Source organism: Anarhichas minor, unplaced genomic scaffold (assembly GCF_050575085.1).
Source record: "Anarhichas minor isolate MPS153535 unplaced genomic scaffold, ASM5057508v1 ptg000026l, whole genome shotgun sequence".
Taxonomy (NCBI): domain Eukaryota; kingdom Metazoa; phylum Chordata; class Actinopteri; order Perciformes; family Anarhichadidae; genus Anarhichas; species Anarhichas minor.
In genome coordinates this window covers 1695127-1756074 of record NW_027466472.1, presented here as the reverse complement: position 1 = coordinate 1756074, position 60948 = coordinate 1695127, and the positions used below count along the sequence as shown (strand labels likewise).

At 44.8% G+C, this 60948-nt stretch overlaps 6 protein-coding genes across 8 annotated transcripts in view; 2 read left to right on the top strand and 4 right to left on the bottom strand.

Moving 5' to 3' along the window:
* Window positions 1-811: 811 nt before the first annotated feature.
* Window positions 812-5579, bottom strand: itm2ca (integral membrane protein 2Ca). Its single transcript, XM_076100132.1, has 6 exons — window positions 5281-5579; window positions 3551-3694; window positions 3122-3310; window positions 2516-2626; window positions 2040-2190; window positions 812-1868 (listed from the first exon to the last, which is right to left on the bottom strand). Exons 1-6 carry the CDS (start codon window positions 5371-5373, stop codon window positions 1777-1779), a joined length of 780 nt encoding a protein of 259 aa, XP_075956247.1. The 5' UTR covers window positions 5374-5579; the 3' UTR covers window positions 812-1776.
* Window positions 5580-6576: 997 nt separating this feature from the next.
* Window positions 6577-14879, bottom strand: cab39 (calcium binding protein 39). 2 transcript variants are annotated; one of them, XM_076100130.1, is made up of 9 exons: window positions 14700-14879; window positions 12045-12200; window positions 11765-11929; window positions 11120-11238; window positions 10581-10749; window positions 10088-10147; window positions 9514-9579; window positions 8831-8974; window positions 6577-8693 (listed from the first exon to the last, which is right to left on the bottom strand). In XM_076100130.1, exons 2-9 carry the CDS (start codon window positions 12156-12158, stop codon window positions 8505-8507), a joined length of 1026 nt encoding a protein of 341 aa, XP_075956245.1. In that variant the 5' UTR covers window positions 12159-12200; window positions 14700-14879; the 3' UTR covers window positions 6577-8504. The 2 variants fall into 2 exon arrangements, with proteins under 2 accessions (XP_075956245.1, XP_075956246.1); XM_076100131.1 differs by lacking the exon at window positions 14700-14879 and adding an exon at window positions 13682-13818.
* her8.2 (hairy-related 8.2) lies at window positions 14587-19718 on the top strand. 2 transcript variants are annotated; one of them, XM_076100133.1, is made up of 6 exons: window positions 14587-15040; window positions 16460-16569; window positions 17857-18151; window positions 18297-18392; window positions 18500-18578; window positions 19031-19718. In XM_076100133.1, the coding sequence occupies exons 3-6, from the start codon at window positions 18089-18091 to the stop codon at window positions 19360-19362; spliced, it is 570 nt and encodes a 189-aa protein (XP_075956248.1). In that variant the 5' UTR covers window positions 14587-15040; window positions 16460-16569; window positions 17857-18088; the 3' UTR covers window positions 19363-19718. The 2 variants fall into 2 exon arrangements, with proteins under 2 accessions (XP_075956248.1, XP_075956249.1); XM_076100134.1 differs by lacking the exon at window positions 14587-15040 and having other exon boundaries at window positions 16449-16569.
* A 3375-nt stretch (window positions 19719-23093) lies between these two features.
* Window positions 23094-26471, top strand: her13 (hairy-related 13). Its single transcript, XM_076100327.1, has 4 exons — window positions 23094-23581; window positions 23864-23950; window positions 24090-24171; window positions 24850-26471. The coding sequence occupies exons 1-4, from the start codon at window positions 23495-23497 to the stop codon at window positions 25302-25304; spliced, it is 711 nt and encodes a 236-aa protein (XP_075956442.1). The 5' UTR covers window positions 23094-23494; the 3' UTR covers window positions 25305-26471.
* Window positions 26472-28676: 2205 nt separating this feature from the next.
* LOC142959557 (period circadian protein homolog 2-like) lies at window positions 28677-41700 on the bottom strand. Its single transcript, XM_076100879.1, has 22 exons — window positions 41611-41700; window positions 39825-40382; window positions 38827-38919; window positions 38182-38336; window positions 37864-37985; window positions 37572-37773; window positions 36702-36753; window positions 36246-36388; window positions 35980-36058; window positions 35775-35881; window positions 35224-35377; window positions 35000-35108; window positions 34623-34902; window positions 34209-34368; window positions 33964-34106; window positions 33589-33795; window positions 33243-33488; window positions 32007-33133; window positions 31662-31851; window positions 31284-31515; window positions 30936-31086; window positions 28677-30818 (listed from the first exon to the last, which is right to left on the bottom strand). The coding sequence occupies exons 2-22, from the start codon at window positions 40259-40261 to the stop codon at window positions 30663-30665; spliced, it is 4545 nt and encodes a 1514-aa protein (XP_075956994.1). The 5' UTR covers window positions 40262-40382; window positions 41611-41700; the 3' UTR covers window positions 28677-30662.
* A 3861-nt stretch (window positions 41701-45561) lies between these two features.
* The window catches only part of pik3cb (phosphatidylinositol-4,5-bisphosphate 3-kinase, catalytic subunit beta), a 48425-nt gene continuing 33038 nt past the window's right edge, over window positions 45562-60948 (bottom strand). Inside the window, exons 7-24 of the mRNA XM_076100701.1 lie at window positions 60170-60337; window positions 56820-56909; window positions 56413-56667; window positions 56193-56289; window positions 55423-55553; window positions 55053-55103; window positions 53984-54172; window positions 53471-53592; window positions 53061-53204; window positions 52851-52950; window positions 52112-52308; window positions 51900-52009; window positions 51675-51753; window positions 49927-50094; window positions 49659-49782; window positions 49401-49546; window positions 47862-47994; window positions 45562-47373 (exon numbers count right to left, since the gene is read on the bottom strand). Of these exons, the coding sequence (XP_075956816.1) occupies window positions 47236-47373; window positions 47862-47994; window positions 49401-49546; window positions 49659-49782; window positions 49927-50094; window positions 51675-51753; window positions 51900-52009; window positions 52112-52308; window positions 52851-52950; window positions 53061-53204; window positions 53471-53592; window positions 53984-54172; window positions 55053-55103; window positions 55423-55553; window positions 56193-56289; window positions 56413-56667; window positions 56820-56909; window positions 60170-60337 (2442 nt within the window). The 3' untranslated portion in view covers window positions 45562-47235. The remainder of the gene's footprint in view (window positions 47374-47861; window positions 47995-49400; window positions 49547-49658; window positions 49783-49926; window positions 50095-51674; window positions 51754-51899; window positions 52010-52111; window positions 52309-52850; window positions 52951-53060; window positions 53205-53470; window positions 53593-53983; window positions 54173-55052; window positions 55104-55422; window positions 55554-56192; window positions 56290-56412; window positions 56668-56819; window positions 56910-60169; window positions 60338-60948) is intronic.

Genomic DNA, 60948 nt, shown 5'->3' with positions numbered 1-60948 from the left:
CCAAGCGCATAGATATCAAAAATGGTCTGAACCATCTCACTTTGGATGTGTAGCAGATGGTTGTGATGCAAGAGCGAGATAAGGATGATGACATTAGAAAACACAAATTAGCTACTTAATGCAATGCTGTAGGAAAACCATTTCACAGCACAATGACAGTAAAAGCTATAATCAACATCAGAATGAGCAAATAAGTAGAGGGATCAGATGGAGGCGTGCTGTGTTGTCTGAATACAAGAGCAAGCTGTGAAATTCAGCTACATTTCTCAATCTTGGTTAGATCATTTGTTGCAGCGTGCTGAGAATGGGCACGGGGGAAACGTGTGTGTGTCCATCTCAACATCTGGCCAATTAAACCATCTGCACGGTTCGATACTATTAGAAGAAAATAGTTTTAATAATTTGGGTAAAAACACATACGAGTTGTTCAAATTCAGTGACAGACACGTTTACAAAGTTGAGCATGAAAAGTTAATTCTTGACCAAAATAATCTTTTTTTATGGCGCTTTCAACTGCATCTCGTCTTCATCAGCGGACATGTTGACAGGGAAGAGATCAAAGTCATCTGCCAGGAGGTAATATTCATCATATCAAACTCACTCCTCTAAGGTATATATATATAGAACATAAACAATGAAAGAATCTCACATCTGATAACAAACAAATTGCACCAACTTAGATTGTTGCTACAAAACATACAAATAATACAAAGAACTGAAATGATTTTATTGTGGCTGCAGCATGATGATGTTGTTCGGGCATTCTGACAAACGTTTGGGGGTCTGAAAATGAACGAAGCACCAACGGATACCGAGTTAATGTCACTACTTTATTCACAGACAGATATTATGATTTAATCAGCAGACAAAATATACAGATCAAAGTTGATTTTGTTTGCCTAACATACCATATAATATGTTCTCTTTCAGCAGTAATGACTTTAGCCCAGTCTCTGACTCTGGACTAAGGCTTTAATCGTTGGTTTACAAAACATTCTAACAGAGCTGTTTCTCTCTTATAGATAAACACATGCAAGTGAAAACAAAGACGTGATTTAAAGAAAAAAAAGATTCACAAAAGGCATTAAAGGAAGAGTGCGCAAAATAAAACAAAAGAGAAAAGCTGATGACAAGTGACAGCACCCAAAATAAAGATGTTCAAATATGGAATTCTTTACCAAAAAAAAAGTGAATACAGACCTAATGCAACCTTCTAGGAAATGAAAAGCAGAAAGGGGAGCGAGGAGGCAACAGGCAGGCAAGAGACGCAAGCAAGCGACTAGTCATCGGCAGTTCCGTGTTAACATTGCAGAGAACAGGAGGTGTTATTGAAATCTATGGATAATGTTTGCTCAGAGAAGCAAGGCGTCATGCTCTGCACAGATGATTGTTGGAGAGACCTCCAGGGGGAGGGGGGGGGGGGACAAAAACAAAAGAACAGTCTCCATGAAGACACATGGAGACAGTAACCATCATACAGATCCCCAGAGGAAGAGGAGAGGTGTTGAAATCATAAGTCGTTATTGGCTGAAGGAGTTTGCTACATGGAAAACCCTGTGATAGAACCAGCTGTTTAGTATTGCATCACACAGTAAATATAACCGAAGGGAATTAGAAAAAAAAAAGAATAAAAAATTAGAACAGGCAGGTAAAATCTTTTACAACATCAAACCGAAATCACAAGCTCAGAGTAACTCAGATTAACAGGAGGATGCTACAGTGGCTGAGGCGATGACTGGAGATGTGCCTTTCAGTGGGCTGGATGACCGGCGTGTTTCACGCTTCATCGCAGATAACAGTCTCCACCACAAATGTGTTCTCGAAGTGACGGATGTGGTGGCAGTCCTTTGCGTCGCGCTTGTTGATGCCTGAGAGGGTGAGAAGGGGACGGACCAGTGATGTGACTTGATCTGATCACAACGTTTTGTGAAAACAACAAAAGTCACTTCTATCCATTAAAATAAAAACACAGACCCTACCGTCATCCATCATCGCACTTAAAATGTTTCTATTGACCCCTCCAATGACCCCCAACTTACGTCTGCGGGTGACACGGCGGTTCAGGCGGTACGTGTCCTTCCCGTTGCACAGGCGATAAATGAAGGGCCCCAGCTCACGCATGTTGTGCACCTTGTCGGTCACCACCATCTCTTCATGGATGATGTAGGTCTGAGGCAAGTATGTTCCCTTCTGCAAGCGACAGAGGTACAATAAAAACAAGCTCACAGGGATAACAGACACACTAAGGGGCTGGGTAGTCCCAACATTGGTTGTCTGCACACTCAGACGTTTTGATAAAATAACTCGACAGTGCTGACCTTTAAAGGAACGAAGAGCTTAGTTTTTGTTTGTTACATCTATACAACTGTATTTAATAAGTCAAATGTGAACATTTTGACCAATTAGTAGCACTTGGGAATGGCGAAGGCAAAAAGTAAAGCCATTTCTTTCTAGACATTCAAGAGAAAAGGGTGCTCGTGCAGACGTTAAGTTGTCTGAGATTTATTTGCGTTACCTTCACGTTGATAAGGAGCTCCAGAAGGTTGCGTGGAGGCATCACAATGGTGGTGTTGAGCTCGATAACGTAGCACTTGTCCAGAGCAATGTCATGGTAGGCTGTAAGTCCCTGGAAAATAAAACAGTTTATTAAAAGACAACATTTTAAATGCTTAGGTGATTTTTGAATAATTTGACCAATGCTAGCAGTGGGACTCTGGAGATGTTGCCATCTTGGTCCAAACTGAAATACTGATTGCCATTAGAGTTTTGTATGGACATTCATGGTCCCCAGAGGATGAATCTGACTTTGTGTATCCACTGTGTTTTCATCTAGCGCCATCATCAGGTCAAAATATGAATTTGTGAGCATGTTAGCATGCCGATGTTAGCAAAAGCACTGCTGTGCCTTAGTATGGCCTCCAAGAGCCGTTAGCATGGTTGTAGACTGGTCTTTGTTTACATTTGATTTTCTTTTCCTAGTCCTTTTCTTTTTCTGTATTTTTTTTTTTTTTTAAACAGCTTTTAGTTTCTTGTAGTAAATTCTCTATTCAAGTTGTCAAATGTGTGTGTGTGTGTGTGTGTGTGTGTGTGTGTGTGTGTGTGTGTGTGTGTTTGTCCTCACTCTGTGAAAGTCATGGATTATATCAGCGGGGTCGCTGTCTCCAAAGTGAGGCACGGGCACACTGATCTTCTCATAGTTGTCGCCCAAGTAGATGCCGACATTTTCCTCCAGCTCCTGACGCCCACGCAGCGGAGCATACTCGGAGTCATCGTAAAGAATCGTGCAGCGGAACATGTTCTCCTCTGGCATCTGCACCACAAACACAATTTAGCATCTGAATCAACACACCGGCTGGAACGGTCTGTGCAAGAATATCCTTCTTTTACAGCAGTGACTTAAATAAACTACAATTACCGCCTCGCGGCTGTATGCCTGTTTCAGTTTACATCCATGCACATCCAAACATGTCACATTTCTGATTACAGTATTTGGTGCAAGGGCCAATCTGAGACACATACAACACACAGAAGAGTATAATCGGGGTCTCACGTGAGGTATGAAGTAGTAGCGGTAGACATAAATGGAGGCTAGGACCAGACCGGCCATGAACACAACCAGGCCAAACGTCAGGCAGCACAGGCCGTTGAGGGGAGACTTTTTGGGCCTCAGCGGCAGGACCAGCTCATCGTCATCCTGGAAAAGACACACAACACAGATTTTAATACTTCAAATGACTACAGAATAAGCATTTCCAGGGAGCGTCAATCCAACATGCAGCTTACTCATCTGACGAGCAGCTGAAAATGACTCAAATTAACTAAGTGCTAAAATAGAAGCTCACATTAACGGCGCATTTTAAAGCAGGAACTAGTAGCACTGAGCCCGGCCAGAGGAAGGGATGACGGAGCTCACGGTAATAATAACTTGACTGAGAGACGGTGAGTAATCTTCCCAGACGCCTCCAGTCTCGCAGCCCATCTGTTGGCAGTGTGGCACTACACACAGATAGTAGCCACTCACCGTGCGCTTACAAAAACAAAGACTCAACAGAGAAGTGCTGTACTGCAGAATGCTTGCGACAGGTTTAGAAACAACAATGGTGGCTATTCTTGGAGCTGTGACGGGGGCAAAAAAAGAAAATCATTGTGTGCATGGGAAATCGGACTGTTGTTAGAAACTTCAAAGAAAAGTAATGACAATCCTGTGCGAACATGTTCCATCATTTAAAAAAAACAAAAGGAGATGACACATGAAAGATGGAAATCAGTGCCTTTGTTTCACAACGTCTTGCAGAACACGGTGTTCGTGTTACTCGTTTCAGTTCGGCACGCTGTTCTTTGTGGAAGCGTTTGGGAACAGAGGGGTGCATGAGGACAAGGCGACAACTGTGCATGTGCGAACACACACTTCTGTGAGACTCGGTTCTTTGTGTTCTCCCACCCCACCGGGAGAGAAGATAGAGGCTCTTTTCACACCAGCTGAGAGCGTGGCACACCACGAGGACGGTCCGTCTCCTGCTCGATACATTTGAACAGATTTCAAAAGTCACATACAGCCACTCCGGCTCTGTGCTTATGTAAATATTCATGTCATGTGCATGCATGATGTCCCATCTATATCAATCTATATTACAATCACGGCTCATCATCTTCTGGGCTCCTTCATGTGTCTTTGAGAAGGAGTCGAGGTCGATGCTGATGCTGCTGCTACGGCAAAGTTGAGCACTCCACTGCTCTGCCTCATTTGGGAGCTGTGCAAAACAGTCTTGCATGCGCTGCAACCCATCTGCCATTTTGTCAGCCAAAAATCTCATGCATTTCTTGCATTCTTTCTTAGCTGGGGGAGTTATTTATTTAAATCTGCACAGGAGGAAAGAAATCAGAGGCTGTGGCTGCTATAGAAGCAAAACCCCAATACAAATCCTAAATATTGTTAAATTGCGTTTTTTTTCTTGCATTCATCTGTGCAGCCCCTAAACAAACAGCATCATTTGCACATTATAAGAACTTGCTTCAAGGCTGCTTTTAAGTGGCGCAGAAGGAAACCAACGCAGCGATGGCACGTTCTGTTTCCAAACCTAATGGCGATGAATGCTGTCAAGAAACAGGAGGAGGATCCCCTGCTGTTCAGGCTGCGCAGGTGCACGCTGACCCGCAGACCAACACAACCATGCAGGAGAGTCAGCGGGCACCTCGTTACATAAGCACCAAGTCAAAGACGACCATGACAAACAATATTAATAAAGAAAAAAAAATAACAACAGGCGGCGCGTTACTCACCATCGGATGAGGAATGAGAATCTCGGTCTTGTCGCCATCATTCTCCTTCTCCACTTTCTGTCCCGCGACAGACTGGAAGCTGATCTTCACCATGTCTCTCTGTGTGTCACCGTGTGTGTCTCTCTGTCTGTCTCTCTGTCTGTCTGTCTGTCTGCAGGTGTCCTCGCGCTTCGTCTGTTTTATGGATAGCTGGCCACCTTCCTGAAACAAAAGCCCCTCTCCTCGTCGACGGGAACGTCCTCTTCTCACCGTTGCGTCTCTGTCTGTTTCGTCTTGTTCTACCGGAAGTGTGCTGTTTTTTTATATGTGCACTTAAAGGACTAGTGCAGCGCTCTCTGTTGCCATTCACAAAACACACGCACTATCGTATCAGCTCCGTCGCTGTTTTAAATCAAATGTGACAAGGTCACCGTCCCCTCGGCTTCACTGCTTCGGTTCACTCTCACCGCTCTCATGGGTGGTGTCGGGCCAGCAGGCAGCTGTTTTCAGTAAACAATAAATAAACAACACCTGCCCAGCAACAAACAGCAGAACAGCTGCTGCTGGCGTCCATCGGTTATAAACACGGTGGAACATTTAGAGCCAGATATGAGGAGTCGTGTGGAGACCAAACGCAGAGCTAGAAGGAGGGTGAATATTGGGACTTATTCTCCGGGTGGACAGAAAATGATTCCAAATGAACGAGGAGATGCTCCGTAACTGCTGCTACACACAAACAGAAAAGATGTTGCAGTAATTGCGGATCTATTTTTTTATGATAAAAGTCAGAAAGTAGTGGAAGAGGGAGGAGTTGAAAATGAAACACTTAATCGATGAAATAGCTTAATTGATTTGTTGAATTGCCAAATTTGTTGCAAATACGAATTAGTTTGTTTGACCGTTTACAAGAAAACGTAATTTCAATATAAGAGTATGATAAACAGCAGGATTCTTTAGGTCACTGTGATCAATTGTTTGTACTGTAGGTCTATTTATGTTTCAAGCACTTGTAAAAAAATAATCTCAATTCTGTTCCTTAATTATAATGTAGTAGCTCACAATTATGAACCTCTAATACATGTCATAATTATGAGGAAAACTATCTGAATCCGATATTATCTTTGATATGAAAGTTCATTGTGTTGATGATATTTACCTACTTGTGAACATTTTTTATTTTTATGTATAATGGAGCATTTTTAATTTAGCGAGCATGTTTGAATACTTCTTCCACCAATTTGAAAAAAGTCCCACTTCAACATGTCATGCAGATGTACATATCCTAATGTCAACACACAACACATGACCACAGCATCATTTTATTCCAAATGTTTTTTTTCTTTATTTCGATTGTAGGCCCAGGCCTTTGACACTTCTGAAAGCACCCACGCGCTCTATGCTGAACCTGGAGTCAAAGTCAGCACACAGCCAATGGTTCAATTTGGCATTTCAATGTTGTTAAATACTTGGAAACAAAAGAAACAATTCCAGTACAACATCTTTAGTACAGCATCATGCACAGCCAGTGAGGAGCATGCATGTTCGATGCGAATGGAAGAACCGTCGGCTATCCGCACTGAGATGGTTTCTAATTTAAAATGAATTCATGTCTCATTACATGGACCACGTCGGTCACATGCACATTAACAAATCTGTGGTTTCATCAGTTTAGCTCCGCACCACGAGGACAATCCAACATGCCCAGAGTACTCTGCTACCCACAATGCTTTACACTCACAATTGTACTGGAATTATAAACCCTCTGAAGAGAAGGGAGGAGGGAGGAGGGGTAAGAATGGCGGCTGAGTTGCCAATGTCCTGATGAGCTCACCCCTGAATCGCACTCACTGTGGGGCCACACAGCACTCCCAGGCCACCAGCAGAGTGGTGAGGATGAGGAAATAAAACAAGTTAATGAAATTGAGGAGGGGGGGGGGGGGCTATCTCGACTCCAGTTAGTTGATGATGATCGCTCAGCACCTCACAAAGTGCACAAACACAGGCTTTAATGTCTCACTTAATGCTCTCCCAATCCCCTCCTGCAGGTCTCCAGCCGTCTGAGAGACGCTCACAATGTAGATGAGAGTAAGAAGAAGAAGAACAGATCCAGAGCTAACACCGCGACATTCCTCCGCTGTACAAATTGTTAATATCCTAGACGAGGTTAGCTAAATGTGAGCCGGCCCTTTAAGTTATGTACAAAGAAACCCAACAGCAACCATTTTATCAGCAGTAAAATGAAATGCAAAAACACAACGTCACTTAACTTGTTTCTTTTATAGTTTAGAAAGTAATTTGATTACAATTAACCAAAAACGTGATGTTTAAAGTAATATATATATAATATATATTCATATGTTAAGGTTAAACAAAAACAAATCTACAAAGCAAAAAAACAAAAAGGCATATGTACATGTTCACCCTGTCCCAAAACAAACAATAAAAGAGAACCGACTCTCATCCCCTTCATCCCCCCCTCGTTTCCTCGTGTGCTTCAAGTGCCGTGTCGTAAAACGAAGCACACGGGAGGTAAATGGTTCTAAGTGATGGCATCGGAGAGCTCGTCTCCCCCCCCCCCCCACAAAAACCGCTAAAATGAGCCACCGTTGTTTTATTGGATGAAGGCGATGATACGAGAACTGTAGCGGTTGATGCGATGCGCGTGCAAATTTCAGAGTCTGTGGCACTGAACATGGGAGCCGGCACCGGCGCTGGGTACAGCCGCGGAGCCGTCGCATTTCAAGGCATGCAACCAACACACCAATGTTCAACTTACTCGTACCATTTCCACCACACGGTTGCAGCTGATATTGTTGCAGTATGTGTGTATGCATGTTTTTATGTAATACATATATGTGTGTGTGTGTGTAAACTTGTCTACTTTTGTTCCTTGGTGTGTGTTGGTGTGCGTGTCTATCAGGAAGTCGGCCGTACTGTATTTTCCGTCCCGATGTTTGATGGACTGTCATTAGAACATACCTAACATGTCTCAATGTGCAAGAAAGCAGCAGCGTCTATTATTTTCTCGTATTTCTTTTTGAAGGAAAAAAGACTAAAAACAAAAAAAGAAGTAATCAAATGTTCACTGAGGAGCTGGCGACTTCCTGATGAGTTGATATGGGTACGTTGGTTTTTTTCCATTTGTTTGTTCAGAAACCAGAAGAGCAGCTGCTGATGGGTCCCTCAGGCAGACGTTGTCATCCTGGTGGCTGCTCTCCCCCCACCCCCACCTCTGCACACCTTCCTCAGGCCTCCTGGGGGGCGGGCCTCTTGAGGTCCCTGATCTGTTTGACCAGGTAAGTCTTTTCATCGTTGAACTGTTCGTCCTCCGTTCTGTCGTTCTGGAACTTGCTGAGGAACTCGATGAGTTTGGTTTGGTTCTTCAGCAGGATGTCCAGGATGGGCTGCGTCTTGTTGGGGTTGGCCACAAACACCTGGTGGTGTAGGAAGAGGATTTTAATACAGTGCATATATATATATATATATATATATATATATATATATATATATATATATAGTATAAATATAGTGTACATCTTCGATGTGGTCAAAAACTTGTTTTAACTGTTACCTTAAAAACATGGAAAGCCTCAAACTGGATGTTGCGGCTCTTGTCCCGCAGCAGGTTCATCATTAGTTTGAGGTTCTCCGGCTTGCTGATGTATTTCGTCATTATGGTGAAATTGTGCCGGTCGAGAAGCAACTCCCCCAGTAACTAGATCATTTCAGAGCAAGACACAGACATTAATATTCATTTGAATTCATATATTCAGTTGCAAATTTGCCAAATGGAGTCTGAAACTTTCTTTGCCTGCCTAAATGTGTATAACTTTAAAGATTGGCTAGTTTCACTCCCTCATGTTCAAACACTGCTAGTGTTAACAAACTTTAAACCGTATCACAAATCAATAATAAACTTTATAACTTGAGAGATAGCAGGTTTAATTTGTCAGTGGGGGACCAGTTTGTTTACAGATTATGGCTTCAGAACTTCATGATAACATGAATGTTATTCACATTACGGTGACAGTAATGTAGCACTAAATGTAGTCAAAAACACAAAGTGTAGAAAACACCATATACTAAAAGGTGCATCAGAGGACATGTAAAACATGCAAAGTGGTTCCACCACTAGATGGCAGTCAAGACAAGGTGATGGAGGAGCGGTTCAGAGAAACCAAACACTGTGACCAGACCCGGTCTTTAAATAGCTCTCTTACACCACGACATGAGACCTGTTTACTGGCTCCTTACCTTGAGGGACTGCCTCTTAGTCACGTAGTTTTCTGAGTGGAGTAACTTCTCATATTCACTGAAGAACTGCAGAGAAAGGGAAGAGGTAGTGAGAGAGTCATCGAAATGCGTCAAGTAGCGGTTTACACAATCTCATCCTTGTCTTGTACCCAAACACAACGACAGGACGGGAACACATTTGCCCTCACAGACTGACAGATACTTTGTGTTCACAGCCTGCATATTATGTCCCAAATGTCTGGTTTCATGTTTGTTGAGGAAAGAGACTCTGCCAGCATGCCAAACACCCAGACTACCACAGTTTAAATTGACATAAAACTGGTGAAGTTCCTCTAAAACAAGGAGTCGCAGGCCAGACAGTAATAAATGTGCAGGTTTAAAACCAGGTACAACGCAGGACAATCTGTTCTCCTGACCAGCAAACCAAATGTGGAATAGAAACTGTATTTATCAAAATAACTATTTAATTTAGATTCATTCAATACAGTACATGACCTTTAACCCTTTCTATCTCCCTTCGGGTGAATCTACTTGCCTTTTAAAAACACTAGTTTTCGGTTGAGTGGGCACTTACTCTGTCATAATGCTGCTCCAGGAACTCTGCACTCAGTAGTTTGTGTCTTGTGAGGAGGTCCTGAAAGTAGACAATGCAGACAGTGAGAAACACATTCAGCCTGGATGGTCATCAGTTAAGTCTGGTCCTGTTTGTCTCCTCTCTGAAGCACACGCATGAATAATCCTTAAAATTAAAAAAAACTGAAAACCTCCATCAAAATTAGAGAAGAAAGAAATGTTTTGGGTTACAGTGTTCGTGATATTTCTGGACATAATCCTCATGTGACGACTGGTTTATCTGCTGCAATTATGTTGGCAAATAAATCCTCTATTGGATCCTCTACCACCATCAACAAAGTAGCAGCAAGTAGGACACGGGGTTGCTGAAGAGAGATAAAAACAATATCTCTGCTAATCACTTACAGTATCTCAGTGAGTTACTGATAAAGATGTAAGGAGCCACACTGTTTCTGTGCATGACTCAAAACAGCTGAACGAATGAGCCAACTTACTTTGAAAGTGGCAAATGCGTCTGAGGCGATGTCGAAGGTGGACATCTCCACGTATCTGAAGAAGTCGTAGAACTGCTCCGACCACAGCGTGATTTTGGCCAGCGGCTCGTGTCTGATGCACTCTCTCAACATGATGCCGCAGTTTAGGGCGATCTCTGGAGACTCATACCTGCACAGAACAACATGTGACAAGGACGTATCATCATATAGGAGCATACCACACACACACACATTCATTTCTTGATACCAAATAACACATCACCAGTTGTGCTAATTAAAAATGTACCATGACAAAGAGCAACGTAACAGAGCATTTAAATCAACCCGTTTCTTTTTATTCCGGTCACTGGCTTTGAAAGCCAGCAACAAACAAGTGACAATGGTACACTTGTTTGGAGCAGATGTCACATATTAATAACATCAGAGAATGTAATATTTTCTATCAAAGTGGATTGGGGATTTTAAAAAATGAACTAAAGATCCCAACGTGTGTGTGTGTGTGTGTGTGTGTGTGTGTGCGTGTGCGTGCGCGCGCTTACCCTTTCAGCAGCATGAAGAGGATATTCTGCTGGGTGCAGAGGTACTCCACCGTCGGCGTCCGGGTGCCAATCTGACGCCTCAGGATGTTGTTGAAGATTTGAGCCACATCCTTCTTACCCTGGAGGCAACAGATGAAGCACATAAAGGTGTGATAAAGCACACATGAAATATAATAGAGAAAACGATACACACAAAGGTTTATACAGCATACTTCTAAACAGCATACTTCTAAACTGACAAAAACAATCTGACTGATATGTCAAAACTAACCGATAAATAAATAAATGATGAATGGAGACAGATGTCCTCTTATGACAAAACCAAGGACCCTTCTATTTACAAAAAGGACAACAATTCAGCACAAACCAAATGTGTGCAGAACTAAGATGTTGAATTCTATGTGATTTGCAAATTCTTCCCCGGTTTCTATTTTCTGTCCAGGCAGTGAGGACGAGAGAGGGTGAAAGAGGAAGAGAGCGATCACACAACACAATGAGTCACGCTGTGATCGGGTGAGTCAGGGAAGCCTGCAGCAGCAGTTATTACACCAGTCTGACATATTGCAGGGAGACGTGAGTTTGCCCACGTATCACCATTAGGCAGATGTGTGCGTTTTTAAAAACACGCATCCCTCGACGTCTCACCTCGAAGTCGATGAGCTGGAGGTCTGCTATTAGGGTGCTGAGCAAGCCACTGTTGTACAGCTCCTGGGCAAGCTGGGCCACTGCTTCTGTTTGGGGCTCCTTCTCATTGGTCCCATACAGGATCTCCTTCATGGCTACCAGGCTTTTTGACACCTCCTCTGTTGCCTGAAACACACACACATTACATCATTTCAAGCGTCAGAAAAGCTCCTTCCAACTCATTGTTAACCCACAAAAAGAGTGATGAATCCCCAAAGTAAAGGAGCTAGATTCACCCTACCTTCTCGGCCTTTTTGTCAGAAATGTCATGCTTCTCGAGCACCGTCATGCTGTCCTTAAGGTTCTTGACGATGTCCGCCGGCGACTTGTGGGACTTGCCAAAGGGGAACGGCATGGCGGAGAGTTACCACGAGCTACCAGGCAGTGGGCTGTCCACCTACATGTATGAAACATAAAACTGGATCAGAGCTGGACGGCTGAGCTGAGAACTAAGAGCATGTAAAAAGTAAAAAAGGGGGCAGAGACAATGTTGTACTGTAAAGAAAACAACCTAAATGAACAGATGAACTACACAAACAAAAGCTATCTTTGTGGTGTAGTAGGTGGAGAAGGTGATAACAGATATATAGCCAGTGACTCGCTGAGGAATCACAAGTCGTGCTCATGCAAACATAGCAATGATAGCATGCAAGTCTGGGCAAAGGCTGACGAAATGGATCCTAAGAATGATAACAGTCGATACAACACACATCACTGAAGTGTCAAGCTTCACCTCTGCAAAACACCTCAAACTTCATATTGACAGCTTGTATGGTTGGTTGGTTGGTTGATGCATCAGTTACAGGATGTGTTATTTTTATAACTATTAGGACATGTGTGTTAAACAACATATAATTTACCACACTTATCTATTAAAATGACGTTCTTTTCTCACCTAACTCTCACTAACACTACCAGTAACTCACTGCTCATGGGTTAAACAATAGATAAGTAGTTAATATTGCATTATATTATCTCAATAACATATCTATACTTTGGCATCGCTGTTGTGAATCAACAAGGCCAAAGGTAGCGTACAGCCTGTGATAGTTCTGACCTTTAATGCACCGATGAGAAGTACAATCTAATTAATCTTCTGGTGATTGTCAGTAAATTATTAATTAACCACGCAATGTTTACTATTACATAGGTCTACTTGCACCATGACATAGCCTCGGCCCTTTGTTTGACCCACTCCCTTAACATCAACTAACAAGTCCAAATAAACACTGTCATATTAAACATATAACACCTTCTCAGGGAAGTCATTTAGGTAAATAAAACACACTCATCGAGTGATAAAACCAAGATAAAACTGAACCACATCTCACTGCTGCTCTTATTTAACTGGGTTACAAGAACCCTTATCTCCACAACTCCCCGACCCACCCAACCACCTGACGTAAACTACGGGGCAAAAGCCGCAGTTTTCTGAGCAAACAAGAAGCCAAGAAAGCCTAAACTATGACGGCAAAATGTGCTCCTTTCTTCATATATTGGGTCACAAATCCATCGTCATTGTTCTTTATGTTCATATATATTCTTCGATACACATTTATAATGTACACAGTAGTTACATGTTTATGCTTAGTTTCTCTGTTCTACTTTGTTGTCTTTAATGTTTTTATCTTGTTTATCTGTATAATCTATGTATGTACGCTGAGAGCAATGTGTAAACAGAAGTCAAATTCCTTGTATAAAGCTTAGTCAGATTCTGACGTAGGATGACTACCTATCCCAAGAACTCAAGACAGAAACATATCAATAAAGCACAGAAATCATCTCCATTAAAATATGCTTAACCAGTATGATACTGAGGTTTGCCAAAACATCAACGCTAGTCACTTAGAGCTGCTGATCTATCAGTCTGTCACCAACCTGTTGTCCTGCACCAGATCCTCTAGACTCTGAACCCTAACCCTGGAGTAGTCACACTGGTCCTCTTATAGTCCTGACAGGGAGTCCACATTTAGAAAGCAACGCTGGGGCCAGGAATATAAACCCAAGCAGCAAAAGTGGGAGGTGCAGTCCCACTATACATATGTGATGTGTCATGTGTGACTGGGCTGAAGTTTGCACTTGCTTAACTTGCATCTTTATTAATCTGGACACACCTCGATTTCGCCAGGTGGCCTAAATCCGTCTGTCTGCACAGACTAATGCTCGTTAGTGTGTAAGTGATGACCAGCAGGCTGCAATAACCGCCTTCAGTGTCAGTCAGTGACGCAAATAGGAGTGAAACATATGGCAGGTTCAAAATCAGCTGGTGGCCGCTAACCACAACAATGAATCACGTTAGTAATCCGGTATCGTGTGCATGAGTAATGTTAAGGCCAACTAATAAATGGCAAGATGTGCTGCGGATGCATTAATACCTTTCTAGATACTGAACTATAGTCATGTGAACCAGAGCATGCTTTTATACATCCACAGTTAGTAGGGCCTGAAGTAGTTACCCACCAGAAAAACACACAAACAAAAGTACTATATGTATAAGTACTATAATATTTCAATCACTGTGCACCAAACAACAGTGCTACCACTGACTGGCTTCTGGAAGTGTGTGTGTCGACACACACAGAAGGCCTCTGCAGGCCGAAAGCTTAGAAACCCTTTTCCTACTTGCTTTGAATTAACGTTAGCTTAATTTAAAATAGCTTAGATATAGTAAGTAACCTACGCTATAAAAGCCAGATTTGCAACGTACGTCGTAACGTACGTTATGTCGGTAACGTCAGTTAGCTTAGCCCTGCTAGCATAACGTTAGCCAGGCCTGGCAGTCAGGTTAGCTAACAAGCTATACCTTCAAGGCAGCCGTGGCTAGCTACAGTAGCCTCACACCACAATGCTTGCAGATAGCAGTAACGTTAGCTCACACCAGCATATATAACGTTACCTTGTGTTGGCTCTAGTTTCCCCCGATTTGTCAAGACAGCAAAGGTCAACTCGGATGCTTCCTTGTTCGCCTCCTCCCCTTGTTCGTATAGCTTACTATAAGCTAATTGTGCAGCCCCTTGTTGTCTCTCAGTTCTTTCTCTGAGATCGACTGGTAACGTTTTGCAGCGGAGTGGTTGTCACAGCAGCAGCGTACTCTACCGCCCCCCTGTGGCCGTCTTGTGTCATGCAACAAGCCAGCGAGGAAGGCAGGTGACCGCACGAGGGCGTGCTCAGCCCATGGACAGATGTGTTCTTCTTCTTCTTTGAGTTTAATGGCGGACTACAAAACCAACGTTTAAGGTGCATGCCGCCACCTACTGTACCGGAGTGTGTAACATCATGACTTTATGATAGTTATCATTTAAACACAATAATAATGTTATTTATTTTAAAAAAATACAACAAACAAACAATATTGTGTAATGTTATTTATAAATTAAATAAAAAATAAAAAAAGATTGTGTAATGTTATTTATAAATTAAAAAAATAACAAACAAACAAAACATTTTTGTTTGCGGTCGTGGAAAGTATCCTAACTTACTATAATGAAGTAGGAATGTTTGGTGGTAATAGTAATTGATTCAGGCAACCATGCCACAAAATACACCTGAGTTAATAGTGTACACTAGGGGTCGTCATAATAGTGTGTACTAGGGCCTGTTGGAATAGTGTGCACTAGGGCCTGTTGTAATAGTGTGTACTAGGGCCTGTTGTAATAGTGTGTACTAGGGCCTGTTGTAATAGTGTGCACTAGGGCCTGTTGTAATAGTGTGCACTAGGGCCTGTTGGAATAGTGTGTACTAGGGCCTGTTGTAATAGTGTGTACTAGGGCCTGTTGTAATAGTGTGCACTAGGGCCTGTTGTAATAGTCTGCACTAGGGCCTGTTGTAATAGTGTGTACTAGGGCCTGTCGTAATAGTGTGCACTAGGGCCTGTTGTAATAGTGTGCACTAGGGCCTGTCGTAATAGTGTGCACTAGGGCCTGTTGTAATAGTGTGCACTAGGGCCTGTTGTAATAGTGTGCACTAGGGCCTGTTGTAATAGTGTGTACTAGGGCCTGTTGTAATAGTGTGTACTTGGGCCTGTTGTAATAGTGTGCACTAGGGCCTGTTGTAATAGTGTGCACTAGGGCCTGTTGTAATAGTGTGCACTAGGGCCTGTTGTAATAGTGTGCACTAGGGCCTGTTGTAATAGTGTGCACTAGGGCCTGTTGTAATAGTGTGCACTAGGGCCTGTTGTAATAGTGTGTACTAGGGCCTGTTGTAATAGTGTGCACTAGGGCCTGTTGTAATAGTGTGCACTAGGGCCTGTCGTAATAGTGTGCACTAGGGCCTGTCGTAATAGTGTGCACTAGGGCCTGTCGTAATAGTGTGTACTAGGGCCTGTTGTAATAGTGTGCACTAGGGCCTGTTGTAATAGTGTGCACTAGGGCCTGTTGTAATAGTGTGCACTAGGGCCTGTCGTAATAGTCATAATAATGATAAAATAATAGTTGTTTGAATAGCTGATCTATTAACTGATTATTATGAGAATTTAATTGCAGTAAAACTCAAAATTCTTAATGTAGTTTTTCCATGGCAACCATTACAAAAATGAAGCTGCCATTGAAAAAAAATGACACTACTTTTTAAAACCGGGGTTAATGATGTATTTATCTACCTAACTGATGCGTTTCTGACATTCCGATCTAATTCATTGATCTGTCTTCATCTTTGCAGTAATGGATTACACCTGGCTACAACACTGGCCATCCATTGGTCACAAGCCAAAGCCTCCTCCCCCTCCTCTTCCTCCTCCTCCTTGGCCTGACTGCCCACCAACTCTGGAGGTTATTACGCTCTTCATGCTGATTAGGTTTGAATGAAAAGCGGCCTTTGTTCGGCTCCGGTTCCCACGACCCGGCATTCGCCTGGCAGTCGCGTGGCTCCTAAAACAGGGGCCCGCGCTTGAAGGGACCTAAAGGTGGATTGTGGAGGGGGGACATCTGGTCACTCTGACATCTGCTCGCTAACAGTTAAGAGCAGATGTCTGACGTTAGAAAACACGGAGAGTGATCAAAGCCGTTTGCGAGTGTTGTCCTTCTATTTCTCAAAGAGCAGAGAGGCGTGTGTGTCTTTGCTTGGCCTGACTCTCCTGCTGCAGCCAGCATGAAACCATCTCTACTTGTATATGCATCATAAAATCGCTCCATATTTAAACTGTACTGTATTTCAATCGTCGTATACGTACATGGAACCTTAGCATATGATAAGATAAGATAAGCTCAACCTTTTTCGTTTAATCAAAGACTGAAGAATAAGACAAAACAATAGAATAAACATATAAACATATATGAACAATAGAGTAATAAGTTATAAATTACGTATATAAGAAGTAATAGTGATGTAAATATAGTAAATTCAACTAAAATAGACACATTACATTGCAACAACATAAGATTAAAAACAAGAGTAATTATAATAACCTGTGCCTCATAGAAACTAAAACAGAAAAGCAATAATATGCATGATATTGAGAGGGATATTGTCAATGAAGTAATAAAAAGTTTTAGAGCACAAAATATACCGAAACTAATATTGCACGAGTTCGAAAAGATTGCACATGATATGGTTATTATTGTTCTCACAGGTCTGAAATGACCTTTTATGGATGGGATCCAGCTAATGTGGTCGCATATTAAGTGTGATCTAATCACATAAAGTCATAGTGACGTATTGCATTAACTCATCGGTCATGCATCAAATCCAGCCTGTGGTTTGTACCACAATTGTATCATCAGAGGTGATCTTTCATACAGGCAAACTGCTTACGGGCAGATATATACTCTCCAGTGATTTGTCAGTCTATTGTGTCTTCCTGTGAGCTTTTGAGGGAACAGGTTGGGCCCTTTTGCAGGTACAGTGTAATGTTGCTCCTGCGAAGAATAAACGAGGGGCTCCCCGGAGTACAGCACGGTAACTGCACACTCTTGTTCATCCCTGGGAGAAGAGGAAACTGCAGGTTTTTTGTTGGGTGGAGAGCGAAAGGGAGGAGGGGATGGGAGGGGTTGGAGAGCAGTGCATGGTTTCAGGCTGGACATCTGTCGCTTGTGAGTATTTTTTTTATTTTCTTCTAGGCCGGGTCTCTCGGTTATTGAATGGAGCCAGTGACCTGTCAGTCTTGACTGATGGGACCCCGTGTGTGGGAAAATCCCGCAGCCAAAGAGTTGGGAGCATTCACATGTTAATTGCGCTCCGATAAAAAGAGGGCCGTGCCGTGCGGAGGACCCTAGAGAGACGCGCTGAGATTCAGAGTAGAGAGGAGGCACAAGCGCACAGACACTCGAGGAAAAAAAAAGAAAAGAAAGCATGACTGCTTCATCCATGGCGCACAACGTGGGGAAACATCCCAGTGCCAAGGAGGAGAGAAAGGTAGTTTACACTTGGATATACTGTAGATCGATTTTCTCTTTTAGGATGCGCACACCGTGGACCTCTTCGTCCTCGTGCGCTCCCGCATGGGTTCCCTCTCCATCCTGGCTGCATCTAACCCGACGTTGCTTTTCCACCCTTACAGATGAGGAAGCCGCTCATTGAGAGGAAACGACGGGAGAGGATAAACAGTTGTTTGGATCAGCTGAAAGAGACTGTGATCGGAGCGTTCAGACTCGATGTGAGTATGTTCCCCCCTCACGTGTCTCGTCCCCTCTGTAGGCTAACAAGTAAACAAATGGAAGGCTGACTCGAGTTAACTTCAAAGGGCTGCTCGTCTCTCAACAGCAATCCAAACTGGAAAAAGCGGACATTCTGGAGATGACAGTGAAGCATCTGCAAAACATCCAGAGCATTAAACTCAACGGTAAGGAACATGTGCGTTTGTCTTTGTGAGTTAAATATGTTTGGATTGTGTACTGTGGATTATAGATTGTATAATACTGGCTGTTCTATTTATCATTTATGTCCTTCATTGGGTAAAAAGATTGGGTTATACAAAGTTAAATATGCCATAAAATAGCTTGAGATCATTCAGCTGTAAAGTTGCTATCTTGGACTGTCTGGCATATATCTGGCATATACCTATATATATATATATATATATATATATATATATATATATATATATATATATATATATATATATATATATAGTTACCTGAAATTGTGTTCAATAAAATATCAATGAGCAGCTTCCTGATGGGAAAGAAGCAACAGTTGAAGCTGTTTTTCTGGATGCATGTTGTGCTCTCACCACCACCACCACCAGGGGCTGCTCTAACTTCACACCTCCCCCCCATCCTTTTTCTCCTGCAGACCCCACATTAGGCCTGGAAGCCCAGCAGAAATACAGTACAGGGTACATCCAGTGCATGCACGAAGTCCACAACATGCTCCTCACCTGTGACTGGATGGACAAGACCCTGGGCTCCCGCCTGCTCAACCACCTGCTCAAGTCCCTGCCCAGGTCCACCGACGAGTGCCCCCTCCAGGCCTCACCCAAGCGTGACGTCCCTTACCCCGGCAAACCCCTCAAAGGGGACCCCTTCGCTGGGAGACAGCTCCAGAGAGAAGGCCCAGGACGCCAAGAGAGGCCAGAGCTCCACAGCTCCCACCTGGGGATGCTGGAGATGTGGAGGCCCTGGTGAACTTGTGGATCTTGGTTCTCCATGTATTTGTTGTAGGCCATCCTCTGTTATGTATCTTATAGATATGCTGCTCAGAAGACAAACGTGGGGCAGTTTTGTTCCAGTGATTATTATTGTAGGTGTGCTATAATGATTCTATACAGACCTTTTCTCAGTACTTCCCTTTAGAAGTCGACTTCTCGTAGCCTGCATTGTAGAAGGCTCTTATTAATCTTTCTTGTATTTATTGTATTAACAGCTTTATTTATTTGATATCATAAGGCATGACTTTTGCTACTTAGACCTGCACTTGCTTGGCATTGCATCGATTTTATGTCTTCCTCCTTTGCTGTATGATTAACCCAGACATTAATAACAATAAAACTGATTGTACACTTGAGATTTTACTCATCTTTGTGAACAGTCTGGTTCATGCACAGCTGTTATGGTCAATTATGTTTGGAAATTCTTGCTATAATGGCCGTGCAGTGCAGAAGGACCATCACAAGTCCCTCACATTTAACAACTTCATCAAGGAGACGCAAACTGCTTCAGATTATTTAGCAATATAATCCTACAAATATAGGCTTTTTATTGTTGAAGCAGACATAGAATCAACAGTACAGTTTCTGAAAATAAAGATATTAGCCTACAGAGTAACCTTCTATAGTCAGTTTACATTTTTGAGAACACTTTAAAGGTTGCATTTGTATTTGTTATATATCATTTAATTCAAATGTCATATAATGACTGTGGTGTGAGTCACAGCTAATTGTGACCCAGTCCTGCAGCTCAATGCATCTCTTTCGTCTCCTTTAGCTCGTTGTCTTCAGGGCTGCAACTGCAAATACAGAGCAGTGCCGTCTCATCTGTGTTTTCAGTAAATAAATTCAGGTGAACTCACCACCTGCCCAGCAATGAATGTCAGACAAACAATGTTAGCGACTAAGTATAGTCTTAACATATTTTTGTTAGATATTTAGGCTCTGTTTGATGGAGACCAAGCCGAGCTAAAGGGAAGTGAATGTAGGCCTTTTTCCCATTTTGATGTGTCATAGGAAGTGCACAGGTAACAATGGCTCTGTTCTATTCAACTCGTACCAGTGTGACAGTGAGTCAGCATGCACAATACCAGGACCCTGAAACTGAAGCAGCTAAATGGAAGTCAGCCATTATTCCTTGATTCGTCTATAACTAATAAAAAGATGCTGCAGTTTAATGTCTGTTTGGCAAAAACTTCACAATGTTGTGTCAGGTTTTAAGGATTTTCTTCTGCCCCCAGCTACCAAAAAACTGCAGCTTTTATTAAAAGGGTTGTCGACCCAAATCATAAAGCAACATATTTTCTGATTTGCCTCTAGTGGTGTCTGTAGTTTCACTTTATGTGCTGAGGTTGTTAGATGTCCAGTCAAAACAATGCAGGTCAATATAATTATTGTGGTAATTATTTACGCCTGTGCTTTTTCCTGAAGTGCTGACATGAAATAAAAAATTGATGGCATTGATTCCACACTGATGTGGCTCACGGAAACACTTAATTAAAGAGACATCCTTAATTATATTCATACTGTTGTATTTGTTTGGTAGAACGTATACATAGAAAGTGCAGGCAATGCGGTATAGAGAGCTTTGCATGTAGAATACAGTAACCCATTTGACTGCTAAATGCAACACATTGTTGGGAATATATATATATATATATATACTCACACATAATGGTGTGTGAGCTTCATACATAACTAGCATACTGGGGCCCATTATACGCCACTGGTTCCAATGAAAACAGTTCGCAGTGTTGCTGCTGCGAGACATTCACATCTTGACACTTTTAGCACCACAAATATAATTCCAATCCCCTCTATTGTATTTGGGGTTGTGACAGAAATAACAGAGCATGGCATCTCAGAACCTGCATGGGTCACTAAACTCTAACTGCAGTTAGAGTTTAGTCTGATGTACCTTGTGGTACAGATACATGTATCTGTACCACAAGGTACATCAGACTTTTCTTTTCTATTTGGGGGAACTGATCCTTTAATCATGCGGCTCAGAAACAAGTATTTGCATAGAGGTTTTACAAAATAAATTAATCATAAATTGTGTTTTGTAATTGAGATCACAAGACACCCATTTCAAGGATGACCTAAATACATAAGGAATGTCTGTGACAGCAGGACTGGATTGTGTGTATAGTTGTTTTATGGTCGAGACACTGACACTCAGCGTGATCTGTTTCATTTGGCCTCTGGTGGACTAATTAAAATTGAGTGTTCAGATAAGGAACCCAGTGGGGTTTGAAAGTTTATAGCATCACAGCCGTTTCCATCCCGGTGCAGAAAAACGTCAGAATGTAGCACTAACTTTGTGGTCAAAGGTGCTCGAATGTTCTGGCACGTTTACGTACTAATAAAGATGTAATTCATCATTGGGGTTTTGAAAAGAAGAAACGTGCATATGGCCCATTCTCCCGCTATTATTGCCGTTATGATTGACCGCCACACGGAGCTGCAGGCGGCAGGTCTGAAGAGGAAGAGAGAGGGGGGGGCGCCAGGGTCCCTCAGCGGAGCTCACCAACAAAAGCGAGCCGAGACAGCTGCTCCCTCCACAGTCCACACCATTAAATATCTGGAACAGGGATCTGAGGGTGGCGAGGTGCCAAAAACCCCTCCACTTGAAAAGGTCTGAAACTCTTCCTTCGTTTGGGGCACTAGAGTTTAGTGGTGCTTTTTTGTGGCGCAATTGTTGGAATACCGTGCGTAAAATAGCACCTGAAACAAACACCATTGCATTTACCTGGAAGGTGGCACAGATGCCGGCGTGGTCCTTATTATGAGCAGACATAACTGCTCTTTTGTGAGGGGGATAATTTGCATGATAATACCGTGTACAATAACGAGGGCAGAGGGTTGAGCGCTCTTAATAGACATAAACAAATAATCTTTGCGCGCAAAGGACTCAAGCAGCATGTCCAAACTGTCCAACTGTCCAAAACACTGACACCAGAATCAATTCATTCACAACAGTCCAAATGGTATTTCAAAGATGAGAGCTTCATATTCTGAATGTTTATACACACACACACGCGCGCGCGCGCGCGCGCACATCACATTACTGTAACATAACAAATGTGGTTATTAGCCAAAAATGACCAGATATTATAACCTGTCGCGTGCAGCAGAGCACGCAACGTGAGAATGCAGTCGCACACAAATCAGAAGTCACCAAACAAACGGAGAACAAACGAGGCGCAGGGCAACACCTGTCGCTTTCTTTGGAGAAGGGCCCTTAATTCCCCCGGCTGATTCAGTTTGGGGCCGAGGGGCCGCCGGCAGCAGCAGCAGCTGCCAACTGAAGGCATCGCGTTACATCCGCCAAAAAAAAAAAAAAAAAAAAGCCGGGTAAATCTGCTGAGGCTCGGACACGAAAGCACAGCAGAAGGAAGAATGGGTCGGGCAGAGAAAAAAAGAGAGACAGAGTAGAAACATAATGGTAGTAAGATGAGTCAAAGTGGTCCTGGAAGCTGTAAATATAAAGCACTATTGAATCATTTAGACTAATTATAATTGTTTATACACCATGAACGTCTATCATAACTCACTCTTGAATAGAATAATAGCCCCCGGCTATAATAAACAGCTATTAAAATATTCATCAAAGAGTGTAGATATCATTCTAACATGACATCATTCTGCACCATGATGAATTGTGTGCAGCTGAATGGAAACATACACAGTTGATTCACTGGGGTTTAAAACAAAAACAAAAACAGTGCGGTCGGTCCCCTAACACAACAAACTGTCTGATTAAAGCCCCTCCAGCTCCTCGGGGCGCAGACCGGGGCTGACCGGAGACAAAGAGAGTGGGCGCTCATTGGCTCCGGCCGTGTGCGCTCCGTTGTCCCCCCAGCGAGAGCAGCTCAGCCCCTATTCACATGTTAATAAGCCCCTATAAATACTAACAACAGCCACTCAGCGCCGGCAGCACGTCTCACTAGGATTGCACAATAAACACAGGGCGCCTCGCCTGTGAGTTTGGTCGATTTTCAGTTTTTTTTTCTTTTCTTCTTGTAACCGGTTCCGTTTGCCAGCTGCCTTTCGCTGACGGGAGAGAGCGAGCAGTAGGAGAAGCCACAGAAGCGGCGATCCAAACCAACATGGCCCCCTCGGCTCGGCCCAGCGACACCGGACTCGATATGGAGGAAGAGGAGTCGTACTACGGGATTCAGAAAGGGGACAGAAAGGTACCTGCTGCGGGACTGTTGATGGAGTCACCGGCGCTCTTTGGACACATCGGGCCCTGACGCACTTGTCACGCCGGTGACATTCTTTAGGCTAATGCATTTTTAGCGTCGCTGCAAACTGTGGAGTTTTAATGCTTAGAGCGTTTATGTTTTTATTTTGACAGTTAATTATCACACACATGGATGCGACTTCCACCACAGAGCGAGGAATAAACAGTGTTGTATCCCCAGCTGCGGGTTTTCTGTCACTGACTGGAGTGTGATCTTTGTGTGTCCCTGCAGACCAGGAAACCGCTGGTGGAGAAGAAGAGGCGAGCTCGCATCAACGAGAGTCTGCACGAGCTGCGGACTTTGCTGGCGGACACGGACGTGAGTACGGCTCCGCGCGTGCGCACACACTGTAGCCGATATACCTATTGCACCCTCAGCTCACCTGTCCCTCCGATGCAGCTGTATAGGTTTAAGATGTTGGGGTTCTGATCGGAGCTGCGCTGTGTTGTTCCCACAGTTTCATTCCAAGATGGAGAACGCAGAGGTGCTGGAGATGACGGTGAAGAAGGTGGAGGATGTTCTGAAGAACCGAACCCAAGGTCTGCACCACTCTTGATCTTAATCTCAATATCCTGTATCTGACACTATACTTTGACAACTGGTGTTTGCATCCTCTTGTATCTTCAGATAAAGGTTTCACAGACCTTTTTGTCTGTGAAACCTGGCCTTCTCAAAAACAAAAAACAAATGACAACTAAAAGCTTGGCTCAAGGGCTGACTATCAATAGATCGCAGTGAGGGAGCTGCTCTGCTAGGTACGAAACCCTGACCCAGAATCAGGTCGTCTGCAAGTGATTTAGCACCAGGTTCTCCACAAACATAGGAAGTTCAACCTGAGGTTTAGAGCAGTGGGACACCCACAAGGGGTTACGAGATACATTTCAGGGATCACAAAGATCTTTAACAGATGAGGAATGTAGAAAAAAAACATTTCAGTTTTCTTAAATCTTTTGAGCTTTTGTTTTGTTATTAATTTCGCTACTTCAGTGCTAGGCAACCCGTGACGAGGGGTCACAGGTAGACGTGTCTTTGAATTAAAGGAGCACAAGACAAAAATGAATCACTGATTTAGAGGGAATACAAGTCATTTTGTCGTATTTAATCAATAGGTTTGATCTGATTGCTCATGTAACCCAACTGATGGTGACCTGGCTTCGACCAAAAGCAGTCCAACTGGAACGCAGTCACTTCACAGTCTTTCTCTCTCCTTCTTACAGAAACAGACGCACTCAGCCGAGAAGCCAGCGAGCGGTTCGCGGCCGGCTATATCCAGTGCATGCACGAGGTGCACACGTTTGTTTCCAGCTGTCCCGTGATAGACGCCACGGTGGCGGCGGAGCTCCTCAACCACCTCCTGGAGTGCATGCCCCTGAACGAGGACCACCTCCAGGACGTGCTGATGGATCTAATCAATGACACTCCCGGGAGCAACGGCAGCACTTGGCACGGAGACGACGAGTCGCCATGCTCGACCCTGGCGTCGCCCGGAGGAAGGAGTCTGTCCGGCGGCTCGTCCCCGGCCCCCTCCACCGCGTCCAGCGAGGACCTGTGCTCCGACCTGGACGAGACCGACAGCGAGCACAACCAGAGCTCCTCCGAGGGCCCGGAGAACAGGGAGGCCCTGAGCATGCCCACCGTGACCTACCCCCGGTCTATGTGGAGACCCTGGTAGGGGTCTGGGCGTTTGGATGGAATGCAGTCGGGATGTGTTGCAGCAGCTTCCTCATACGATGTGACACCGGGACCGCTTACTGAAAGGGAAAAGTCCACTCTACAACACGTTCAAAGACAATTTTCGGTGGTGTAACCTGCATTTTTCTGCTCATTTACGCCTGCAGATAACCGGCCACATGCATGGATTTTCTTCTGGATTCCTCACATTGATGTTCAATAATCAAACCTGCTCTCTAAGACACAGAGACCCGTTTGTCCACTGACAACAGCGGACGAATAATTGATCCCAATGCAGTGCATCCGCGGACCGCGTGGCGTTGTGTGGAGGGACCCTGGCTTTTCTCTTCACCCACAACCCAATGCGGCAAGTTTAAATCCTGTCCTCGGCATTCTGGGAAAATGTAGGACATCACTCAGTGAAACAGCAGTAGAAATTCACTCCTCAAGTGTTCACGGTTGGAGTTTTCCTTTATCTCATCACAGGGGCCCTTCCTTTTCAAGGGCCTCCTCCAGCTCTGGGGCCTCCTGAAAGTACAGGGTCCTGTGTTGTGACTTTTCTTTACACCTGGAGAGAGATGAAAAGCCTTCTCTCTCTCAACATTCACTTATAACCCAACGAAGGACAGACGAGGAACAGCTCACGTTCACACTTTGATTTTGTGTCAATAACTCTGTGTATATATATTTGTATGTGGAGAAAAGCTCTTTTAGAAACCCGAGAAGTTTGGCAATGCCTCTGATTAATATAAATATTTCTATTGTATTTCATGAAGGCCTGTAGTATATCGGACCAGTAGCCTCATCCAGAATGACCACTTTATGTTGTAATGATGTTTAGAAATGCCCGTAAAATGTCTGAATTTTGCAAAATAAAATTCTGTAATTGAAAAGCTTTTGTCCGATTGACTCAACACCGGAGAGGAAACAGGATCAAAAAACTTGGAACTTAAATAAAAAATAATAATAATAAAAAACTGTGAGATGAAATATTGTCAGTGGAAGTTAAGTTATTGTTGAGAAATGACTTTTGATTGATATCTTGAGGGATGGCAGCCTAATTTGTGTTTAGGCTAAAAGCTCTTAAAAGCACTGAGTTTGATTGCATTAAATTATGACTAATGTGACAAAAAAAGACCAACATCATTTCTCACAATTCTTTGTCCAAATAAAAGCTTTGATAAAAACCTTTTCTCTGCTATTCATCACTGAATGCCCTTAGATCTTTGATCCCTCAGGGCTAAAATACATTTCATGTCAGATCATAACCCTGAAGATATATTCCCCTCTTCCTGTCATCACCTCCGACCTGCGCTCCCCTTCTCACCACGAGGACGCGCAGTGCGCGTACACACATGAAAGACTCGCGCCTCTCCAACGTGTCTTCGCTCTCACCTCAGATACAATGAGCACCTTCACAAAGAGACGTTAGATCCTGTCTGCACCAGCGACCAGCCTACAGCGAGTAACACGGTCTCTTAAGATATAGAATGAATAATAATAATAAAAACTTTCCTTCTCGTTTTTCATAACGGACCAAAAGGCTGCATCTGATATTAAAGTGACATCCACACGTTGGTCATTGTCTGCTGTCAGATGATCCTGGAGTCTAGAAGGAATAATTAAGATGGAGGTGGAGGGGTCGGGGGGTTCACATGCTGGACCTGGGTGTGAACGTCGGAGGAAACACATTGAAATGGGAGCGGACGAGACACGGTGATCAAAGCTGCGGCCGTTTGACAGAGGAGCGTCAAAGCCCGCACAGCTGAAAGAGACACTACAAAGGAGACAAGCAGGCTCAAATTCTTCAAAGGGACACACACACGCACGCACACACACACACACACACACACACACACACACACACACACACACACACACACACACACACACACACACACACACACACACACACACACACACACACACACACAGGCTGCTGCCTGTCTTCTGACTGACACTTGATCATCAAGAGACTCATAAAGAGACACATAGACTATCAGGGACAGTCTTGTTGGAGGAAGAAGTGGAGGGACAGTGATGGGGGGGGGGGGGGGGGGGGGGGGGGGGGGGGGGAGTATTCACAATGTTTTATTTTTCATAAAAGTATTTAAATGTGAAATACTCCAAGTCTCGTTCTAAATTGGTGGTAGTATACGTCTAATTACTGTTTCAACCAAATAATAACTAAGTATTGATTATGTAAATGCAGGAGAGATCAAGGCCAAGTGCTTTATGTTTATTTCAGCTAGATCCACCACTTACACACACGCTGACACATTTATGAGTTTTAAGTATTAAGTTCTCACCAACATGCCCCATAAAATCTCTCCAGCAGGTCCCTAGTTTAACATCCACATGCAGCTGTCTTTCACTGAAACATTCACTTGTTCAGTCGTTCTATTTTTAGACTCTTGCTAGATTTCAGCTAAACTAAATTAAATGACGGAGTACAATGTCCATGAGCATACGCCGAGTCCCCAAACACACCGGGCATTGTGACTGTGGGCCGCTGTGTAGTTTGTAACCCTATAGTGTGTATGTTTGGGTACATGGAAGGAAGCAGGTGGGTGGACGGGTGTGGATGTTTAGGAACCTTCAGCCAAATTCAATTTCAGTCACACCCCATTGTATATTGTTGAGAAGTAGGCCTATTGTATAGTTTTTTTTTGGTCATTGTTATCCTTGTCTTTTTTAAATGTAAGCTGCTGTAACAGTACAACATATAGCTGGGTTTGATATAATTAATAAAATCTATCTGTCCCTCCATCTATCTGGTCAGATTAACGTAATACTTCCCTCCATTGAACCTCCTGCACGTCGCCACAATCTGCTAACTGAACACGACAGACGACAGGCTGACCGTGAGACCAGATTTAGTTTTAAAAGAAAAGAAAAACAGAAAGGCGGGAGGTCCTGAATGCATCAGCTGTGTGTTTTGTGAGCATGAATATGAATTCTAAAAGGTCAGAGGTCAGTGGGATGCAACAGTTGGCACGAGAGGGATTCAACGGAGGAGGCATATGGCGCTGAAACAGATCCCCGGGGAACCCTGACATCCTCGGCTCCTTAAGTTCTAGATCAGCATTTTTAAGTGTTTTTGGACATTTTTATAAACCAAAGTAATCGACATTAGGATCTATAATGAAAGTAGATATTTGCAGCGTTCTTTATCCACTGGTCTTACAAATAGTCACAAATGCGCTGATATCAACTTACTAAAGACTGGTTTCATGCCATTGATGAAGTTGTTTTTAGGTTTATCTGATATTTCCCATCAGCGTTTCTTTCTTCTTCCAGCCAACAATGTCAGACCGTCACATGTTGAGCAATGAGCACAAAAAAACAGTCCTCAGAGTCACGCCGCTTGTATTTCTGTCATTTTATTACAACGTTGTTGTTCAAACAATACATCATTTTTTTTAACCTACAAAATAAATGCACAGAACCGTGCCAGTTTAACACACCACATACTCGGTACGGTGGCGATGAAACTAATTTACAGGACCGACATCACGCGCCAGTACAGATCAGGGTGCTGCTTCCAACGGCACACCGGTGCATAACTCATTTAAAAAATGGATTCCCTCTGTGCGAGGCCTTTTGAGAAAGTAAGGCTTAAATATTCTCTGGCTTACTCTCAGCATTCATTCTGGCGTTCTTAATGGGTTGAACACAGGTGAGCGAGGTGGTGACAGGCGCCCGTCCTCTCTGTGTATTGTCCACAAACACCTGGCAGTCTAAGGCAGAGACTCTCTGTACAAGCCCGGAATAAAGTATCTGACCGCTCGGTCCATTGCGTTTTGCCCACATACATACATACACATGTTCTGCTTACAGTAACATGACCTGGTTTGTTTTAAGAGGTAGGGTCCATCCCCAATTACAATCAAAAAGCTCTTTCTTTCACCAACAAAACAAAATAGAACAACAAAGAAAAAGAAAAGTAAGAAAATAAAAATACAATCATGGAACAAACGTAGCCAGCGAGAAGCTTCTGGTCCAGTCTGTGTTACATTCACTGCCTCAACAGTTCCTCTGTCGTAGCTACACAGTTGTTCCCAGTTCTCCCATTGTTTACCTCAACTACATGGAGCCACTGCCGACCGGTTTCCTTAATATTTCACGCTGAGTGGGCTTGCATGGTTCCTGATGCATGCATGTCGCCACTTCCTGTGTAACCCAGGCTTCTACAGAAGGTTATTTAGGCAACATGGTCGCCTTCTGTGCTACAAGTGAAAAGCTGTTTTCCCACCGTTATCCTACGTTTAGGTGTTTAACACTCACGCAACAGCTTAGAAATAGTGATCTGTGGTTTTTGCATAATGTATAAAGTCCCCGGCGACAGAAAAAGAATATCACTCAACACTTTTTGGAGGTGAAATGCCGTTTGAATAAAATTAAAATAAAAACATTTCTTCGGCTTTGACGTTGATTGGAAGCCTCGATGCAAAAAGGATAACCGCCGTCCTCTCAACCTCTCACTTCTCATGTTTCAACTGTCTGCTGCTTTTTATATAACAGAAAGTATTTCAGCAGCTTCTCCACCTGTGATGACGCACACTTGTTCATAGCACCTGTGCCGCTTTAAGGTCTGCAGAGGCCTACAACACGTCGAGGTTATTCTGTAAAATGCACTAGCTGGCTCCACGTCGTATTTGTCAAAGTAAAGTGACCTTAATATCCTGCAGAGTGAATTGTCAATGCCTGTAAACGGTGAACATGTAAATACTGTCTTTCAGCTGATTGTATTTGGCTTTAGCTTCAAACAATCTATTCTAGATATATTATCTGGTAGGAAATAAATACGATTTTAAGTTGAATAAATAGCTTGCGCTATCTATCAGATTGTCACTGTTGAGGAAAGTCACTATCAGCCCACGTGTCAGTGTGTTGGCTGTTGAGTCGAGTGCAACCACGGCCCCGTGCCTGGATAAGGCAAGTACCCAGGTCAGAGGGGAGTGGGGGATAAAAACTCTTCAGTGATACAAAAGTGGGGGTCCCTGCCCTTTGACCAGGACTACATCATCCACTGTGCACCACATGCATTGTACATAGTTAAAAATATGAAAACAAAAGGGGGTTTAAGGGACTTGAATGACACCATGTGGCAAACAAGAAAACTTTTGGTGTGTGTGTGTGTGTGTGAGCTGGCAAAAGTACTATATGAGGGTCATGCATACAAAGACCCTCATAAAGTGCTACTGCCCCCTGTAAGGGCAGATTAAGAACTGCACATCAGCAGCAGTCCTCTGCACAACTCACACACAAGAGGCACACGTCCTCTGTTCTGATCGAAGGTCCATTCCTGGTCGAGTGTGTCCCCCTGCTGGCGGCGTGTGTGTGTGTGTGTGTGTGTTCAGGAGCCGGTGTCTGGTTGAAGGTGAGACTTCTCCGCTTGGCTCTGGGCCTTCTGGCCCTCGCCGCTCAGCTCCTCTTCGAGCTCGCCCATGTCCATGTGGGGCAGGTTCTCCTCGTTGGGGGCCGCCGCTGCGTCCTCGCAGTACACGCACTCCTAAACACATACACCAGGCAGATATTAATACTTAAAATCTGACTTATTTCCAGACATCTCTACATGAATATGCATGAATTTGTCTTTTTAGATACACAGCATGTGTTTGGTACCGACCTTCATATTGATGGCAGCAGGCAGACCTCCCCTCCTCATCCAGGGGTGTTCCTCCACTAGCTCTCGCCGCTGGTCGGAGGAGAAGTGAGGCTGGCTCTTGAGCACCTGCCTCAGCCTCTCTTTGTCTTCTCGCAGAACCCTCTGAATGTCCCTGAAGGGTCAGGGGGGGGGGGAAAACAAATTTGTAATCAGTCACAAAGAAATATGCACGCTATCAGACTGAAAGAAGGGCCTAAATGTTAAAAAAAATAACTGAATATATTTGTTTTGTTGCATTATAGGCACTTATAGGCTGTTAGTAATTCTGTCTACCCTTAAAATAATGCGTAATCCCAGTCAGCGACTCACCTGGGTGGCATTTGATACGTCATCATGACCTTCTTGTCAGCATTGGCCATCAGCAGCCAGAGGGGCTCCTGGAGAACGTATTTGATGAAATGGTCTTCGTCGCCTTGGGTTAAGAACTTGGTCTGCGACGGGCCGCCCTCAGAGTCTCCTTCGCCTCTCATCTTGGCTTTGGCCCTGTGGTCGTGTTCCAGAGAGTCGATGCTGCCAAAGTATTTGCTGGTGTTGCTGCTCACTGTACAACGTTTTAGAGAGAAGATGGAAACGGTCAGAAATAATCCTTTTGTGCATATACTTTGTAAAGGAAATTCTTTTTACACTAACCAATCAGAAATATCATGTTGTACCTTAAATGAAGGTTAAGTTTACATCTCTACTGACCTGTTCTGCTGCCAGAAGCTCCACTAGCTGATGTGCCGCTGCCGTTGCAGCCTGAGCACGATCCGGAGCCCGTGGAGCCGGAGGTGGCTGATCTGGTCCCGGAGTGGGAGTCCTCCTGCAGCAGGATGTCCAGCAAGTCGCAGGATGAGGAGTTACCGTCACTCTGAGCCCCATCTCCTGGAGACTCCTCCTGAAACACAAGGCAGCAAGCCATCAGCCCCGTGACAAGCTGTATGTGGAGGTGTGGGTGTGTATATGAGCGGCTGAAGCCTTTACAGGACAGAGTTCTGATGTTAAATCTAATATACATTCGCTCGCCATCACTCGGGACATTGTGACCCTCACCTGTTGGTGGTTCTCTGTCTTGGCTGTGCCTCTGATCTTCTCCCCGGCTGCTCCAGCTGCCCCTGAGGCTGCTGCTGGGCCGTTGCCCTGGCATCCAGCAAGCGGCGCTGTGCTATCCTGCCGTTCCACTGAGCGATGACCCTCCTCCATGGTCAGCAGATTGAGCTGCAGGGGCGAGCTGCACCGCGACTCGAACAGTGGCGGCGACGTGGTCGGCTCCCTCGCTCCAGAGGCCGGCGTGGAGGAGCGTGACGCCGCCCCCTCTCGAAGATCCACGGCCATGGATTTGTGTGGCCCGAGGGCTAGGCTGTAGGGGAACGGCTGAGCTGGGTACGGGACTTGAGTCACGAACTGAGTCTGCACCGGGAAAGAAGGCTGTGCAGCGAAAGGCTGCTGGGTAGTGTAGGCAGTCTGAGTATAGGCAGCCTGAGGGGCCTGGAAAGGCTGCGCTGTAGTGAAGGGGGTCTGTGTGGTTTGGAAAGGCTGTGCTGTACTAAAGGGGGTCTGTGTGGTCTGGAAAGGCTGCAGGGTAGTGAAGGGGGTCTGGGGGGTAAAGGCAGTCTGCACGGGGAACGGCGGTTGGCCGGTGTAGGGGGGCTGTGTTTGCATGGCGAAGGCGGGCTGTGGGGGCTGAAAGGCCTGCTGAGTGGCGTACGCAGGTTGCGTCTGGGCCCCCAGCGGGCCGATCTGACCCAACTGTCCTATTTGGGGGAAGAGGTAATTGGGTAGCACCAGAGCCACCACGGGTGTCACAATGGGTGCACCAAATGGAGCGGCAGTAGGTGGGGCTTGGGTGCTCTGTCCCTCTCCAAAGCCTGTGGACAGGGAGGGGTCAGTGCGGGGGGCCTGAGCCGAGGCCGCAGGTGCAGGGGGGTAGAGCGGGTAGGCGGGCACCATGGCTGGGTAGGAGACGTTAAAAGGCGACTGAGATGCTTCTGACAGGGACCACGAGGTTTGGTTGAGGCCCTGGAGAGGGGGCCGGGGTTTGCGGTTTGATGAGGCGCTGTCTGACGAGTCGGGATGCTTCATCCGCGGCTTCTTGGACTTCCTGTTGCGGTTGCCTCTCTTGGCGGTCGTCTCGGGTCTGGTAGTGCCCTGTTTGGTTGCACCTCGTAGCGCGGATGATTCTAAGAGGACACATGGAGAAGTCAGAGGGTTGTTTTTCCAGATATAACAGAAAAGGATGAATAGACGACAAATCTTAATTTTCTGTGGTTACTACTAAACCGTGTGTACCTTCAGCGTTAGCTGGACCTCTCTGATTGTGCAGATATGTGAAACAGTCCTTCTGGAGGGTCTTGGCGTTGTGGAGCTCTCGGCAGCGGTGGAGGAAGGCCTGCTCTTCTTTCTGGGTGTGTGCAGCCAGCACCTGCCTGGTCAGTCCCACCCACTTGTAGGCCTCCTCCTCCTGGCTGGGGGGGGACACCACGCTGACATGCAGAGCCGGGGGCACGGGGCTCTCTGCCACATCCTCGATAATCTCTGCAGAACAAATCAGAGCCGTGAGAGTCAGTAAAAACAGAACTTATTATCTAGCAGTTCGATGGCACTTATGTGCAAAAAAATGGAGGCTGACACTCACCAGACTCTGGCTGAGGCTTCTTGTCTCCCACGTGGACGATGGTGCTGCTGTAGCTGCACTGTGAGGTGATGGACACCACGCTCTCGGCCTTGCTGGGCAGGGTGAGCGGTGCCAGGGGGCCTCCCACCACAGCCGCTGTCCCAGATGAAGGCTTCTTAGGTGCTTTCATGTTCGACAGGCCTGGCTGGGCGCCGAGCATCAAAGAGTCTGCATGGGGAAAGAGAGATCGTCCGTTAGCTCCAAGCCAAAGATGATGCAGTCTAATCCATATCAGTTAAGCAGGTGAACCCAGGATAATGAACAACTAAAGGCGTGATTTTTATGCAGAATTGAATCTGATGTGTTTGTGCACACAGATGCATGGCGTGTACATGCCTTGGTTTGTGTCCTGAGACACCTGCATGCAATCCTCTGAGCCCTTCTTGTCGTCATCTGAGTCGGAGGAGGTGGTGTTGGTGTTAGTGGAGAACTGGTACTTCCTCTTCGCTGTGATGGGGATGTTACAACTCTCCAGGTACCTGAGAAACAGAAATGGGATTGATTAGAGAGGCGCACGTTTCACAAACACACAGATGATCTTTTAACCGCCATCTTCCGTGGACACAAACACCGAGCCTTACCTGATGACACTGTCGAGGCAGCTGATCTGCTGGTAGGAGCAGACAGTCTGGTCTCTCCATGTGAAGTCCTCAATGCTGGCTGCAGTACCGTCTCTGACCTGCAGAGGGGGCGCCGAGTCTTTCAGACGCATCGCTGGACTCTTCTGAGCTGCTGCTGAGGCTGGAGGGGAAGAGACACAAAAATGAAGACAGGCAGACAAACACACTTTTTGTTTGATTTTTACTTCACTTTTCATCATATTCGACCGCCGCACAAATAACTTCTGATCTACTGACACATTGTTGCCACTGCTTCTTAAACTGAGTGTATCGGTGTGTTCAACCTTTGTCTCAATAAACGTGCTCTCTGTGATGAACTTTGAGTCAAAGCCCCCACAGAATGGCACCAGTGTGGTGATAAAAAACTGAACTCACTGTCAGCGGTCTTCTTCTGCTCCGGCTTGGATGGCGACGGTGAGGGCGAAGGAGGCGGGGAGCGCAGGCCAACCTGGGAGTCCTGGTTCTTCAGCATGTGGACCCCTTTACAAATCTCCTTGAACGTCCTGGGGGGCTTGGCCTTGTTTGCCTCCTCTGCCGTGTTCCCCGCCGCTGTGTTCCTGTTGCTCTCGCTGGACAAGCTGATGCTCACCAGCTGCTCGTGGGAACCGTTGCTGCCGTGGCTACCATAACCACTAGAGCCCATGTTGTGGACCGGCTGAAGAGAGAAAAGACTGTTACAGAAACTGAAACACGCGTGGATGAAAATGTGTGTTTAAGTGTGTGTGTGTGTGTGTGTGTGTGTGTACACATACTTGGAGTAGCAGCTTGTGGATCTGTTCACTAATTTCCTGGATGTCGGAGTCCATGATCTTCCCTCCATAAAAAGCTGGTGCTGCAAAAACATCTTCATTCACAGGACCCCTGGAAAACACACACACCACTGTCATCTAGAATGTTCAAAGTGAAATAAATTCAAACATATCACTGCTGACGACAAAAAGAACCTTAACTAAAGTAACATATTGGGTGCACTCACATGCGGACTTTGTGCCTGCCGATGACAAAGGAGACCTTGCGGCTCCAGGGGTTGACGAAGCTGGACCAGCTGGTGTCGATGGTGACGTACTCGCCGTTTCGCGCACAGAAACGGATCGAGGAGTGATCGAATGGCTGACCCACATACTTTAGAACTGTTGGCAACAGGAGGAAGAGTGTGTGTGAGTGACAGCTGAGTGAAAAGAACAGTTTGATGCCACAAGCAGATGACTGAATTATTGTTCTTCAGAACATACTTTCAGTAGTCCCTTTTCGAACCGTTTGAGGAACATATTGTGTTTCGACTACAGGGACAAGAGTCTAAATTAGGTTCCGGTGATATTTTAGCCCCGAAAAGGTACTTTCTGAAAGTACAGGAACGTTCAGGGTTGGGTTTGCAGGTATAACCGTCACTGATTGGCCAAAAACACACAGCGCTGCTGCTTCAACTGGTGCACTGCTTCGTTCAGTGACAAGGAAATACTCTCGCAATGATTTAGGACTATTTTAGGACGAGGGGCGAGCTTTTGCCTTTGTTTGATAACTACTTACTTTTCCGATGCACGGCGAGCATCAACGGTCGGTCACTTGGGTGCAGATTGAGCAGCACAGGAGTCCCGATCAGGTCCTGAGGGAGGTAACCCAACAGAGGAACAGCCCTGATGGAGAAACAACAAGAACAACATGTTAATGTCAGTTACACACATGGTGTGTGTGTGTGTGTGTGTGTGTGTGGGGGGAGGCTCAGTCCACTCACCTCTCATCCACATCCTGGAACACACAGTCAGGTGTGTGTGTGGTGGTGAAGACGCGCTTGTCATCGGGGATTCTGGGTGCTGTGGAGAGAGAAGAAGAAGAAAAACATGAATTGGCCAGTAAGAAAAAATAAGCAAATGGTAATCGTTAAACATGCACAGCACCTCGCTTTTAGCCAGCTGCTGTATTTAATGTCTCTGAGGCAATGCAGTAAAACAAACAGTGGAGAAGTGTGTGATACCATGGGGAGCGTGTCGCAGGCCTCACCTTCGTAACCAGAGTGCACCCTCTCGGCCAGCAGGAGGCAGCAGAACTGCTCCTCACCCAGCTCAGCATCCTGGACTTTCATCAGGTACGGAGTCATGCGGAAAGGATAGTACTGCAGATCTCCTTCACGCTCCTTACCACCACTAAAACACACACAATCACAACACTGTTTAGTAATCAGCCTGCATCGTAAAACATATCAAAACCACTACATTGATGTGATAACATACGACACAATCAAATCAACCCAAGTCCTCGAATCTGAAACTGTAGCTGTAACACCCTGTCTGGCCACTAGATGGCAGTTTAAAAGCTCACAGCTGCTGACTTCCTCCCTCCTCTCACCCATCCTCCCTCCTCTCACCCATCCTCCCTCCCTCCCTCCCTCTCACCAACCCTGACCTACTTTGAGCAGGAAACTATGGATCAGAGAAGGCGCCGGCTGCTGCCACTCACCTGATGCGGCAAAAGAAGGATTTCTCCTGCATGCACTCTGTGGGTGACGAGTCTGAATAAGAGAGAAGGTGGGATGAATATATATATATATCGCCACATGCATTAGATTGACTGGATCCAAACAAGCCAGCCGTTAGTCATCTACATTTAACACACTGTTGAATAAAGTACAACTTCCTACAATTAGATTACAGTCAAAGCACAATGAAAGTGTTTAATGTAAAAATACAGCTGCTCAGCATTTACTTAGTCAGCTTGTAATAAACAGCACTGCTTTAACATCACTGGTCTGATTTGAAATCCCCAAACGACCACAAGCTGGTCAAGTTAAGGCTACAAAATCAACTACAGTACTTTTAAGTGGATAGACAGTGGAAGAGCAGTGACGGGACAACCAGCTGGAAAACTGATGAGAAGTGCATCATTTGATGCAGCTTTACATCTCTGAAAGTTGCTTTTAGTAGATTTTTGAAAACGCCAAGAGAATATAAAAAAATCAAATAGACATAAAGTAAATACACATTTTTTGCATTCCAACCCTTCTTGGCTCCTGACTGCGCCAATATGTGTTCAGCAGTTATGTGGCAGATGTGTGTGAGTGGGCGTGCAGTCATTAATGTGTGATCGAGCATGTCAATGAAATATGTGCTATGTGTGTATGAGCATGTGTGTGTGTGTGTGTGTGTGTGTGTGGGGGGGGGGGGGGGTCATGTGAATGAGGTAGATGCTGGTGCATGTATGTGTGCACGTGGTATGGGTCGTGTGGGTTCTCCACGTGTCCTTTGTGGGCCCAGTTATAAACACATATTTGCATATTCATTGGGATGGGATGGGAATGGAGGACTGTTCCAGCTTGGGGATGGCTGTTACCTGCTCCGGTGCACATGCTCCATGAGGGCAGGCGGTAGGGCGTGGTGAAGCTGTAGAACACGCTGACGTCCTGAGGCGTCAGGAACTCCACAAACTTGGCATTGTTAAACACTTCCCGCTTGCAGTTCAAGATGGACGCCGCCTGGTCCGAGATGTAAACAATCTTCCCCGTGACGAGCGAGACGGCTACAGCAAAAATATCCTGCGGGAAAAAAGATTTTACAAAAGGAAATCGGTCAAGAAGCTGTCTTTTTATTTCAAGATGTGTGAGGTAAGATCAAAAAGTACTTACATTGTTTTTAAGGGTGTATTCAGAGGTGATGCTGTTGATCTCCTCGATGGTGTAGGACGAAACATCAAACCCGGGCGGCTGGCTGTCATTAATCATCAGCATCTGATAGTATTCCTCATTAGCTGCAGAACAAAAGAGGAGATGCATCGATGCACAAACACCATCTCACACAAACTCAGAATCTATAACCCAGAAGGGTCTAAATGTGTTTTAATTATTTAAGAAAAAGATCTGTTTGTTTGTCATAAACATAGCTGATGTACACTAACTACAACGTGAATACATGTGCGCAAAAGTGCCAATGGAAGCGAGTCTTACCTTTCACCTGTTTGACACATCGCAGCGCATATTTCAGCGCCTTGACGGTGCTGGGCTTGCCCTTGCTCTGCTTTTCCGACGGCAAGTGCATCTTCAGCTCCTTCAGGGTCTTGAAGAGCTCCTTCTGTGTCTTAGCTTTGGCCGACTGTTCGCTGCTGCAGGGCGAACATGAGACAGATACACGTGTGTCAACATGACATGCTCTCACCCAGAGAAGGTGCTATCGGTATGTAAGTGATGTATGAATAAGTAATACGTAAGTAAACCGCAACTGTCTGAGCTTATTATCTGTTATAACCCAGTGAAATGAAAAAGACATTTTCATAGTTTTCATCCTGTGCTTATTGTTAGTTTATCTCTTACAAATATATGCAAAATAAATCTGGATTTTTCACATTAAATCTCTGTCTTTTGTCTTCCTGTAAAAACTGCTCAAAATATTTGACAAGTCATGGGGTGTTTCAAAAAAATAATCCAATCAAATGAGACTTTGGGTGACTAGAGAGCCACACCAGTCATATACAGCAAATGATATACGCCAAAGAACGCTACAACTTTCGTTCCACTGGGACTCTAAATGTATTAAATGGTAACCACTGTATCAGTATAAAAACATAAAAAGTAAGAATAAAGATGCATATTAACCTGCAGCCGCTGGTGGAAGGGTTGTCCTGCTCGGAGCTCACCAGACTGAAGGCGTTGGAGCTGCTTGGCAGCGACGGGCTGTGAGAGTTTGAGCTGGAACCACAAACAACATGTCGTGTTATTGAAGGAAGACCACAAGACGGAGCATCGTGAAAAAGAACAGCCAGAGCACCGAAACAAAAAGGCAAGACTAAACATGTACAGCGAGTCAAGGACTTGGTGTCATGGAGCGTAAGCAGAAAGCCACAAACGTACCATCTGTGTCGAGAAAAGTCAAAAAGGTGAAATTGCAATAGTTCATTCGATGGAGTGATGAGATTAAAAGGTCATGTTCTCCCATAAGAGCTTTTTTGATTTTTGTACCAGACAGTTGATCAAGACATTTGTGATCCAGCTCACTAAGCCATCTCCAAACCTTCTAAACACCAAAAGGTTTGATGCTTTCCATCACAAAGTGAATGAACGAATGTAAACAATAACTTCTTGCTATTAGCTGGCGCTGTACAATCAACCACGTGTTGAGTTACAGACATCACGAAGGTCTTGCCAACATAAATAATAACAAAAAAACAACATTTTTTTAAGAAGACATTTAGTTACTACATTTAATTTAGGAGGCACAACGAGCTGGTGGGTCACATCTCTTCAGCCTCAGCACCGGAGGAGGAAACGTCAGCGCTCGGTTATGTAACAGACGACCTCCTGCAGGTGGGCTCACATTCATCATTCACATCCCCCTGAAGGCAATAACAAGTCATCTCTAGATGAAACTGTGCCAACCGTCCTTGTCTTTTGTAGTGGCTCTCATGACGAGGAATAAAACAACCAGAGCTTTCCTCCGTCTGAGACTGCTGGACTACAACAATGACTCAGAGCAACGATGACGCACAGGAGAAAACAGCCTTTTCTATTACATTTAATGAAGCTCATTTCCGTGACCTAGATGGTCCGCTCCCCTGCGGCGTTGGGGTGGGACACTTTGATTGATTTGCCCTCACCTCTTGTTGCTGCCCGAGGACTCCATTAAAGCGGAATCCTTGCCGTTGCCGCTCGAGCTGCCCACAGACTCATTGCCGTGGGACTCGTTGCCGTGGGACTCGTTGCCGTGGGACTCATTGCCGTGGGACTCCGTCCCGCTCCCACTCGAGCCCCCCATCTCCACATCCTCGTGTAAGGGCGGACGCGGTCGCTTCCTGTCTTTGTGCGGGGAGCCCGGCGAGGCCGGGCGCTCGTGGCTGCTGCTGTCGCTCCCCTCGGCGTCCAGTTGGACCCCGTCCCGCCCGCCACGCCCCTTTTTGTATCTGTTGGCCATGCGGTGACGTTGGCTGATGGAGACGTCCTCTCCCTCCAGCTGAAAGACGACCCTTTCCCGGTTCCTTTCCAGCCCCTCCAGGGTTGAGTACAGGAAGTGCTTTGGCTCACTTTCCTCAGACATGGTTGCGGATCAAAAGGGGCAAAAAGATGGGCGAATAAGTTACCTTCCACTTGGCAAAGCCACGAAGCGCATGGCACTAGCAGGGAAATGGAGTGGCTGCCTCAGATGTGGGGGATGCAGTCTGAAAATAAAGCACAGGTGAAATTACTCAGACAAATCCTCTTCCAATACAGTGCACTTATATTGACTGAAGATCAATAACAAAGAAACATGGTCCTACAAATAGGCGGCACTCAATGGGGATTATTCGCCACTTTGATCTGATCAGCCAGATCATCCTTAGATCTCAGCCTTTTAAAAAGTCGATGATAAAGAAGAAGGCGCAGCAGGAACACACACACACACACACACACACACACACACACACACACACACACACACACACACACACACACACACACACACACACACACACACACACACACACACACACACACACACACACACACACACACACACACACACACACACACACACACACACACAGTCCCACACCACGGCTGCAGCCGTCCGTCCTTCAAAGGTAAAAGTAACTAAGCCGTTGTTTGACCTTTCCAGGTGGACTAACTCCTCCAGAGCAGTTTGATCTCGTTTAAGCTTTCAACACAGCTGTGACCATTTCAAAGGTGAGGCTGCAGAGATGAAGACACAAACAACAACCTTCACCTCGCACAAACCATCAGGATACTTCGGACGTTTGGAATAAATAAAACCAGTTGTCTCCTGTGGCAACAACCTTGCCCGTCACAAAATACAACCAATAAACAGGGCTCTCCCTTCAGGAATAACAACATTATCATTACAGCCAAGGATACAGGTCCCACACAAGATGATAAACAGATGTGGTGATGCATGGTCCATGTTGACTTAAGTCTGAATCAAAGTGTGAGTGTGTGTGTGTGAGAATGTGTGTGTGTGTGTGTGTGTGTGTGTAGTAAGGGTCTTGAAAAGTAGAAAGCTAGATACATTTCTATGTATTATTATTAAGATAATACAAGCTAAAATGTTGTAATTTAAAGGAAATACCATTTAAAAGCACATGTATAACAGCAACAGTCCCTTCACATCTAACTGCACTGACCTGCTCTTCAAAATCCACACACACGTTGACCTGCAATCCACTGCACGGCACTGACACAGTTAAGTAAAAGTAACGATATCCTGCAAAACCCTGCAAAAAGCACCATTTTTGGGCGGCAGACGGATCCATTTCACAGAAAGCCAACATTGTTCTTTCTCTTGGAGTGAACAAAAAAAACCTCGAACGTGCATCTCTATTTTAGGTTACAAAAGTACAAGATTTTTTTTTTTTACTACAACTAAGAGGTGGAAAATCAACTAACACCAACCTGTGCTGCAGTCACGATGAATAGAAACCACCTCTCTGGTTATCGAGTAGAATCAAAACCCCTCCGGTGAGAACGACATTGGGTTAAAAGCTCCGGTATTCCTCAATGAGAGGCGGCATTCAGACGGTTTGACACAGTGGCCAACGGCTCCTCCCCTCTCTCACCGGCGGTGGCCTACCAGCCAATCGGTGAGCTCGGAGCGCGACCTCAATTCGGACTCCGCCCCTCGCGTTCCACGATTGGTCGCAAACTGTGGGTTTCCATGACGAAGATGACGAAATTGTGCCAACGGACGCTCATTGGCCCGGAGCGCTGTCCGTCGTTTTTATATAAACAAGCCCTCCACCGCACGTGGAAGCCCATGCCCGCTTTGTAAGCTATTGTAAATAAAAAGGTTTCAACTCCTGGCGTTGTTGGGTGAGGTAAAACAAGTTATTGCACATATAGGAGCTAAATATCATGTTGCAACCTTATAAAATAATTTTCTGTTGAGGATAATAACACAGGGATGCATGTCTTTTACACGGATAGAATGGCGACATCATGGAGGATTGTCATTTAATCCCTTGCATCCTCTTCTTCTTCTCCCAGCCCGTTGTGCAACACACTGTTATGAATGAATGAATGGATGGGGCTTGTGCTCATGGAGCTCACTGGAAAGAGCTGCAGGACCCACCACCTCCATCTTGGAGAAGATGTCCTGGATGGTGGCACACTTGAAGTCTGTCCATTCAACCGGCTCTAGATTGTCCTGTGCTGCTCAGTAGATCCTGCTCTCAGACAACAGATGCAACTTTTAAAGCCGCCCTGCTCCCCTCCCAAAAGCACGTGATTGGATGGGCGGTGGGCCGGCCAAGTTCTGTGTTATAGATTTGAAACAATGATAAGAGAAGGGCGTATCTTCTCCGCCTGAGTTATCTCTGAGACAGAAGAAATAGTAATAGTCTGGCTGTAAAGTATAGCGCAGCTGCACAGAGACCATTTAACAATCCAAATATGCAAAGGGGCTCAGACCCACGATGATTTATATTACAAGATAGCCAGTGCTCTTGTAATATGCGTAAAGTGCGTCTCTTTCAACCTACAACTGAACAAACCATCAATATTTTAAAATAAATTGGTGTTTTGTGACACGTTGATATTGTAACCGTAATTTAGCCGGTTGAAAAGACGGTGAGAATAGGTCTAAGACGTTCAGACCCCATTTCAACGCGTTTTCAACCAGAAATCAACGTTGAAATCCGGGTTAGTGCTCACTGGGTAGCTGCAAGTGACAGTTCTCAAGTGGCAGCCACACACAACCCCTGCTGGGGGCACTCTAGTCATACACCCCGCTGTCTGCCTCAGTCACCAGAATATGTGAGAGCCGAGTCTGTCACATACACCCCCCCCACCGAAAATGGCTTGTATGATATCACACTGAGAGCATACAAAAGGCTCTATAGTTAGCTTTTCCTTTGCTTGGCATGTTTGCTTAAGTGTGTTTTCCAACATTTCCCAGGAGGCCTTTCGACAGTCCACGAGGTGTAAGCATGTTGCATTCAGTGGTAGGTACGAGTGTATTTGGTGGGTAGATTAAAGTCCTTCAACATTCACAACAACTGTGTGTGGATCGGAGTAACATGAGATTGATTCCTGAATCACTCACACACACTCCCATATGTATATACATATACATACACATACATTTTATTTGTGCATGCAGTGGCTGATGACGTATCAGATCCTTGTCTTAGGTAAAAAAAAACATCTGTCCATCCATGTGTGCTTCTCTTCAATCAATGAATGAATCCATTCAACCCTGAAAATGGATCCTTTAGTTCAAAGATGTTATTCAACATCCACGTTACACACATAGGTGGCTGCAACTAAAAACAGAAATATAAAAGGAAGCAAATATTTTAAGGTCAATTAAGTTAATTGGCTGCGTTGCATTCTACCGCTCCATTTGCTGAAGACTGGAAGCAATATTAATGCCTGGCCAGAATCCTTTGTAGCGTCTACTCCCTGGCTCTGCTCCACATCATTTGGCTTAAGGTATAAGTGTGTAGGTGTGGTCCTGTTTATGAAAAAAGACCACCATCTAAAAACAAGCATGTAACTGCTGAAGCCTCCGAAAGTAGGCCAGCATCAAATATGTATGAGGTAAGGTTAAGAGAGGGGATGACTGAAACAGCTCACAGCTGGCTCTGTGCTCACCCTTGTGTTGGATTCAGCCATCATTTATATGCAAAGTCAGGAAACATGTTTTATAGATAATTTCTTCGTGTGATAATTTACATCCCTTGTTCACATCCTCCATACAGGATGTATGCCGCTGTGTCTGCTCTCCCTGTGACCAATCCTCCTGATGGGTTATTGTATTACGCAACATGCAGTGAACAACAACACATACCTGATTTTGCACTGAGCAATGATTGTAACTTCAAGTAATAGAGATTCAAGAAATGACGGTTGCTGAAGGGTAGAGACTTTAATGTTCCCCAGAGCGAAAAGAAACATGAGTCATACATAACAGCACTTTTGTACAATTCAGGTGATAGAAAGCCCCTTACGCAGAGGACCTTCATGATGAGGTGGGTGATCCCCCCTTGTATCTTTAAATGAGTGTAGAGATACGTCACTAGAGGCAATGCTTTTTAGAAAAAAGGAGGCGAAGTCACACATTCTTGTCTACGAAGCTGAAGCGGAGCAAGTAAAGCATTTTAGGTTCCTGGGAATCAGAATTACAAAACAACCTGACATGGTTATATCTCCATCCTCAAGTTCAGAAACAGCGGTATTTTAATACATGTTAACTTTTACAGAGGACCAGTAGAGAGCATCCTGACTGGAAACATTATGAACTGGCATGGGACGTGCACGGCCCGGGAGCGAGTGATGAAAACCACCCAGAATGTCATTAATGCAGCTACCGAGATGCAGTGAAATCGGTGAGGTGAGGTGCCTGCGAAAAGGCCAGTCGATGTTAAAAGATCATCAGGCTTCGACTCAAATCTTCCTACGTGCTGCATCGTAAACTTTTTTTTTTTCCGTTTTGTAAGATAGAGACTACAAGTTGCATTTCTTTGTGCAACCCTTTTTCGTAGAATGACAATAAATGAACATTGACAAAAACAATGACTGGATTCCATTAAGCTGCTTCAGTTTCAGCATCATGACTGACTGGGACACTTGAATGGAACAGAGCCATTGTTAATGTTAGTTAGTAACACCTGTGCTTTGTTTTTATTCTCCTGTGATGAGTCAAACATAGACATTTACTCAGTACTGTTTTTAAGTGCAATTTGGAGGAATTGGTACTTTACTCAAGTATTTGCATTTCATGCTACTTTATACTTTTGTAATTACTTTAATTAGTTTTTACATACAGCTAGGTACTAGCTACTTCACGAATTAGGACTTTACAAAGAAACTTTTGGTTTCGTAACAGCTTGTTCCATCTTCAATAGTCCACTCGGAGTGGGCGGGTCCAAAAGGTCTGGACCCAGGAGATCTGATTAGAAGGTCAGTTAAAGCATCGGATAAAGCATCATGTATTGGTTCCTAGTTTCACATCTCGAGATTTACCTCTTGTGAGATTGAAATCATAAATTGCTTCAAAATTTTGTCATTTGTTAACGTTATTTATCATCTTAGCCTTGATGCAGAGAATGTCGACTTCACGGCTCGAAGCTATAATTCACACTTGTTTTAGGATGTATGAAAAGTAAAATACACGTACTTTAAAAAGGACTAACTTCCATTTTTTGCAATCAAGCTACATTATTTTCTCAACTCCTCTTGCAAGCAGGCAAAACTATATCTGAATATATTTCTGTTCTGCTGTATTTATTACAGCTCTCACAACAGATGAAAATAAATAAAACAGATGTGATGGCGCACCCTGAGTGGGTGCAAACTCACAACCCTCGCCCAGAACAAAGAAACGGACTACAGGCGGAGATGCAGCACGGTGGAAAATAACTTTAATAAAACTCCTATGAAAACAAAAAACAGCAAAACAATAAAAGCCTGTACATTTGACAATATCCAGTGTCTGAGACTTTTTGAAGGCTAGTGGTGCGAATTACAGCTGCATCTCACATAAACCAACAGAGAAACAAAACCATTATAGTTTCATATAACAAGATATGGTTCATGTACTCGGATATTGCACGAAAATCAAACACAGATGCAGATGCTGAGGCGCACCGTATGTCGAGACGAGAAAGTAGCTTTGCATCGCAGTGTAATGTCCCTCCTGATAAACCCCGCCCACACCGACCCCAGACTCCGCCCACACCTGCTCGTATAAAAACAAAATACACTTTAAAAAGAGAGCGGCACACATTTTCACATTCAATTCAGACACATAATTAAAAACACGATATGAACGATGAATTTACCGAACGGTTGCTTTTTTTTCTTTTCGTTTTTGGTCCCAACATGTTAAGAAGCATCAGTTATTCCTCAGCGAGTTTGTCATGGTTGCTAGCATGAGTGGGATGGCGCTTTAAAAGCCCGACATCCTTTTAGATATTTAAGACAAGTTGGCGAGTAATAACTCACCGGTGAAAACACTTTGTCCAATAATGCTCTCCATTTGCACATTGTCATTTAAAAATAAAAGAAACTAAAAAATAAAGTGTTTAGTTCATTAAAAAGACAATTTAGAATTTTCTCGTATGTGTCTTTCCGAAAACATTCCAGTGTTCAAATTTACTGAGATTCAAACAGTGGACCAAAGGGCTCAGGGCATCCTTTCCTCCAGTCGATCCTTCTCTTTCATCATTGTTTCCCTAACACGAGTTTCCTCTGTGGACTCGTAAAGTAGTCTGGCACATAGACGTCTCGTGATAAATTCTTAAATGGCAAAAGAAAAAGAAAAACTCATGAAAAATACAATCTTCCCCGCAGTTTTGAGGCACACTGAGGCAGCGGGAGCGAGGGGTGTTAAGATGCACTTCTTGTGGGCGTTGTGCACATTGTTTTAAGACATTGGGGGGGGGTCAGACATTTTTGTTTTTTCCCCCCCATTCTGTCCTGTCCACACCCACCTGTTCTCTCCGCTGTACTTAAAGCAGTTTCTGGGGGCGTGGTCAAACCATGCGCCCCCTCAAGAGTCCATACAAGCCCAGTTTCAAGTCCGCTCTGACAAAATTCATCCACTCCAAAAACAGGATTTTTTGTGGTCGGCCCGCTCCGTGCGAACAGCTCCTTATTAGTGTGTGCAGAGTGGATGCTTCAGTTCCCTTCCTTTGGCTGCGTGCTCCATCAGCTGTTGCTGTGCCTGTGCAAAACTCGCAAAAAAACGACTTTACCCACCGCGAAATGTCCCAAGACCATGAATTTTGGATTTTCAGGAGGCACCATGCAAGAGCGATGCGAGGGCGAGGAGATAGTACGGGCGCAGGGTGAGTGTTTCCAGAGAGTATGGGTTACTCTGTGTGTAGAGAGCGTGGGGGGGGGGGGGGGGGGGGGGGGGGTGAATCTGCTCGTGTTTGGTGTATTCTGCTTGATTCCCTTCTTTAGATGAGGGCGGCCGTCACCCCGTCTCCTTTGCACACCTTTTCCTCCATACCGCACACTCCTTCACTGTGTCCTCTTGGCCCCTGTGACCCCTCTGAGGGACCTCAAGCTGCTCTAGGAGCGGTTGTCTTTGGCCACGTTGTGGGCCATCCAGTTGACTTTGGTCGTCCAGCTCTCCCTCAGGGCCTCGTCGAACTTCTGGCGGAACTGCTTCAGGGCCTCCTCGTCTGTTTTACCCAGAGCCAGAGAGTCCTGAGGAGGAGGAGGAGGGTTAGTCGTGAGAGAAGGAGGATGAAGAAGTGTTTAGGATGAAATGGACACAGAATCTATTAGATATTTGCAGCTAACTACTAATAAAATAAAAGAAAGAAACATAATTTGAGACTACTAATCTAACCAAAAGCATTTTTGTTTGTGAATCTGTATGAAGTTCTGCTGAGTAATCTTACTTTGAGGCATACAGCTTTGTACATTAGTATACCTGGTTTGAGACTTCTGTCTCACTGCACTTCAATGCTATTAATAACTTCATTCGGTTTAATCTCCCAGCATCTTGTCTCTGTGCAGAATTGAGTTGTCAAAAGGGATGAAGCTGAAGAGATGCACAGAATATTAACACTGAACTGTGATAGGAAATCATCACAGTTCACAAGTTGTAGATTTTTACATGAGGCACTGATTATCAGTTTTTTTACGCTGTGTGTGTGTGTGTGTGTGTGTGTGTGTGTGTGTGTGTGTACCTTTAAGTACTGGATGTCTTTGACTGAGGTGAGCTCAGGCAGTCCCGCGGTCAGCATGAGGGCAAACAGGGTGATGAAGAGGTTCCCGTTCTTCCTCAAGACCAGATAGGCTTCCTCACAGTACTGACGGAAACTGCAAGACCGACACAGACAAACATATTTAGAATCACAGTTATGATGACGGTCGTGATGTTGACTTGGAATGTTCCATCATATATGATTCCCTGTAATCATGTGATTATTGTTACTCAAACCCGATGAATGTTATTGCTGTTATTTCCTTTATACACAGTAATAACTCTTTGGATGAGGTAAAGCAGATCAGCGTCCCTGGCTAGTGGTGGACATGTTAACATTTCTGTTTGAATCCCATCTCACACTGTTCATATGAATAGGAGTAATCTAAGGAGCGCTGGACATCCTCACCGCTACCACTGTGAACATACTGCAGGTCATCATATAAAGGGCACGTTTCCTCTTTCACAAAGTCCTCTGTGTGCGTGCTCTCCTTCTGATCTGGTACACGACGTACTATTTACCACTTTTGCTGACGCAGCAATGCACCAATGCCGTGCTTCTCTTTTCACATTTTTTGAGGACGGATCATTTTAGATCGAGCACCTTTAGGCTGCTCTTCCAACACACAGCTGTGAAGCTCAGCTGTTGGCTAACGAGGCAGTTTAAACAGGTTTCAGACAACTTCTTAAGCATTCAATTAAATTACTTTCCGAAGACTTTCCAGGTCCAATTTTCTCTCAAATTCAAGAAATCCAACGCGGATCAAAGTTGATTACTGTTTCACATCTCGAGACACATACAGACGGCAGAATGAGGCCTATTTACTGAAAATAACTATGAAAAGAACTTAAATTTCTGTTCATGCGCACTCCAACACACACCTCCCTCAAGCTTCAATACCACAGAAACATGTTGCCTGGGTTGGTATATTTTTTATGTGATCACTGCAACAATGAGTCATCTGTATCTGGGAATAATAACTTCAAAATGTAGTATGAGGACCTATATCCAAATTGTGCATATCTTTTTATTTTAAATTTTACCCATCTTATGTAGAAAAAAAAGAGACTTAATGTAAGAGTGGATTAAATCTAAACCTTTTCATCCTTCAGCATATATGAATACATTGTTTACAATCTCCTTCTGCCTGTGCGTGTGTGTGCGTGCGTGTGTGTGTCAACACTGTTGATCATGTTTGTTTGTCAACAACTGACCAGTGTGTGTGTGTGTGATAGTCAAACATGCCTTCCTTCAAATAAACTACGGACCAATTTTACTTGACTACACAGTTGAATTGATTTTTAACAGAGGACATTTTTGCTCAGTGATGTTCATCAGCTCCTGAGCTTCTACTGCCCACTGCTGGTGGGAGAGGGTACTGCACTAACTGACCGATGCAACCAGTGGTTCTTAAACCCACTGGTTGCATAGGTCAGATAGAGCAGTACCATCTCCCACCAGCAGTGGGCAGTAGAAGCTCAGGCACCAGTAATCATTGCTGAAGATAAAAGTGGAACAAACCTGCCAAATTTCTCCGTGTATCCCGTCTTGCCCTGCTGTATGACGTGGATGAAGTCGTGTGTGAGGATAAATGGCACTCGCTCCCTCTTGATGCCGAACTTGGACTTGAAGTTGCCCAGGATGTGACCGAAGTCGATGTGGAAGAGCTGACGGGACGAGAAGGACCAAATCAGTGAGCGGCGAGGACAACCAGGGAAAAGAACTAAGGGAGTTACTGGGTAATTTATACAGGTGAAACAAACGGTGCGCGTGTCCAACCTGTCCGGTGCTCCGGACCATGATGTTGTCGCTGTGGCGGTCTCCGATGCCCAGGACGTAGGTGGCTACACAGTAGCCTGCACACGACAGAGTGAACTCCTCGATGGCCCGCTCGAGAGCATCACTGTCGATACAAAACACACACACACAGGAGGCATTCAAGCACATTTGTTTTCTGGATTCTCTTCTGAGAAAACCTCAAGTGTCTTTCCAAACAACAGGAAAATTGGGTTTTTTTGGACCTTTGGGCCTCAGGCAGCTTTCTTACCCAGAGTTCCTCTCTTTGAGCCAGTTGAGCAAGGCATCCTTGTTGAATGCGGCCGCTGCTGCCACGTTGCTGCTGGTCAGCTGGATGTTGGCAATCGTGTCGGCCGACGAGACCACCTCGATCAGCCCCGCGCGGTCACCTGTTGCTAGGCAACCGTATGGTACGATTCTGAACGATGGGCAGAGACGGAAAAAGGTTTCAACTGAGTCACTGTGAACAAATCGATCCCGGAGCCGTCGGTGGGTAGAGAAAAATATATCGAACGGGGGACACACGGCAACCCCTACTGATACATGTACAACACATAATAATAATAATAATAAATGGGGTGGGGAGGGGTTTAAGTATTTCTTTTTTAATTTTATTTATTTATATATATATATATAAAAAAAATTTAATACTGTCTGTGAAACCTAATTTCTGTATCTATGTATAATGTCAATGTTTAAATTAATACAAATTTAAATGACTAAAATAAAATTAAAATAAAGCCTCTTCACACTTATTGCCACAATTTCATCTGTTTACATTTTCTAGAGAAAAATCAGTGAGTCATCTCAACTACTAGTTTATTACAAATACCAGATTTCACATTTGGTTTACACTAGAAACACTCTGCATATACCTACTGGAATAAATATCACATGTCATGGTGACAGCTCCCGATTTCATTCACTTCAACATAAGAACAAAATGCATTCCCCAAAAACATGATCCAAAAATCTGATTTGGGTCATTTGACCAGTCATTGTAAACGTAGCTTTGTGTGCGTTGCTGTAGATCTAATTCCAGTCTTATGTATTTATGAGATTAAGATATTAGGCTGTGGTTTATTTGTACATCATACTGTTACCACTGAGTTGAGACAGATGAGAACATTAGGGTGGAGAACATACGGTGATTACGTGATGGCATGCAGATCACATTACTTTTCCTCATTCGCGTGGATTTCCCTCTACAAGATGGCGGTATGTCTTCATTTAGCAGGACGCAGAATTATGTGACCTGGACAAATCTTTTACCCTCCTTACTGACATAGTGGCCCCAAGTCTCAAATATCAGACAGCCATGAACCCAACGCTCAAAGCTGGCTCACTTTCTAGATTTAATTAGTTTGACTAATGGAGACCAAATGCCACATCATACTAAACTTGAGAGGTGTTGACTTTGAATAAAGAAGAAAATGACGACAGACAGTAAGGATGTGTGCGATGAAATGCATCAGCAAGAAAACCCAGAACAAGCCCACGTCCACCACATCGTAGTGGGTTCATTACATTGTCCCTCCCTCCGTACGGGACGTCCCGTCACCGTGTTCGAACTCTGAACTCCGTGTTCGAACTCTGAACTCCGTGTTCCTGTAATCTGAAGCACCGTCCTCAAGCTCAACTGTCAAAACAGCCCCCCTCCAACGCTCGGCTCCAGATGTGTCGGCGCATGACGGAGCGAGAAAAGGGGGTTCGTGAAAGTGCGAAATTGTGGATTTGATTAGGATTGTAATGCAGATATTGTGTGCGTGTGTGGATATCGAGGGTGTAGAAGGGTTGGAGGTCAAACTAGCATGGGGTAATTTAATTTCTCCCCTCCTCTGCTGCACCCCACCAGAGCTTCCCCTTCCCTACAGAGAGCAGGAACAAACAAGCTCGACAATGTCTGTCTGTCTGTTTAACACACACACACACACACACACACGCGCACGCACGCACGCACGCACGCACGCACGCACGCACGCACAACTCACAACTCACCTGAGGTCCAGATTAGCCTCCTTCCATAACAGATCCATTAACTTCAAAATCTGGAGGGTCAACATGTCTTGCCTTAGATCTAGGAAGAGGGAAATGCAAAAACAGATTTTAGTTGAAAGATGTAAAGTGATTTCAATCCTTCACCTTCGTGAAGGACCCCTAACCCTCCTCCCACCCTCTTTTCTCTTTTATTCCCGCCCTCCAGCCCCAGTCTTTGATTCCTACCATCGCCATTCTTGAAGATGATTCCCAGGGTGTCTCCCCCCAGCAGCTTGTTGTTGTAAACAATCCAGAGTGGCTTCATCTTGGAGTCCATGTACCGACACCTCTCCACACTGACAGGAGAGAGAGACAGAGACAGAGAGAGACGGGGGATGACGCACCGCGAAACAGAGGACGAAAAAGTTCCACCGCATCCTGAAACCGAGTCGTCTTACTTGATGCCGGACAGCAGGATGTTGGGGTCCAGAGGGGAGTGAAGGTCCGACAGAGTCTCTGAGTAGCCGCTCTGCCTCAGACAAGTCATCATGGCCTCCTTGGTCAACATGGCCTCCTTGGTCTTACTCCGAGCGTTCTTGATGGTTCCCAGCTTGATGAGCTCATTCACCGACTTTAGCTTACTCAGGGCGTCCACCTGGAACAGTCAGAACAACACTTAGATAATACTTTTGTATTTAATGGGGGCTTTTCATGGCACTCGATGTCACCTTACACACACATAGAATCACTAATAAAACATACAATACATCTAACAATAACAACATAATAGGCAACGGAGCAAAGCTCAACAATGAGTTGCGTTTCTTTGACTGAAAACAGTCGACAGAACCCCGGAAATTCTTCATCCAAGTTTGAGACGACTGAGCTCATTCTCCTTTTACAGACTATGTCAGCATTGTGTGTGCTCCTCCAAACAGGAAGGAGGTCATATAAATGATGAGGAAGTAGGAGGAAGCGTCCACAGGAGTGACTGTCAGAATGAACAGTGTAGGAGGTCAGGAGGGCGACGCTGTTGTCTCTGTGACGAGCTAAAAATAGCATGAATGTAGTCCTGACGGGGGTTGACAATAGACTATTCCGGTTCTCGTGTGAGGACTAGCAATGTCAAAGTCTGAGGCAGTCTGAAGAGTCTAGAGGCAAAATGAAAAAGAGAGTGAGAGTAAGCGTGTGTCCTACCTGTTTCTTTAGAACCTCAATATGAGGGATGCTGCCTCTACAGTAGGCCTCCAGGATGAGGGCAAACTGGACAGAAACAGCCGGCATGTGGATCTCCGACCTGTAGAGGGCGGCAGAACAGCCACAGTCAGAAGAGAAACCCTCTCGTGACTCAACTGGATACAAAGTCTTTCCCTTTCTCACTAATGCGCAACGTGCGTCTGTACATACCGCAGGTGCCAGAAGAGGAAGTGTCCTATCTTGCGGTTGCCCTGGGCACGTTCCAGCAGGAAGTGGGTGAGGGCGCAGTCGTAGTAGGGCTCGTAGCGCAACACCTGCACCAACTGTAGCAAGTACTGAGACAGCTCCTCCTCACTGGAGAGGAAAGGGACGGAGAGTGAGGGGAAGGTTTTTTTTTTTATCCCGTTTCATTTTCAAAACTTTTAGTTGGATTTGTGTCTCTCTTCAGGAAACGAAACAACACACAGCACTGATCAACTGATAGTAATTCACACATATATAGTAATGGGGAATGTAACAAGGTGTACACAATTACAGGGGATGATATGTAAGAGCTTGAATATGAGACAAAGACGGTGTGTTATGTAAAAATACATGTGTGGGCGGAAACATATCTTTACCTCATATCTCGCAGACAGCCCACTGCATACTCTCTGACATACTGGTCAGGGTAGTTAAAGTCCAGAAGCTCCAGAGCGTCTCTGGGACTCAGTTTGGGCCAGATCTGAAGCAGTGCCTGGAGCTGAGAGAGACAAACACAAACACACACACACACACACACACACACACACACACACACACACACACACACACACACACACACACACACACTCTCAGAAACTGGTACCCAGACATATAATCAGTTACATGAAGTCCTTGTGTAGCTCAGTGAATAAAACCTTTGTTAAAAAAGTTGGATAAGCCTCAAAAGCACCCACACGGCTGCACAATTAGTCGTACAGTAATAATAACCGATCACAGTTTTCTTTCCTGCGCATAATAAATTAACATTTTATGTTTAATGTCTGTCTGTCACAGGTGCCGGAACCGGGGATCGAACCACCGATCCTCTGATTGAAGGACAGCCCTGCTATCCACTTAGCCACAGTCACAACTGAAATGCACAAACTAACCTGGGCCATGTCCTCGTGTTTGCTCCACTTGACGGAGAGCAGCAGCTTGGGCAGCGACTGAGGAAAGTTCTCTCTGCAGTCGTAGCGTAGTGTCCAAATCAAATCCTTCTCGTTTTCACACAGCTGAGAGAGCGGGTCGCGCTCCATGATCTCCTTCAGCTCTATGTGGAACTTCTTCCCCCCGCGACCCTGAGGAGAAGCAACGAGGACAAGGCCGGTTGAAGTTGGGGGAGTTAGAGAAGGAGAGGATGAAGAAGATGCAGAGGAGAGACGGGGTGAGAGGAAGGATGAAGGAGAATTAGGAGGATGCGGTTGGAAATGAGAGGACGACGATGCGCAGCGACCAGAAATAACCACAGGATGGCAGGAGTGTGTCAAAGCGTCCAGCAAGTTCTACGTCAACCGCCTTGAATGCAGCTCAACACAATCTACAAACCAAGGCCTCACATTGTCTCGCTTTATGTATGCGGTCTGATTCAAGCGGGACACTTTGATTTAAAAAAGCCAATAACATCAACGCAAAGTAGTGCTAAAAGAAAAACAGATGGCAGCTTCTTTACAAAGGAATGATATTAGACGAGCTGCTACTGTGTGGATCTGTAATTTGAGGCACAAATTGAGATACAATAAAAAGTAAACACTGAGTTGTAGTCGGTGCTAGTCTGTCCTTACACACACACACACACACCTTACATTTAAAGGGGTGTGTAACTTCAGGCATGCCCTCTACCTAACACAGGATTACGTAACTGGCTGCAACACGCCCAGGAGTGGGCTTTTAGTTGAGGGCCGGCGAGACGGGAAAACATACAAGCAATCTGATTAGAGTCTGTAGTTTTGAAGGGGACTGAAATAATTCTGCAGCTACACCCTGCCAAAGTGATAACAATGGGTTTCCAGGGAAACCAGCAGAGCGAGATAATACCACACTGATGGTGTGTGAGTGAGAGGGGGAGACGGAGAGAAACCATGCAGCATTTGTAACAGGCCAACTTGAAACACACATATATCACTTTTCCTGAATGCGCAAATACTCAACACAATTATCTCCCACTGTCCATGAACTCACCATAGTTCCGCAGTCACTTGCTCCGGCGATCTCTGCAGCTTTTTCCAATATCTGCCAAAAACAAAGTAAGTGAGCGCCGCATGAGTGAACAGATCCAGCGCGTTCGGCAGGCCGAGCACGTCCTGATCCTCCACCTCATCACAATCACTAGGTGCCATTATGAAGAGCACTAAGGCGCTGCAATGACAAATTCAACTGCAGTCAAGTCTTTAAAAGAAAAGTCTCATCCAGAGATCAGACGTAGTCTAAGTGTGGAACAATCACGGCAGATCATTTGCTTACATGCATTGCAAATTTAACTTTATCTGCATGAATCCTAACAGTGGTAAAAAAAAGAAAGTTTGTTTCCGTAAGTGGGACACTGTCTGACCTTGTCAAAGGGAGGGAAGACGATGGAGTGTGACGAGTACTCAAGGAAGTGGATGTGCAGCGCTGTAGCGTTCTCGGTGTACGGGTTGGTCTGAATGGTTCCTATGGGGTTCAGCATCTCTTCAAGTTCGTCTGCGTGAGACACATTAAGAAACACATGAAGTCACGTGCATTTACTGCACGGTGGCACCGGAGAAGCTCCTTTTACCCTGGTTGAATTATATGAGAAGTAGGGATGGGCGTTAGTATTTGAGTACTCCATTGAGACATCAGCATACGTTCAGCGTATATTAATAATCACTTTGTTTTGCTTTGTAAAGAAAAACAAAACGTACATAAATGAATGTGCAAGGGTTGTAATGTTAAATTTGCAATAGAACCGATTACACATTTGTGCATTAATCACGAGGAGATAACAGCACAGAAAGATAACCTCCTCATTTGCTTAGCAGTGGTGGCACGCGCCGTTGTAATGCCGCTAGGGCAGAGAAGATTAGCCAGAAACGGTGACTGGGGATATGTTTGTGGTGAAGGCTTCTGCGAGATGAGCCGAAATACAAGCTAGCATCGCGGCGAACAGCAACCAAAAGAGTGGAGAAGATGTATGAGGGAAAGTGCGGCGTCATATGTTACAGTCACACGCCACTTAAATCACAACTGGAAACACACCGCAGCTTTATTTTCCCACGAGTTTTTAGTAATTGAATGAGTACTCAAATATGGAAATGACTTAAAATGCCCATCCCTAACCAGTAGATATAATAGATATACCAGGAAAGGACGACCAGCAGTGCAGGATGATGTCTCCGGTCTTCAGGTGGCCTTTGTAGTCAAACACCATAGTGTTGACCCAAGCTATAGGGTAGTGCTGGATCACACAGAGAGGGAAAACAAAGCAAAATCAATAATTTATCAATTACATAATAAAGATAGTGGAGACTGAAGAGGCCTTTATTGCTTTTTACGCCCTTAGTTCGAGGTCGTTTCTCACCACTTTCCCCGCTTTGCGGATGGTCTGGTACTTGTTTATGTGGGCATTCTTGGTAGACTTCTGCTTCTTGACCTTATCCATGATGGCGTAGATGGCGAAGCAGAGGCGGGTCATGCGCGGCAGGTCACAGACGGAGAGGTCAAACTCCAGCGTGCTGTCCTTCCACGTGTGGTCTGAGCGGCCGCTGCTCTCGCTGCTCACCGCCGGCTTGCAGAGCAGCTCCGTGCCGTGGAAGAGCCCCGCCCTCACCTGGACCTGGGTGGATGGGAGGAGATCTTTACACGATCACAGTTTTAGCTGTGTGTAACAACTGTGCATGCAGGTTTTGTGTGTGTGTGTGTGTGCGCAGTGACGTTACAACAGGAATAGAAAAGATTGTTATGGATGTGGACAGAGCAAGAGTCTACCTTGGCAGTCTCCTCCGCGTTCACCTTGCTGCCGTTCACCAGGACTATCTTAAACGGGCTGGACACGTCCCACACACATGTCTGTACTTGCTGCAGAGGGAAGGAGAGAAGAGAAAGCCACACTTGCAATGAGTGAGCAGTATTTGCATAATACAGTGCGAAAATATGTACTCAACAACACAGTCCTTCTTCACACCCACCAGTTACACACACACACACACACACACACACACACACACACACACACACACACACACACACACACACACACACACACACACACACACACACACACACACACACACACACACACACACACACACACACACACACACACACACACACACACACACACACACTGTGGGAGGTCAGACAGGTCATTCTGATGTCAAGCCAAGTGGATTTGCGAGGGTCAGCAGTCAGCGGGAAAAACAGCATCACATGACACCTAGAGTCTATGAACATGATGACTAACTAGCACACTTCCTGCTGTTTGCTGCCTCTGTGTGTGTGTGTGTGTGTGTGTGCGTGTGTGGACGTGATGCGTGCTTGTAATTTGCCTCATGTCAGATAAGAGACTATTTGTGTCTGCCCCTACAATTACAGGCAGAAACAAGAACTCCGTGTACTGTATCCTCACAAAACAAACTGTCCTGCTCTCGGCAGTACTTTTTTTGGGACAAATTGTCAGTTAAGTTTCCTACAGCATCCAATAACAGGTTCCTTTCCTGAAAGTAAGTCTCACTTGCTGGCACAGACGCCGTCTGTGCCAGCAGTCTGCCTCCATATCTGTGTCGCGGTTATACAGTTAAAGTGCTAAACAACGTGACAACGTGATAAGTAAAGCATTACGAATACTCAATCAGATTAAATTAGGAAAGCCAAAACCGCAAACAAACAAATCAGAGAAAACAACCAGTCATGCTGCAGTTTACATCCGTGTCCGTTCAAGATGTCATCACTTCATCATTTTATTTGTTTGTGTGAAATCGTCATAACTAGCATGTGAATTCCTAAGATATTGTGAGAAACATGTTTTGTGAGTTCCCATTGACCACCAAAGCTTCACTAATCAGTTCTTCATTGAGTTCATCATTGGACGTTTCTGCCAAATTTGAAGAAATTCCCTGCAGGCTTCTTGAATTGGTGAAACCGGATCGTGTTTCTAAATTCCAGTAAACACGTCGGCAGGTGAATTTGTATCTAGCTGTAAGCAGAGATATTCACCGGTGAGGGCGAGGTGCTACAGCAGCCAGGAGGTGATGAAGGCTTCAATAAAATAAGATAAACTTTATTATGCTTGGGCAATAGTGCTGCATACAGCTGCAATACGTTTAAAACAATAACATCAAACAGACATCAGTTATACACCAAAGACCAGATAGAAAAAACAACAACATACTACATTATAAAACAGGAGAGAATCGTAGAAGTCATAGAGACTGAATACATAAAACAAGAGTACAACAGTTCCTCCTTCCTGTGAACTACGAACAAGGATGAACCCGTTTCCTCGTTGGGAGGAAAGAAAGCTTGAAGCGGTTGCTTTTACTGGCTCTGTAACATCTGCCTGAAGGTAATAGTTTGTATTCAAACGTGAGGCGACGGAGAGTTTTCGCCTTTATTGACGAAATATTTCTGCGTTGACGGAAACAAGATTGATCGTAAAGAGTCACGGAAAGAGAACGTAGACCAAATTCAGAGCTAAAACGATTAGTCAGTCAAAAAGAAAACGAATTGGCAGCAATTACATCGATTACTGGTTTAAGACACTTTAAGGCATGGCCTTGAGACATTTTAAACTAAAAATAATTTTACATTTTAGCCCTAATTATTAATAATAATAATGAATAGTTTTGCAAATTTAAGAGCACAAAGAAAAGAAGAGATTGCAAAAATACCTCAAAGCAAAGAGGGATTCCCCTAGCTCTCATCATTTTGTTCCACATACAGCTTAACCTCTGTCTCAACAGGTTCTTTCATTTGTGGATTGTTAAGTATACTTAAGTTGCGTCTCCAAAGAATTGATCATGTTGGTTACCTAGACAGAGTTACAGTGGAGTGTCATTGGAAATGTCTCTCGTTCCTATTTCACAGTTATCCTGTGTCCATCTCTCCCAAAAAGCCAAGAAATAAATCACTTCTGGAGTGAACTGCATGGCGGGATGAGAGGATTATGTAAAGTCTTGTAAAGAATTGTGAGGAAAAAGTCCCTCCATAAATCTGTAATCTCTATAACCTACATAAAAGGCTCCCTGCTAACTCGAAAAAGACCATCAGACGTAAGTAAATAAACCGAAAGAACTAAAGTATAATAGTGGCTCCAACAGTGGCCCTCCTAAAGCAAACCTTGGTTGAGCTCGGATGGCGAACAGGCGTAACAGATAAAGCTTATAAATTAGTTTCGGGGCTTCGTTTAAAACGGCGGTAAAGAGAGATTCTATGCTGCCATTTTGTTGCTCTGCACAGATCTGAAGCTTGCAAACTGTTGACCCGTTATTATTAATATTATATGTGATATGAGGATTCACACCTGTGATATTTACAGACTTTCCAAACCACACAATCGCCACGCATCGACTGTCAGCATGACACCGGGCAATTACAAACCCCCGGGAGACTTAACGAAGGCCAATTAAATCCAACCTGACATTTAGAATGTGGACGCACACACATGGAGGAGTGATGTCACTGCGCACCTGGCAGCGGCAGCAGCTGCAGCGAGGAGCTGGAGATGTTTTCTGACAATGTGACCAATGCTGGCAGGGCATCGCTCCGAGAACACTGGCTCATAAAAGACAGGTGGCAGCTGCCAAGTACTTGTTTACTAGGTAAACCTCCACACCTGCCTCGCTCAGTGCAGGTGACTCAATCATCGGTGGAGCTTTTACTATTTTGGTGGAACAAGAACACTGGCGGGATATGAAGCGATTGTTATCTAGAAAACATTTTCATATGTGCATCACACACCCTCAGTTTTAATCCTAACGATGCCTCATGTTACATCCTGAGACCGACAGTGAAAACAACCACATTAATAATAGTACATGAAAACAATTCCAACAAGCGGAAATGACAACTTTAGTTTGACTTCACTTCAGCCACTAAAGACTCCCCAATTTATCTGAAATAAAATAGATAGACAAGATCACCACAACACAGAAGTGAAAAGTCACACACACACACACACACACACACACACACACACACACACACACACACACACACACACACACACACACACACACACACACACACACACACACACACACACACACACACACACACACACACACACACACACACACACACACACACACACGCACACACGCACACACGCACACACGCACCATGGGAACCCTTCTCTTGGGAGGTAGTGGTAAAGGTGGGTTGGAGGACTTGCGGGACACCACAGCTCCGATGGCAGAGATTTCCTTGTCAAACATGCCCTTGACGGTGCTGGTGTGGACCAGCGTGAGGTGCGGAGACTCCTTGGCCTGCATGCACGAGCGGATGTACTGCACACAAGACAGGGCAGGGAATCAATGCCAGAAAAAGACACGTAACCAACCAAACTAAGCTTTCTGAACTTCAGCTGCACACACGTTTACATACCGAGGCTGCAATAAAAGCCTGCCTTCGGCTTTCGTTTTGTTGGGTTCTAATGTTAAACTGTCCATATACTTCTATTCATACACATCTCTCTGCTTACACCAGCACGCTAATGTATGCTTTACCTGCTCTGACCCGTACTGTGCTTCCAGCGGAAAATTGCAATCGTGCTCACTCGGTGCCGTCTTTGTGCGATGCCCTTATGTAAATAGTTTTTCCATGGCAACTGAAAACTCCCCACATAGCTGATACCTTTATCAAACACGGAGCTTTAATATGTGGAGCGCAAACAGAACGATGGGACACCTGTTCACGCGTTCCTAAGTTGCGTGTTTTTATCATTTCATTGTGCCTGATGCACACCATAATAATGGTTATAAACGCATAAACATTCATATTGTAGAAACACAGTCCATCATCTGCATCGCTACAGAAATATTATATTTGCGCATTCGTTTGAGTTAAAACCTAAACTTTTCCCAGTAAGACCCAACTATTAACAGGCTTTTAATCGTCA

Excerpts from the sequence above, each read along its gene's own strand:
- her13 (XM_076100327.1), top strand. The coding sequence starts at position 23,495 with ATGGCCCCCTCGGCTCGGCCCAGCGACACCGGACTCGATATGGAGGAA. Across the intron at positions 23,951-24,089 it reads CTTTGCTGGCGGACACGGAC|TTTCATTCCAAGATGGAGAA; the intron begins GTGAGTACGGCT and ends TTGTTCCCACAG. Across the intron at positions 24,172-24,849 it reads TCTGAAGAACCGAACCCAAG|AAACAGACGCACTCAGCCGA; the intron begins GTCTGCACCACT and ends TCCTTCTTACAG.
- her8.2 (XM_076100133.1), top strand. The coding sequence starts at position 18,089 with ATGACTGCTTCATCCATGGCGCACAACGTGGGGAAACATCCCAGTGCC. Across the intron at positions 18,152-18,296 it reads GTGCCAAGGAGGAGAGAAAG|ATGAGGAAGCCGCTCATTGA; the intron begins GTAGTTTACACT and ends CCACCCTTACAG. Across the intron at positions 18,393-18,499 it reads TCGGAGCGTTCAGACTCGAT|CAATCCAAACTGGAAAAAGC; the intron begins GTGAGTATGTTC and ends GTCTCTCAACAG.
- itm2ca (XM_076100132.1), bottom strand. The coding sequence starts at position 5,373 with ATGGTGAAGATCAGCTTCCAGTCTGTCGCGGGACAGAAAGTGGAGAAG. Across the intron at positions 3,695-5,280 it reads TTCTCATTCCTCATCCGATG|GATGACGATGAGCTGGTCCT; the intron begins GTGAGTAACGCG and ends TGTCTTTTCCAG. Across the intron at positions 2,627-3,121 it reads TAATCCATGACTTTCACAGA|GGACTTACAGCCTACCATGA; the intron begins GTGAGGACAAAC and ends TTTATTTTCCAG.
- LOC142959557 (XM_076100879.1), bottom strand. The coding sequence starts at position 40,261 with ATGTCTGAGGAAAGTGAGCCAAAGCACTTCCTGTACTCAACCCTGGAG. Across the intron at positions 35,109-35,223 it reads GGCAGGCACAAAGTCCGCAT|GGGTCCTGTGAATGAAGATG; the intron begins GTGAGTGCACCC and ends TGTGTTTTCCAG. Across the intron at positions 34,369-34,622 it reads GCAGAAGAAGACCGCTGACA|CCTCAGCAGCAGCTCAGAAG; the intron begins GTGAGTTCAGTT and ends CTTCCCCTCCAG.
- cab39 (XM_076100130.1), bottom strand. The coding sequence starts at position 12,158 with ATGCCGTTCCCCTTTGGCAAGTCCCACAAGTCGCCGGCGGACATCGTC. Across the intron at positions 11,239-11,764 it reads TCCAGCTCATCGACTTCGAG|GGTAAGAAGGATGTGGCTCA; the intron begins GTGAGACGTCGA and ends TGTTGCCTCCAG. Across the intron at positions 8,694-8,830 it reads AGGCTTTCCATGTTTTTAAG|GTGTTTGTGGCCAACCCCAA; the intron begins GTAACAGTTAAA and ends CTACACCACCAG.